This window comes from Muscardinus avellanarius, assembly GCF_963383645.1.
Source record: "Muscardinus avellanarius genome assembly, chromosome: 14".
NCBI classification, from domain to species: Eukaryota; Metazoa; Chordata; class Mammalia; order Rodentia; family Gliridae; genus Muscardinus; species Muscardinus avellanarius.
In genome coordinates this window covers 82,031,753-82,102,912 of record NC_137800.1, presented here as the reverse complement: position 1 = coordinate 82,102,912, position 71,160 = coordinate 82,031,753, and the positions used below count along the sequence as shown (strand labels likewise).

The 71,160-nt window shown below is 42.8% G+C and overlaps 8 protein-coding genes across 8 annotated transcripts; 3 read left to right on the top strand and 5 right to left on the bottom strand.

The window, feature by feature from the left end:
- Positions 1-3,607: 3,607 nt before the first annotated feature.
- PRSS16 (serine protease 16) lies at positions 3,608-10,971 on the bottom strand (the record flags this gene model as incomplete). Its single annotated transcript, XM_080710314.1, has 12 exons — positions 3,608-3,676; positions 3,774-3,919; positions 3,996-4,175; positions 6,400-6,541; positions 7,068-7,358; positions 7,778-7,825; positions 7,922-7,999; positions 8,157-8,280; positions 9,594-9,723; positions 9,861-9,960; positions 10,675-10,829; positions 10,902-10,971. The coding sequence occupies 12 exons, from the start codon at positions 10,969-10,971 to the stop codon at positions 3,608-3,610; spliced, it is 1,533 nt and encodes a 510-aa protein (XP_080566440.1).
- Positions 10,972-39,280: 28,309 nt separating this feature from the next.
- Positions 39,281-39,667, bottom strand: LOC308272966 (histone H2A type 1-H; the record flags this gene model as incomplete). The annotated part of the gene is made up of 1 exon (XM_080710019.1): positions 39,281-39,667. One exon carries the CDS (start codon positions 39,665-39,667, stop codon positions 39,281-39,283), a length of 387 nt encoding a protein of 128 aa, XP_080566145.1.
- A 316-nt stretch (positions 39,668-39,983) lies between these two features.
- Positions 39,984-40,364, top strand: LOC308272867 (histone H2B type 1-K-like; the record flags this gene model as incomplete). Its single annotated transcript, XM_080709898.1, has 1 exon — positions 39,984-40,364. One exon carries the CDS (start codon positions 39,984-39,986, stop codon positions 40,362-40,364), a length of 381 nt encoding a protein of 126 aa, XP_080566024.1.
- A 2,696-nt stretch (positions 40,365-43,060) lies between these two features.
- Positions 43,061-43,372, bottom strand: LOC308272825 (histone H4; the record flags this gene model as incomplete). The annotated part of the gene is made up of 1 exon (XM_080709839.1): positions 43,061-43,372. The coding sequence occupies one exon, from the start codon at positions 43,370-43,372 to the stop codon at positions 43,061-43,063; it is 312 nt and encodes a 103-aa protein (XP_080565965.1).
- A 2,918-nt stretch (positions 43,373-46,290) lies between these two features.
- LOC308272794 (histone H2A type 1) lies at positions 46,291-46,683 on the bottom strand (the record flags this gene model as incomplete). Its single annotated transcript, XM_080709785.1, has 1 exon — positions 46,291-46,683. The coding sequence occupies one exon, from the start codon at positions 46,681-46,683 to the stop codon at positions 46,291-46,293; it is 393 nt and encodes a 130-aa protein (XP_080565911.1).
- A 290-nt stretch (positions 46,684-46,973) lies between these two features.
- Positions 46,974-47,354, top strand: LOC308272754 (histone H2B type 1-F/J/L-like; the record flags this gene model as incomplete). The annotated part of the gene is made up of 1 exon (XM_080709712.1): positions 46,974-47,354. The coding sequence occupies one exon, from the start codon at positions 46,974-46,976 to the stop codon at positions 47,352-47,354; it is 381 nt and encodes a 126-aa protein (XP_080565838.1).
- A 4,990-nt stretch (positions 47,355-52,344) lies between these two features.
- LOC308273228 (vomeronasal type-1 receptor 4-like) lies at positions 52,345-62,029 on the bottom strand (the record flags this gene model as incomplete). The annotated part of the gene is made up of 3 exons (XM_080710313.1): positions 52,345-53,319; positions 56,711-56,731; positions 61,829-62,029. The coding sequence occupies 3 exons, from the start codon at positions 62,027-62,029 to the stop codon at positions 52,345-52,347; spliced, it is 1,197 nt and encodes a 398-aa protein (XP_080566439.1).
- A 6,059-nt stretch (positions 62,030-68,088) lies between these two features.
- Positions 68,089-68,985, top strand: LOC308273227 (vomeronasal type-1 receptor 4-like; the record flags this gene model as incomplete). The annotated part of the gene is made up of 1 exon (XM_080710312.1): positions 68,089-68,985. The coding sequence occupies one exon, from the start codon at positions 68,089-68,091 to the stop codon at positions 68,983-68,985; it is 897 nt and encodes a 298-aa protein (XP_080566438.1).
- Between the last annotated feature and the right edge of the window lie 2,175 nt (positions 68,986-71,160).

Below are 71,160 nucleotides of genomic sequence, written 5' to 3'. Positions count from 1 at the left end.
AGATTGAGCTTTCTCAAACTTTTTTCTTTTTCCTGCTCTTGGGCTCTCTGCCGGGCAGGTGCTCTGTCTCCAGACTGTGCAACTGAAGGGAAGAGCAAGAACATTGGGAAAATGGCAAATTTATGGGGCTTGAAAAAGTTGTGTTGTGAAAGGGTTAAGGAAAATGCGTGTGATGAATTTAAGACTTCTTTGAGAAGTTTGAAAATTATCCCCTGTTGCCGGGCGTGGTGGCGCACGCTTGTAATCCCCGCGCTTGGGAGGTAGAAACAGGAGGATCGCGCAGGTTCGAAGCCAGCCACGCGCCGGCTTAAGAGACCCTGTTTCCAAATAAAAATGTAAAAATAGGTCTGGGAGTGTAGCCCGGAGGTAGAAGGGCCTCCAGAAACCCCAGTACCACCAAAAAAAAAAAAAAAAAAATTATCCCCTGTTTATTTCGAGTTACAAAATTAGTTTTTAAATCAGCTAGGTGAAAAATAGAATTACAAAGCCGGGCGTGAAGACGCATGCGTGCAGTTCCACATGACAAATTAGTCTTACACACAGATTTTGACTAGTAAGTGCTCCAAAGTAGAAGTATTACAAGAATCTTCTTACCCAGGAAGGTGGCACAAGCCTGTAATACCAGTACTTGGGAAGGGAGACAGCAGAGGACCGCTGGTTTCCGGTCAGCCTCAGCTACTTAGTGAAGCCCTCAGCAACTTAGTGAAACTCTTTCAAAATACATAATTTTTTAGAACAGGTTCAGGTGTAGCAAATCCCTCCGAGGTTCAATCTCTTGTAAAAATGGAAACCTCCTCTGGCCCGTACGGGGATCGAACCCGCGACCTTGGCGTTATTAGCACCACGCTCTAACCAACTGAGCTAACCGGCCAGCTGTGAGTAAGTCTTTTTTCTTTTTTTAGAGTATTCTCTTCAGCAACATCGCTCTAGCTGAAGAAGATCCACTTCGCGGGTTTTAGGTATTTAATAAAAAGAACGCGCCTGTAACCCACTATTTGGGAGGCTGAGACAGGAGGCTTGCAGGTTTGAGAACAGCCTCAACAAGTAATAAAACTCCAACCTAAAAAAGACCCTTGGTCAAATAAAAATAGGTCTGGGAAAGGGCTCAGTCCCGAATACTAGAGAGAGAGAGAGATGAGAGAGAACCGCGTGTAGACCCAGGACAAAGACACTCATGAGCTCAAGAAAAGAATCCTCGGGGAGAAAAGTGCCGCGCCTTCTTCCCAGTCTAAAACTGCTTGAGCAAGGCTCGTTTGAGCAGGAATGCTGCACAGCAGACATTCCCTGCAACAGGCGCGCGGCATCTCCTGGGGAATAGTATTAGGCATGGGGATTGAGGGATTTTTTTTTTGGAATTGGCTTTGTTACCAAAAAGATACCTGAGACTTATGTTATTAATGGCTTCAAATTGTTTTAAATAATTCAAGATTTACTCCCTGAAACTGTAACATTTAAGTATGAGTTGCACCTAAATTTCCAAATAACTGATCTAACAAGAATTCTATGAAGACTCAGACAATAACAAGCAGAACAAGCTTTAATGGCAACCGATCCTTCCCAGGTTTTTTTCAAACAAATATTAACAATACATCTAAAACAGAGCCAAGACAAGTTGTTCCTGCCGTTATGAATTCTAAAAGGCCAGCATGTTTACTCAGAGGTAGGCTATGGTAAAGTGGCTACTGACCCCCCAGTATCCCTACCCCCTTTTTGGTTGTACAATGGGTGCGTGGACGCCGCAGAATAGATGGGTACCAGGCACAGCCTTGGGACATGGGAAAGTATGAAACGTTCCTCTCCTTAGTAGTGCCTATTGATTAAAAAACAATGATGTATATTAATCAGAGAGTATAATGCTTAGCATAGGATATTATTTTGATATGATAGTAGTAGTTAACAATAAACTTCTGATCTTTTCCATGGTTGCTCGTAAGAGGAAATGTTCCCTTGAAAAAGAACCTGGCCGTTTGTCACCTTGCCTTGATGTATTAATGATCTTTGTATACTTATTGATGGATTAATTCTAGGAATAATTGTAAGAGTAGAATGTAGCCAAAAAAGAAAGTATAAAACCCTTTGCCCAAACCGAAAGTAAATAGAGCAGCTTCACTCTCCATTGCGTCTGTGTGCTGTTTCTCTGCCGCACTTCGCGGACTCCTCACTCCACAGCTCGCGTACCCCTGACTCTTTCTAGGGCTGGACCCCGGCAGAAATGTTTATAAGAAAGACATGAAACATGGTTTCTGCCTAGTTTCCGCTACACCACGGAACCCCCGGCATCTTCATTTTAATTAATTATTTGTGATTATTATCGCCTCCGCTGGCTGATGAGAGAATTTCTTTATCACGTGTTGGGGGTAAATTCCTTTCCCAAAACAGTACAGAACTTTAGGCTGCTTTCGAGTAAGTCTATTTCTTAAAATGCCTCCATTCTGTCCTAACCTTGTTTATCTGACTTTAGGAGGCTCTATCATCACCAACTCTTAGGGAGCCAGAAAATGATCCCTCCAAAACAATCCGAGCTAGTGTCCTGAGCTCCAGAGATGTCCTCTCTGCTTCAGGAGGGGCTCAGAGGATAAACCTAAGATCTTTTGGTGGCAGACTCAGAGTCCAGTACTTCTGAAGGACATTACAACGCCCCAGGTACCGAATTTGCAAATTCAGTTTTCGCTGCGGGTTTGATTGAATTGACAGTCAAGATAGAAAGACTCAGAATCTTCTCGAAGAATATGCAACCCTTCTGGGTGCCCACATAAGATCAGATCTCCAAATTGTGGGGTGCCTCTTCATCTGAGAGGCAAAAAAGAAACAAAAGAAGCTGGGCACGCCTGTTATTCCAGTACTTTGGAGGCTGAGACAGAAGGATAAGTTTGAAAACAGCCTCAGCAACTTAGTGAGACTGTCAGCAACCTAGCAAGACTCTGTTTCAAAATTTGAAAAAATAAGATAGGGATATAGCTCAGAGATAGAATATCCCTCGGTTCAATCCCTATTAAAACAAGCAAACAGACAGACAGAAGAAATTCAGGCCCAAATTATTATGTAGATCCTGGGAACCAGACCACTATGTTTTTGATCATTTGTACAATTAATTATTGCAAAGATCACACAAAGAGCCACATCTCTTTGACATTTAACATTCAAAATACCAATATCCACAATGAGTACAGATATCCACTATGTTTACATGCGTTTTCCTGTAACAAAGCACTCTTAGTTGGAAATGGGGATATTTAAAAATACAAGCCAGTTACATTAAGAACAGGTGCTAAAGCCTGGCATGGTAGTGCACACTTGTAATCCCAGCACTGGGGAGGCTGAGACAGGAATATCACAGGTTTGCAGCCAGCCTAGGCTACTTAGAAAGGCCCTCCGCAACTTAGTGAGACCCTGTTTCAAATTTTAAAAGAATAAAAAATAGGGCTGGGGGTGTCGCTCAGAAGTAGAAAGCCTCTGGGTTCAATCCCTAGTACTGCAAAAACAAAAACAAAAACAAAAAAAAGGTCCCAATTCTTGGGAATATTCTTTGAAACAAATTGCCTTCTTTTGTCCAGCTGTTCATGTTCAGGCCTGAAGTTGCCTGGCAGGGAGTGGTTAGGCATAGAACTCAATCTCTTCCCCTCCCCTGTCTCTCCTTTGCTTGCCTGAGCCAGGTCCGCAGCTGCTGAGAGATGTTCTGTGGAGAGGTGAGAAGAATCTTAAAAGCCAGATCTCAGCCCCAGTAGAAGAAACATGCAAATAAGCACACAAGGAACCCAGAGCGTTTCTCTTACCTGGCGCGCTAGGTGGAGGCTGGGAGAGTCTGAGGGCCTCTCGGGTGCCATGTCGAAGCAGTGGGACGCACTAGGAATGAGAAGGGCAGACTCCCAGGGTCCTGAGGCCTGTGTTACACTTAGGACATGCCAAGGGTCTGCGTCCCCTAAAAAGAAAGGTGAAGGTGGTGTTAGTTGGTTCTGGGTAGGAGCTAATGAGCCGGGTTCTGGTGGCATGCTCACCATTGACGAACAGCACCTGGGTGGCCCCAGGAGTCTGGCCACCATAGTAGGAGTTTGTCTTGGCCACAGCCTGAGCCACAGATGAAGCTGAGAGCCCAAACACCTGTTCACACAGTGCTAGGTGGGAGGGCAGTGCTGGGAGCTGGGAGAAAGGGCACTGAGGACCCTCACAGGTGACATCTGTGGAGAGAGATAGCCGTAGGGTGGAGGGCACACACAAGCAGCCCCACACACCCCTTCAGTAGTCATTTGCAGAGCTCTCACCAGGGATGACCTCAGTGAGCTTTCAGTTTTGTCAGAGACTCACACATCCCCAAATAGTGATAACCCCGTGTGATCAGGGCTGTGGTACACACAGGCCAGAAAGTGCGGCCAAGAGGGAGCATGGTGGAGTCTGGGAGAGATGCTGGAAGGGGTAAAACCCCAAGGAATTAGCAGGAGTGAGCCAAAGAGAGAGCATAATAAACAGACAAAATAGAATATGTGACAGTCTGGAGGTAGGAGGAAATCTGGAGAGACTAATACTCAAATCAGACCATGTCTCCCCTGCTTAAGATCTAGAGAGACCCTGTTTCCAAATTTAAAAAAATATAAAAAAATAGGTCTGGGAGTGTGGAGGTAGAAGGGTTTCGAGGAACCCCAGTACCACCAAAAAAAAAAAAAAAAGAGAGGAAATGAGTATCCAAGCGAAGAGATCAGCATGTCAAGCCTTCCTAAGTTATTAGAGGGTGTGCTCAAGACACATAAAGCCTTATTGAACACTTACCGTATACCTGCATTATTCTTTGCAAGTTATGTATATTACCTCCTTTAATGATGGAAACAACCCAATGAAAAAAGCACTGTTCTTTTCATTTTATAGATGTGGAGACCAAGGCATACAGAGGAAATTCGCTTGCCCAGATTTCCCCAAGATCACATAGGTGGGATCTGGAGCTGACATTTGAACATTGTCTTTATATCACTAACTGACTCCAGAAGATGTAGGAAAAAATGTTGATCTGAACTCTGCATTAAGATTGTCAGATTTAACAGATAATACAGGATGTCTACTTAAATTTGAATTTCAGATAAACAAAAAAACCATTTTTTTTTTTTTTTTTTTGCAGTACTGGAGAATGAATCCAGAGCTCTTCTATCTCTGAGCTACAACCCCAGCTCCATTTTTTTTTTTTTAATGTGGTACATTCTACCAGGGGCATTCTACCACCGAGCTACACCCCAGTCCAATTTTTTATTCTTTATTTTGAAACAGGGTCTCAATGAGTTGCAAAGGGCCTAAGTGGCTGAGGCTGTCCGCAAACCACTATCCTCCTGTCTCAGCCTCCCAAATGCTGCGATTACAAGTGTGCGCCACCACGCCAGTCCAGTTTTTATTCTTTATTTGAAAATTGGGTCTCACTAAGCTGCAGAAGGCCTCACTAAGTAGCTGAGGCTGGCAGTGAACCTGTGATCCTCCTGTCTCAGTCTTCCAAGTACTGAGATAAGCATGCACCATCATGTTCAGCTCAGAAAACCCACTTTCTTAGTGTATGCCATACTTGAAGTACATTTATACTAAAAAACATTTTTGGTGTCCTGTATTTTATCTGTCAGTTCAACCCTGAGGTCTAAGCGGGTCCAGGGGAGGGTTCTTAGCAGAGGAACAAAACCATATTTAAAACATCTTTGACCTGGTGATGGTACAAGCTTGTAATCCCAACATTCAGGAGGCTGAGACAGGAGGATCATGGTCTGAGGACAGCTTCAGCTACTTAGTGAGACCCTGTTTCAAAATAAAGGAGAAAAAATAGGGTTGGGGGTGTAGTTGTGAGGTAGAATGCTCCTGGGTTCCATCTCTAGTACCACACACACACACCAAAAAAAAAAAAAAAAACCCTCAAAACAAACAAAACACCATCTTTGGATGTGGTGCGGAGGTTGGATTTTATAGGTGATCAAAACCAGAAGACCAGGGTAGGGTCCAGGCAGGGCTGGACTGGGCCAGCACAGGACCTGCAAAGGTAGGAAAGGAGAGGAGAGGCTACTGAAGGTTGTTCCAAGACACAGTGTGGGTGGGACATAGTCATTGACAGGCCATCTAGATCTTAGGAAGGAGACATCTAATAGATTCAGGTTCTTCTAGTGACTGGGGGGTGGGGGTGGAGACCTTCCTGGAGCAGAGACAGAGAAAGAGCAGGTTGAAGGCAGGATCACTGGAGAGTGAGTGCCAAGAGGCCTGTGAGGGCACTTGTGTGACTGTCTCCCCTCTCCAGTCCACACCTGCAGCTTACACAAGGGATGGGAGTCAGCTTAGCTGTGGTGTGGAAATGAAATGGCTCCAGACCACCTGGGAGGTGACCCTCTGGGCAGGGTGGTATGCAAGTTTGGGGCAGGGCAGGGCAGGGCTGGGCCGGTCACTCACAGAAGCCGAACTCCGTGCAGGTCTGGTACAACCACTGCCGGTCACCCACGCCGGTCACCTGGGGTTCCGTAGCTCTCAGCCGGGCCACTGTCTCTGTTCGAGAAAAGCTTAAACACCTCTGGCCCAGGCTGTGCATGGCGATCTAGGGAACAATATACACACATAGGTATACTCTCTGGCTGACCAGGGCCAGACTCATAAGTCAAAAAGAGAAGAGTGAGTTTCTGCATTCTCCTGAGTCAGTGGTCAGAGAGGGTAAAGAAGGTGTCCCTGTAATCAGGTGGATTGTATCACCTGTGAAAGCCTGGGCAAGTGATAATCTTTTGTGCCTCAGTTTTCTCTTCTGTAAGTGGGGTTAATAATGGCACTTATCTCCTGATAATTCAATGAAATGAGCTTTGAGTCACTTCTCACAGTACTTGGTCCTGGCACCGTCAGAAAAGTGACAGCTGGACGGTACGTGTGGCATCAGAGGCTGACATGCCCCCTCAAATCCCTGGGAGAGTTTTGTTTCCAGGGCTACACCTTCCAAACGTCAGGCCTGAGCTGCTTACAAGTAAGAAAAGTAAGGCCCAGAAAGGGTTCTCATTTGCTAAGTCACCCGGGAGGTAAGGCAGGAACCCTAGTGGGCCAATCCCGGTCGGTGGTGGGGTGCGGAGTGTGCTCACCTGCACCGCCCGCCGAAGCCCGCAGTAGGGTGCGGGCCGGCTGCAGTTGCCCCCGGCCTGGAGGAGGAGTCCGCAGAGCTGCCGCACGCTGAGCGGCGCCCCCGCCTGCCCGTCATACTGCACGGTGCCCCCCACCAGGGCCTGCAGCGCGCCCAGCAGCTCCGCCTGGTCATCCACGCCGCCCAGGGACCCGCAGGCGCCCAGCTCCGCCCGCAGCGCGGCCCGGACCGCTCCTCCGGCGCGCAGCCGCCGCTCGACTTCGGCGAAGGCTGCAGACACTGCCGCCCTGCACTGCGGGGACGAGGGGGCGTCGGGGCGGATAAGGCTTGGCCGGCTTTCCCAGCGCTGGACCTGCGTGCAGCTTTGGCTCCAGCAGTCCCTCAGCCACGCTATTAGCCCCGCCCAGCGAGACCCCTTAGGACAGGTGTCCCTCCTAAGCCCCGCCCCGCCCAGCGAGACCCCTTAGGACAGGTGTCCCTCCTAAGCCCCGCCCCAGCCGCACCCACACCGAGCCCACTCTGGGATCCCTGTCTCTCCCAAGTCCGCCTCCGCAGGGATGCGCCTCTCCTTCCAACGTCCCTTCCACCCCCAGTTCCAGGCTCCTTCCAACATCCATGCACGTCCCTCCTCGCAGCGTGTCCACTGCGCCCCGTGGACCGGTTTCCCAGCTCCGGCCTCTCCCTCTCCCCACGGTCAGGCCCCGCACTTACCTCCCGCGACCCGCCGATCGCCGTGCTCGCGAGGCTTCTGGACACCACCTGCGGCGCAGCAGGAGGGAGGATCAGGGAGGCGCTGGACACCCTGGACACCCGGCCCTCCCGGACGCGTTTCCCTCACCCGCCGCGCGTCCTTGCCTCGTTATACTCGGAGAAATCCAGCACTGCCCGGACCGGGGCAGAGGAGGCGACGGAGGCAGAGATGAGATGAGGAAACTGAGAAAGGAGACGCGGTCAGCCTGCAGCCGGGGTGGGGAGCTCGCTCCCTGGGACCCTTGGGGAGTGGGGACGCGGGGGAGGGCGTTCCTATCCCCTGAGACTGGGCTTCGCGGTCCCAGTGCCCTCCCTCGTCCCACCCGGAGGGGCCCGGGACCTTCAGCCGGGCCCAGGCGGCCAGGGAGCCGGCGTAGGAGCCTCCAAAGCAGATCCAGGGGCTGGAGGAGGAGATGTTGAAGAGGCGGGAGAGCGCAAGGCGGGCAGAGACCGTGTCGGCCAACCTGGGGCAGAGGGGACATTTCCGTCGCTTTTCCTCTTTGGGAATCCTTGAAGATGTTCCCTTTCAGCAAGCTGGGACACCGAGAATTGAGAGGACAGAGCTGGCCAGCTCTTCTCTCGAAGTCTTTCTTAGGAATCTCTAGACCACCTACACTAGCAAAAGTGCCTAAGTCCAGGGACACCCTGTTCTTGCGATCTTCGAACCCTCTACTCTCCTCTTCCCGTGTTAGATGCGAAAGAAAAGAGATTCAAGGCGGTTTAGATGAAGCTTAACAAATATAGGGGCAGTTGGAAACAGTCAAGGAGGGCTTCTCTGAAGAGGAGGAAGGTGGGCAAGAGGTATTGGAGGAGAGAGTCCCAAGGAGAAATAAATAAACACTGGGATGTTGTCTAATATCTTCGTTCTCCTCTCCTGGCTTCCTTTCTTCCCCAGGCTTTCTGAAATAGCTTGCAGATAGTGCCGCCATTCTACTGCCCATAGAAACCAGTCTAGCTTGCAGAAAAATAAGAGATGTAGAGAGACACAGAGAAAGAGACAAAGAGAAATGGATGTGGGCATAGAAAGATGGAGACAAGAATGAGACAGAGACAGGCAGAGACTGAAACAGAGGCAGAGAGAGACACCAAGTAGGAGTGGGAGGTAAGTTCTGCGAAGAACTATAAAGCAGTGGAATGGAGTTAGCAATGGTGGGGTGCAGAGGGAGCTGAGTGGGGGCTGCAGATCTCTGGGAGAAGGCCACTGCTTGCAGAGGGGAGAGTTCAAAGGCTCAAGATGGTCTATAGAACAGCAAGGCCCTCAGATAGCTGGAGCCCAGTGAGTGGAATTTGGAGGTCAGAGCTTACTGTGACCAGAGCCTTTGTTTACTACAGGGCTTCACCAAAAAGGCTTTGTCTTCAACCTGAGCAATATGAGAGACAAGAGAGATTTGAGATGGTGGGGGTTGGGGGATCATGATCTGGTCTGTGTTCTTAACAGGATCACTCTGGTTTCCACCTGGAAGTTAAGGGCAGAAACAGGAAGACAGGTGAGATGCTGTGGCTGTAATCCAGCTAAGACGTGCTGGTGGACTGGACCAGTGAGCTATAGTGAGACAGACTACTCCAGGCAGTAAAGCAGAAGCAGAGATAAGAATAGACGGTAAGATACACATATATGGAGGGAGAGATGGTACCCAGAGTAGAGGGAAAGAGTAAGTAAGACACTATGTTAGTCAAAAAAGATGGCAGAAGGGAGTTAGGAGTTGGCATAGGGCAGTGAAGGTGCCAAGACATTCCTAGTCCCGTAACCCTAAACACATTCCCTGCCCCTACTTACGCATGGCGGCTGGACAAGTAACGCAGCTGGGCCATGCCCAGGCCCCCAGCAGGAACACTCAGGCCATAAAACCTGTGCTCCAGGCTTATCACCAGGGCACCCCAGGCCGGGGCCAGGGCTGCAGGGTGTCCTGTGAAGAGCATGTGGTAGGAAGGAGATACAGGCAGGGTGTAAGCCTGCACCCCTCAGGCCTCCCAGGTTCCTATGCAGTTCCCCTTCGTGGTCCCGCCAGCTTCCTAGCCTTCTATCCCTACCCTCACTTCTTACCTGTCATCACTGAGCCAGGCCCCAGGCTGCCCTCGCCCCCCAGATGCAGGAATACAGGTCCATCCTGGCCAGCCCTGTGTTGGTCATTCACCCAGTAGCGCTAAGAGGTGGGGAGAGGGAGAGGAATGGCGTTGCGAGAGTCCTAACCGTGCCCTATTCTCTCTGTGTGTGTCTCTCTAACTGATTGTCCTTTTACTCAGAAGTATCCAAGATGGACTTCTTCATTTATACATTTATTTCTCATCTGATTTTTTTCTCATTTAGAATGCAAGAGCTATAAACGCATATATATTTTGTCTGAGTTTTTATTCTTCTGTCCCCAGGACTAAGGGGAGTGGGTGATCCATAGAAGACACTATTTCTTGAAGTCAGGATTATAGAATATATAATAAATTGGATGAACTCAGGTAATCTCGTACCAGAGACTGTTTAAAAGGTGGCAGTGAACAATGGTAAGTTTGTTTATTCAGACAAGACACAGTTCCAAGTGCGTGTTGTGACAGTCAGGCCTAATTCCACAGCTAGTTCGAATTCCTGTGCATACAGAGACCTGGTGGCGGGCTTCATGGGCAAACTGAGAGGAGAAGGGGCCCTAAGGGACACTGAGAAAGTAAGTGAATAACAGGGAGAAGGAAAGGGTAAAAGACAGTCTTCAAGGGCCCAAAACATGGGACACTAAGAAAAGAGGGGAGAATAAAAGTGAATCTAAGATTAGAGGCCTGTGGTGAGGGGCTGTCTGGGGGACACCGACAGCAAGCTTAGTAAGAGACCCAGGGCAAATGAGGGCTGAGGACCCCCCCACCCCAGACCTCACCTGCAGAAAGGTCCGGCTGTCAGAGGCATTGAAGGGATCCAGGGGCTGCTCCAGCCACCCCGCTTTTGGCAAGGCGACTTCACCTGGGTCCAGGCCCAGGCCAGAGCGCTCCTGGAACTGCTGAATGTGGTCTCCCAGGCGCCTGAGAAGTGAGGCTGTGGGACATGGGAGGGAGGGAGTCAGGCCAGGCTGGTGGGTCCCATGCTTCCTCCTCAGCCCCCACCTACCTGGTGCTGAGGGCACCCAGAGGGAGGCCAGGAGCAGAGGGCCCAGCCAGGCGGTGGTCTCAAGAGCCATGCTGTCCAGTGCTCCGTGGAGAATGCCAAAGACACTGTCTCCTCTCACTGAGGACTTTTTATTATGTCTGCAAGGACTGGGCTTTAAATTCCTTGTCTTTCATCAGGAGCTCAGGTTTCTTTCGAAGCCACTCCTCATAGGTCAAGCGTCTGTAGGAACCGCTAAAGCAGACAGGGACGCAGAGTCTGTGCAGCGGCCTGCAGACGCGGCACCCAGGCTCTACACCCAGTCCTCTCCTCCTTCAGCCCCTCAGTCCATCCTCCCTGCCCCTCCGTCAACAGTCCTTGTGTCCCACTCTCTTTTCCTCCACCCTCCACCTGCCCCTGTTTTCTTCAGACTCCTCTTTTTCTGCCTTCCTAGTCTCTGTCCTTCCCACTTCAGTGGCGCCTCCTGACCCTGTGGGGTCCACCTACTTTCAGCCTTTTCTCTCCATCCTTGGTGTATCTTCTGTGCCCCTCAGCTGACCCAGCCCAGTCTCTCCTCAGCTTGTTCTCCAGTCCTGCTTCACAGTTCCTCTTTCTCCACTGTGCCCCAGCTTCCCTTTCCCAGCATCTCACCTCATCTATTTTCCAATCTCTCCCTCTTTCTGCTCCTTATCACCCCGCCCACCTCTCAAGCCCCAGCCTTGCCATTCTTCCTTGGAGTTCTCACTGTTCTGTGCACACAGCAGGCTCCCCCATGCTGCAGAATCTACCCTTCTTGCATAGCTCTGTGGATTGCTAGCTTCCATGTGGCTTGTTCCCTTACCTCAATCAGTTCCTTAAGACCATCTGTTCAGAGTGGTCTTCCATGGTTACTTAAAAAAAATTATCTATGGCTTATTTTTATTTTCTAGTTTATTATTTATGCTTTTTGTACCACTATCACCATGAAAAATATTATACATTTTTAAAAATTTATGTGGCACATGATCTATCTCTCTGACTAGAAAGTGAGCCCCATAAGGGCAAGGATTTTCATCTCTTTTGTTAATTACTCATCACTCAGTTCCCAGAACAGTATATAAAGTGGGCAGTCAATAAATATTTGTTGAGCAAATGAACAATTCATCAACTAATGTGGCTGGATCTACTTTAAAGATGTGATCAGAATCCAATGATTTCTTACCTCAAGTGCCGCACTTCTAAGCCACCATCACCTCTAGCTCAGAATATCACAGAGGCCATTTGTGGTCTTCCTGTCTCTGCCATATAATATTCTCCACTCAGTTGACAGTGATTCTATTAAATATAAGTCAAATCATTCATTTCCTGGTGTAGAACTCTCCCTTATTTCCCATCTTAGTCAAGGATAAATCTAAACTCCATGTGCATGTGACCTGGCCAGCCCCTATTTTCTTTCTTTCTTTCTTTCTTTCTTTCTTTCTTTCTTTCTTTCTTTCTTTCTTTCTTTCTTTCTTTCTTTTCTTGCAGAACTGGAAATGGAACCCAGGGACATTCTACTTCCAAGCTATATCTCCAGCTCTATTTTTTATTCTTTATTTTGAAACAGAGGCTCACTAAGTTGCAGAGGGCCTCACTAGTAACTGAGGCTGGCTGTGAATCTGTGATCCTGGGATGTCAAGTGTGCGCCAGTACTCTGGGCTCGTTCCCTCCATTCTTCACGTCTGACTCCTGGATCCCAGCTCCTGGCTGCAGCCACACTGACTCACTTCATATTTCACAGGCATATTGGCTACTCTCCTTCCTTAGATTTTTTGCTCTCATTATGATTATTTCTCCTAAATATTGCAGGTCTTAATTTTTCATCTTCCAGGTGGGTCTTACCTTACTGCCCATACAAAAAAGCACAACTCTTCTGAGCGCTGATTATATTTTATTGCCTTCCTCTCCCAAACCCCTCCTCTGGATATATTCACTGTGGGAAGGAATTGTGGCTGCTTTCTTCACAGGGGCATCCATCCACCCATAACACCCACACCACTTCAAGGTACTTGTTAGGACCTCAACAAATATGATAGCTATATGGATTGATTAATTAATCCATTAACTAATTACTTTTCTGAGTAGGAAAGAATTCCCTAAGAATGTGACTATAACAGTTGAGACAAGAATGAGAAGCTGGGAATGTGAGGTGGCCTGGGGTTCTGGGCCCAGCAGCAGGTGCAGACAAGTCATGAACCTCATCTCCCCCTAAGGGAGCTCCAATAGTCAGCTGGGCCCAGGAGAGTCGGTGAAGAGGAGAGAGGTCAGCAGGAAATCAACCGTGCTTGAATGGCTTGGAAAGAGTGTTGGTTTTAAGTTTGATATGTTGCCTTTAAAAACTGATAAATAGCCCAGCTTGCTGGCTTTAGGCCTGTAGTCCCAGTACTTGGGACATTGAGACAGGAGAATCACAGGTTAGAGGCTAGCCTCAGCAATTTAGTAAGCCGCTCCCCCATACTTCAAACTAAAATAGTATTGGGATTGTAGCTGAGAGGTAGAAGGCACTAGGGTTCGATCTGCTAGTATCATCAAATAAATACAATAAAAAGGGTTGAAGGCCTCTGGGGTCAATGAGACGGGATGCACCGCATTCCTCGGAAAAGGGGATCTAGGAGCAGTTAGCCAAGGGTACCTTATTCCACCATCATCCCACACCACACTGCGACAGTGCGGCTAATTGATTTTCGTTGAAAGTGATTCCTAGAAAGAAGAAAACCCCAGGCATTCTGCGGACATCCAAATGACCCTTGCGCTACGCTTCAAGGACATGAAGAGCAGGTAACCCGTCTATTAATGTATCTGAGCCCACGCCAAGCTGTCCAGGCAACCGCGGGACCAGATAAAGGAACAGGACAAGTGCCTGAGCCAGCAGGCCAGAGTACGGGTTCTGAAGTGAGGTGTGAGGATGAAGAGTTTTTAACCCTAACGTGGGGGAGCCGCCAGCCTACTATCTCTACTGGTCGACCCCTGTTCATGGGTCAATATTTCCTACGGGTCGACGACTATGCCTGGGTCAGTATTCTCTATTGCACGGTCACTCCTGGCCAACACAGCTTCTGGGTCAATTTCGTCTTTACTGCGCCGAAGCCGACTTTGTTTTTCTAGAAGTATTTATACACAGCTATAAGTCAATCAACATTCTCGTGCTACCACCACCGGAATACAATACAGACCAATACAAAACACACACATTACAGACAGGCCTATCAGTACCCTCGTGTCATCACCACCTGATCCTCTCTCAGACCTCTTTGAACTTTCCATAACCCCAAACCTTGTTGACTCTGGGCGAAGGACAGTCAGCTGAGTCAGAGACACCAATCTAGGAAGGCCTTAATGGCTCCCCACAGACAAGCCAGCCCTGGCCGCTGGGAGGGAGGGAAGGAACAGAGCCTGCAAGGCAGAGCCGCAGAGTGGAGCCACTGGCGGGCACGCGGGCGGCCTCTCGAGGGGCGGTGCCCGGAGAGTCCGCGCTTTGGGGTGCAAGCGAGCAGCGTCTAAACCCTCCAGCCGGCCTGCGGCGGGTCAATTCGATCCCCATGCTGTTTGGACCCGCAGCTAGAAGACGGGCTTTTCCTTCCAATCCTTCTCGAGTCAGCAGCGGAGCAGGCGAGGTCAGAGCCCCGTTTTCCGGCACTGAAGGAGTTTCCTTTCTGGCTCCCTTAATCTCTGCAGCCCTGGGACCAGAAAGCCGAAACACAAGAGGAAGCTTATTACGTGGTCGTTGCTGAAATTAATCTAACAAAAATCTCTTTTGGAGAGAAATTTCCTTTAAACATGCACAAAAAGTACAAATATTTTACTTCTTGAGATTAAGAAAAGTTTAAGCTCAACTGGCCGGTTAGCTCAGTTGGTTAGAGCGTGGTGCTAATAACGCCAAGGTCGCGGGTTCGATCCCCGTACGGGCCAGCTAAGCCTTTTCCTTTTCTTCTGACAAAGGTGATTGCCAGTTGCATTTCCTAAGTAGTAGCCTCTTCCAACTACAATTAGAGTTAAAAGTTGACTTCACTTCTTAATCCACTTGGACAATTCACTGAAGAAAAGTCTGCCGTCAGCCTGCTGGGAGTGGGTCCGACAGCCTTCCCCCCACTCCGAGACCCACGCTCACATTCATCTGGACAACTTTCACAAGAGTGTTACCACTACCTCCTCTCCCCTGGCATTGCCTGTTTAACACTGTTGAAAACCGGGACTCCTCCTTGTTAAAATAGTCACAATTGGGTACCATTCCCAGTGGAAACACACACACACACACACACACACACACACACACACACACACACACAGTTGAGCATGCTGAGAGTGGGCACAGTGTCTGTTAAAGTCACTAGTGGCCTGGCAAGCCAGTGGACTGCCATATCAGCTACTGCACACTACACATGAGTTCTATTATTTCAAGATTTAATATAGCTAATTCTAAAATGAATAGTCATATATCTTTGTCCTAAAACATAAATAACAAAAAAGAGACACACGGAGTCCAAATCTACTGGTATTATGTAGTTATGAGAAAGTTGAAAAATTCTTCAGTCTTCTCAAAGAAGAATAATCTACCCACAATCCAGTCAGTGAATTACTAACTTAAAGTTTATCTCCCTTGACTCTAGCATTTTTTTTCCCTACTGGACATAATTCCATTTAAATATACCATTTTAACCTTCCCTTTAAAAAGTCTTGAATTAACATTTTCCTTTATCTAATGCTTGATTGATTCCTCAGATGAGAGAGAGGGAGAGAGGGAGAGAGGAGAGAGAGAGAGAGAGAGAGAGAGAGAGAGAGAGAGAGAGAGAGAGAGAGAAAGGAGAGAATGATGTGTGGTGCTGGGGATGGAGCCCATGGACACTCCACCTTTGAGCTACACCCCAAGGCCTATTTTATTTTTTATTTGGAAACAGAGTCTCATAAAGTTGCTGAGAGCCGCATGGAATTGTTGAGGCTTTGAATCTGTGATCCTCCTCTCTCAGTCTCCCAAGGAAAGGGGATTACAAGTGTGTGTCACCACATCCAGGTGGAGATATTAAAAATCTCCTCCAGATTTACCATCTGCAGTTTTTCTACTTCCATACTTTCTTTAAAACCTTTGGGATTTGGGGCACCATTACTTTATGAAAACTTTTGGTCAAGATCATCAATAATGTGTCAAATTAATGATCACTTCGAAGTCTGTATTTTTCTCTGCATCTCAGAGACGGCAGATACATTATTCTTCTTAAAACGATTCCTTGTTTTGACTTTCAGGATGTTACTGTCCTGGTTGTCTTTTAACCTAGCTGGCTTTTCCTCAGTAGTCAGGGTTCATCTTTCCTCAGTGGCCATATCTAGGGTGGAGTTTTTTCGGGCTTGGTCCTTGGATCTTCTTTCTCCATACTTGCTCCTGTGACTTCCTTTATTCTTGTGGCTTAAAAGTAATGTCTACATAGCTATTGTTCAGAAATCTGAATCTGCAGTGTAGACCACCCCATTACACTTAAAGTGTGTATGTTCAACCGATTACCTGGTGAATCCTTTATATTAGTTATCATATCTAAAACAGAATTCCCAATTTTTCCCTAATCATTCTGCTACATCCAGTCTCCCCCATTTCATTAGTGATGGCTCCTTTCAGGTTTTCTGAAAAAATCCTTTCACGCCTCACATCCATTTTTTCTGGAATATCTCTTGGCTTTATCTTTAAAATAGGTCCAGACTCTGGGTATTTCTCAGCACTTCCCCTGCCACTATCCTGTCCCTGCCTGTCAGCCCTGATCACAGGGGCTTCGCGCATCTCGGTGCGGCCATTCTCTCTGCACTCAATATTCGACAGGAGGATCATACAGGTTTGAAGCCAGCCTCAGCTACTTAGTGAGGCTCTCAGCAACTTAGTGAGACCCTGTTTCCAAATAAAGTATAAAAATAGGTCTGAGAGTATAGCCCGGAGGTAGAAAAAGCCCTGGGTTTCACTCCAGTACCCCCCCCCCCCACACACACACCTCCATACAGCTAGCAGAAGGACCACCGTGGATGGTGTCTCTTTAACTCTTAAAATGCAACGGCTCCTCGGCAAACTCAGCGGCAGAACTGAGCTGTCAAAAACCAGGACCGCAGCCTCGGGTCTGCACGTGGCTGCCTTAGCCCAGGCAGCAGTTGCAGGCTCCCGCGCACTGCAAATCGCAGTCTAGGGCGGCGTTTCCTTATATTCCTGAAAGAGATCCTGTGGCCGGGCGATTCCCAACAATGTTATATTATTCTTTTGATTGGAAGTCCTGTGCAGCAAAGGAAATAAGGTTTGAGACTTGGTCTCAAGTCTTGGTTGAAATTGAAGTAGGTTTACAAAGACTTAAAAAACATGCCACTTGTGTTTCCGCCCGGTTTCGAACCGGGGACCTTTCGCGTGTTAGGCGAACGTGATAACCACTACACTACGGAAACCCACGTTATTTTGCTTCTTTGTATGTCTAAGTGAATTAAAACAAATCTTAACTTTATTCTTTCAGGACTTTTCTCATTTTTTTCTTTCTTCTTCTCTTCTTCTTTCCTTTTTCCCCTAATCCCACCATATTCTCCTACGCACTCTGATTCTTAGAACTGAAAATTTCAAAAGTTTCAAGACCCAATAACTCATAGCTGACAGAACCCCAAAACCAACACAAGCACAGGCAGGAAAAACTCAGGCAGGTTACTGGAAAAATTTATATCAAGGAATTTCTTGGTTTGTTCTCTGTTTGATTCTCTATTCATTGAAGAAGATCCCATTTACCTTCCAACGACTGAAAATTCGGCTGGACTTGACCAAATGTTTTTTTTTTTAAATGATGATAGCCTGTCAAGACCTCAGTAGTGAGACTCATTCAAACTTCCAGGAACTCCTAAATGAGTTGCTTTCTTGAAGTTTGAAACAAAAGACAGAAGTGGTGTTCAGCAAAGGTATGCAGCAAGAAATTAAATACCCTGTGTATGTCGGGAGAAATTCAAAACCAAGAAAAGAAATTCATGCATATATGCTCACTGGTAGGTAATAAAAAAAAAATGAACGTGTCTGTACACACATGCATATATTTCTCATACTGTGTTGTTGTTGTTGTTGTTTTTGTTGTTGTTGTTAACTCTTTCAAGTATGTATTGGCAGCTTTCTCTGGCATAATTATAGAGGAGGCCAGGGATTCCAAAGGCCTGGTCAGGCCTTGAGCCCAGGATCTTGGAGCAAAATGAATACAGAAATGGAAGACAGGTTCATTAGCGCCTGTCTCCTGGAGCTCTTGGCTCCTGTCTTTCAGTCTTGTAATCTGAAGAGTTGGAGCAGAAGAGGAGGGAGAATAGTGGCGACTGAAGCAACACTCCCTAGAATTTAGAGTGTTCAGAAATAGCAAGCAGCTGGCAAACAAGGTTCTGAGGTTCTGATGGTTTCTGGGGTGCCACAGTTTGTTCCTTCAGCTTAACCTCATTAGGTTGCAATGATCACCAGTAAAGTGACAGGGAAATATCCCCTTTGGTTTTTATTTCCAGGTCCAAAGAACAGTGACAAAATGAGTCGAGTATGGAAAAATAAATATTTCTGTAGCATTCTCTGCTTTAAAAAGAAATTATATTTCTCAATGAAAGTTCAAGAGATCAGGAAAGGCTCATCTTTTCCTAACATCCAGTATAATGTGTGGCACAAGTTAATGATTAAAATGTTTGTTGAAAATAAGTTTTTGACAGTTTATTGTAAGGATTGCTTCTTTTGTACACTGTTTGTAAGCTGGATGTCAATTTTACAGACATAAAGGTATTTGCTCAAAGACTAGAAATTCTTCTCTGGTAATACTTAGTAGTCAAGGAAGTCTCTGTCACCGGGATGGCCGAGTGGTTAAGGCGTTGGACTTAAGATCCAATAGACATGTGTCTGCGTGGGTTCGAACCCCACTCCCGGTAGGCTGTTATGTGCTGGTACCTTACTTTGCTTGTCAAGAGCTAGTATTTTTGCAGAAGGGAATCATTTCACAATTCCCACACTCGCGTCTAATCACTTGGAAGGACAACTTGGATATGGTGTTATGCAGTTGCACAACTGTTTTGTATAAAGTCGCAGGGTTCTCTACTCTCCCTGCTCTTGGTGTGTAGAGTGCCTGGGTGGGCTGGAGGTGTTTGCTGGGGGAAAAAAAATCATGTTGCTTTTAGGCCCTGTGGGTGGGTGGGTGGTGGTGGGATTCAAGTCGAAGTTCTTCCTAAAAATACTTAAGTTCCGAAGGCAGCCCAGCTCCCGGAGAAAGGGCCTGGTGAAACCACGTGCTTTTGGGTCCTCAGCAGCAAGGCCGCCATAGGCCCGGGTCCGCTGCGCTCGGGTGCCGCCTGTAGGTGGCTGTATAGGTGAGGCTGGGCCCCGGGAATAACAGCAATAATGCTCTCCAGTCACCAGGAGACAGACGATCGATCTAACCAATCCCAAAGAAAGGCCAATGAAAGCACGCGCTCCTTCGGAAGATCATGATTTCATAAGAGAACGGTGCATTTAACGAAGTGTCTCTATCTAATCTAGGACTGTCCTTGGGTCTGATGACGGCAGCCACACCCCCACCCTGTCCTTGTTCTTTTCAGTATCTACACGCATTACAAGGTCGATGAGAAACTACTAAACTGTTTTCCAAAGCAGTCATTATTTTAGATTCCCACAACAATATATTATATAGTTGAAGTTCTTTTGTGCATTCTCACCAACAGTTGGTGTTTTATCTGTAAAAAAAAAAAAAAAAAAAAGTAGCCATTCTAGTGATTATATATTAGTGTCTTACTGTGGTTTTAATTTCTAGTGAGACCCTGTTTTTTTTTTTTAAATAAAAGGACTGAGGGGATTGACATATATTATCATATAACAAGTAATTTAAAATTTTCTAGTAACAGTATTTAAAAGTAGAAATAGGGGGTGGAGGTGTATCTCAGTGATGAAGCATGCCCAAGGCCCTGAGTCGAGCTCCTGCAATACCTTTTCCAGTGGCTCTCCAATGCATTAAGACTTGAGGGGCATTTACTTTCGGAAGCTCCAAAGTTTGGGTCTATCCTGGCCCCCACTTTTTACTGGTTCACAGCCCAACAGTATGAGGTACTGGCAATTGATAGGTTCGTTCTTTTAATTCCAGCAAGCCTCCCAACGCCCAGGGTCCAGCGTGAAGAAGCTTTTGTAAGGCAAACATCGTGCACACCACAAACCAAGTCTGCTGGTTTGCGTTCCTTTACCTGGCTGCACTCCACTTGGGGTTCCAGCCCTGCCTGTCTGCCCCATCCAGGAACGCCTTAGGGGCCAGCTGAGTAATCAGACGCCGCCCCCAGCTGCCCTCCCCGGCTCTTCCTCCCGCTTCTCCCTCTGCTCAGGCGTGTGGCTTTGCTTGGGACCTCTGCCACGCCTAAACAGCTTCTTGGGTTTTGGCGCTCCTGGTCCTGAGCTGCGCCGCCGGGTGCAGGTGCATCGCGCGCGGGGACCGCGGGAGCCACGGCGACACCGTGCGTCCACAGCGCGCGCTCTGGATCCGGTGCCGGGCGAGGTCCCCTCTCGTTCCTCCAGGATTTATACTCAGGGACGAAGAGAACGAGGAGTAGATCTGCCCCGTGCGGGAAAATTAGGAAAGAAAACGTCGATCCATTTCTATTTTTAGTCTTTGACGGCTCCTTATTTTTAAACATTAAGAAATGATTCATATATCATAGAACCCAACCTTTGAAAGTGCGCGATTCAGTGATTATTTCGTATATTCACTGAGTTGTGCGATTATCACCATTACCTAAGTTCGAAGTATTACCACTGCCCACCAAAATACTATATCTATTTCCCTCTTTTTCCAGCCCTGGCAACCACTTACACTCCTATATCTAGATTTGCTTTTCTGAGACATTTTATGTAAGTAGAATCATACGAGATGTGTTCATCCGTATTGTAGTGTGTACCAGAACTTTATTCCTGTTTTATTGTTGAATAATATCCCGTATTTGATTGTTCGAGTTTTCTTTCCAAAGATCTCTTTTAGCCAATCTCCTTTCTCAGTAGCATTAAAAGGAAGGAGATAAAAATAATGCAGTTCCAAAAACGGATACACTCCGAACATCTACATGGTACAGAAGTCAGGCTGGGCGGTAGCCTGTAAATTTGGAAGGTGCCAGATAAGGTGATGTCACATAAGGTGAGTTCTCTTTTGAAGAACTTTATGAATCTGTTTCTGTTATAAGTTTAAACAGAAATGGGAGGATATTTTCCTCAAAGAGGAAGAGCAAACATAAAAACAACCGAGCCAGCCAGGAGTCGAACCTAGAATCTTCTGATCCGTAGTCAGACGCGTTATCCATTGCGCCACTGGCCCGGTGTTACATAGGACTGTAAGTCATACACCCTTCCTTATTAGAAACTTTGCGACCATCGTTGCATCAGGATGAAAACAGAAAGGAGTCAGATTAAACTCTTTTCAATGTGCATGAGTTACATCCCCTTAATAAATTTTTAATTTTTGTTTTACGCCTTCTTAAAGAGGATGTGTGTAGAGGACAAAGTACCCTTCACTTTCCATCCATCCACCTGCTTGTTCCTGTTCTTGTGAGCATTTCATTACTTTATGCAATCGGTTCAATGTCCATTTGTTAAGCAATTTCATTTTTTTTTTCAGATACACTAATATTGGATACTGATGCTGGCTATTTTATGTAATCAGTGACCCACATACTTTCAAATTTTGATTCAACGAAAAGTAAAGTAAAATAAAATACAGTCTTGAGCTATTAAATTACTTCTCAAAGAATCACAGCTTGCTTCGGAAAAAGTAATTTCAGACACTACGCACCAGAAAAGACATTCAGAGGGGTTCGCGGCCAATCTCAGCTACTTAGTGAGGCTCTCTGCAACAATGAGACCCTGTTTCAAAAATAAAAAATAAAAAATCAGGGTGGGGGTGTAGCTGGGAGGTAGAATGCCCCTAGGTTCAATCCCCAGCAACACACACACACACACACACACACACACACACACACACCATTTAGAAATACCTCTCCCTTCACCAAATTAGACAACACGGACTCAAGAATTCAATAAAGAATTCTGGTAAACATCTTAAGGACAGAATTTACTTAGCAACATAGAAGCTCGGAGTTAATCTAGTTGTATAAGTAAAGAACACAGGACATCATCAGGAAATTTGGCTAAATATTACTCCATGGCTCTGTGTAGGTGAAGTAGGCAGTGCTCTCAGAGGGGAGTGGGCGACCTCGGTCTTTTGATTTTCATCATCCTGGTTTCTTTTTCTTTTTCTTTTCCTTTTTTTTTTTTTTTTTTTTTTTAATACTTTCATTATGCCTGGTGTGGTGGCGCACGCTTATAATCCCTGCGCTTGGGAGACTGGGCCGGGAGGATCAAGCAGGTTCGAAGCCAGCCTCAACTGGTTTAAGAGACCCTGTTTCCAAACAAAATATAAAATAGGTCTGAGAGTATATCCCGGAGGTAGAAGGGCCCTGGGTTCCATCCCCACTACCACCAAATAAATAAATAAATACTTTTATTGGTGCTGATTTTTAAATTTTAATTAATTAATTTTTGGGTACTGGGGCTGGAACTCAGGGGCATTCTACCTCCGAGCTACATACACCAGCCCTATTTTTAATTCTTTATTTTGAAACAGGGTCTGAGTTGCAAAGAACCTCACTAAGTAGCTGAGGATGTCCTCTGTTTTAGCCTCCCAAATGCTAGGATTGCAAGCTTGCTGGGATTACAATTTTTGTTAAAAAAAAAAAAAAACTACAGAGCTTTTTTGAAACAAAAATTCTTCAGTTCCTCTTCCCAATGTTTTCCCAATTTCAATACACAGCAGCTCTTCATGGGTGCGAAGAAAACAGGGTTGGGCATGGCCAGCAGGAAAGAAAACAGGGTCGGGCAGCGCTGTTGCTGCGTCCAAGGAAAGTAGGGTGGGCCAATCTGGCCCAAAGTGGGAAAGATAAAGAATAGCCTGTTGAACAGACAGCACACAGTAGATCGCTGTGAGCAGGACTTGAACCTGCGCAGGGAGACCCCATTGGATTTCGAGTCCAACGCCTTAACCACTCGGCCATCACAGCCTGTTGGCCCAGGTTCTTTCATGCATTAAAAATACATACTTAGGATCCTTGAGCATTGTAATTTCCTCAGCACCCACTCTTGATTATTCGGTACGTTAACTTTCAGCAAAATGTGAAAGGAGGTCAGTCCCTAATCTCGTTCATCAGTTCTCTCCTCCAGGCTTCTTCCCAAATTTACTGAGCTTGACCCAACCCCTCCAGGCTCTAGGCCGCGAAACCACTCCTTTTTTAGAGAAGGCAATATTCCAGCATTACCCCCTTCACTTTTCGGGAGCTGACGGTTTTTCTTTCTAGCTGTGGCAGGAAATGGAGAAGAGAGTTGTGTTAGGTGTGACCAGGATCCTATCCACTCTACGCTCCACAGTTAAATACAATGCATTGCGGCTGTGGAGGACGATTTGGCAAGATCTAACCACGTTTCGAGTGGTCGTGCCCTGTGAGGCAGCAACTTACACACTGAGCACGATGCGCGTGCACACGCGAGAGAGTTTATTGTCCTCAGGGTTATTCTTTGTAGCATTATGGGCAAAACCCTGAGCAATTCGGGTTTTATGAAGTCATTGTTTAGCTTGTGACTCACTAAACGATTTAGAATTATTTAGACAAATTACGACACAACTCTGCAATGAAGTAGTATGCAAAAAACAGTATTTTTGTATATGTGTTTTGCAATATATATATATATATGCAATATATATATGCTATATATATATATATATATATATATATATATATATATATATATTTACCTGAAAGCAAAGTTTAGAGTAACGTGTATAGAATGTTACCATGGGAACATATTTGTGTTAGATTATATATATATATATATATTTCACAAAATATCTCTCTAAGAATATGAATCAGTAGACTCATGACACTTAGAAGATGGCTACTTTGATGGCCTTAAAGATCTTTAAGATTCAACTGGCAGCCAAAATGGCCCCATAGGGCAGCACCCCTATGGGAAGAACTGGAAAATCGGTTCAGAATAATTCCTTTTCAAAGCACTTTAAGAATTATTACATTCAGTGTTACAATTTAGTATCACTACTTTGAAAACTGTAGGAAAAAAAAAGATATCTTTCTGAAAGAAAGAAAGGAAAGGAGGGAGGAAAGGAGAAAGGAAGAAAGAAAAGAAAAAGAAAAATGAAAGTGGAGATAGGCTGGGATGTTGTAATATGCTAGCCAAAGACCTCTGAGTCAAACTATTTAATTACTGTTTATATTATGATAAAAACACTTGTGATAGTCAACTTGAACTTTCTAACAAGATACACAAAGCGGGTAGCTTTAACAACAACAAACATTTTCTCATAGTTCTAAAAGCTAAAAGTCCAAGATTAAGAACCACTAGGGTTAGTTTCTTTTCTTTTCTTTTTTCTTTTTTTTTTTTTTTTTGGTGGTACTGGGGTGGAACCCAGAGGCTTTCTACTTCTGAGCTATACTCCCATACCCATTTTATACTTTATTTGGAAACAGGGTCTCACTAAATTGCTGAGAGCCTCACTAAGTAGCTGAGGCTGGTTTCGAACCTGTGCAATCCTCCTGTCTCAGCCTCCCAAGCGCAGGGATTACAAGCATGGGCCACCATGCCCAGCTTAGCGTTAGTTTCTGATAAGGCTTCTCTTCCTGGGATTTAGACAGCTGCTTTTTCATTGTCTTCACTTACACACACATCTACCTGTTTTTTCTTATAAAGACACCAGTCCTAGACAGGCGTGGTAATACACGCTTGTGATCCCAGCATTCGGGAGGCTGAGACAGGAGGATCACGGTTTGCGGACATCCTCCGTTACTTATGCTCTTGGCAACTCAGTGAGACCCTGTTTCAAAATAAAGAATGAAAAAAAGGGCTGGGGGTGTAGCTCAGAGGTAGAATGCCCTTGGGTTCCCAGTACTAAAAAAAAAAAAAAAATACCAGTCCTATGGGATTAGAGCCCCACTTTAAGACCTCACTTGACTTTAATTACTACTCTGAAGGTCCTGTCTCCAAATGCACTCACAATGGGATTAACTAGAGCTTCAAAATCATAAATTTTGTGGCGAAGACAATTTAATTGATAACAACATCCAATTACTCTTTGGTGATTTAGTGTCAATGTTTGGTCCCTCTCACCCTGGGTCCCAATCATCACAGGTGTGCTTAGGGATTCCAGGTCCTGTTGTATGTGAAGAGCCATCATGGAGTGATATAAAGACGCTGGGGTTCTACTCATGAATTTGTTTCTCACTACCTTGGGGAAAGGTTTTCTGGCAAAGCCCAGAATGCACAAGGTCCATGTCTTACATGATAAATCTGTTCTAGCAATTCAGGCTTCTTTACAATAGATACTTTGATCTATAGCATACCAAGAAAGCACTGATATTCAAATTCATTTTATTGTGTCACCCTAACATTGGGTCCATACATGAATTAACCAATCAGGAAAGCTTAGCGCCATTCCTAGCTCCTTGAATTATAGCATTGAATTAAGTGTCCCTGCCCAGTACACTTCATTTTAATGCACGAGATTGGATCCAATGTTCATATTTTTTTTATCTTATACCCTTAAGATCTGTTCCCAATTAGATCTGTCAAGTTTCTATTAATAAAAATTGACAAAATTTTGCAATTCGTTTGTATTTGACCCTCTGGGGTTTCAAAAGTAAGAAGAGGTGCTTAGTGATAGATCAAGGAATACCAGAGTCTACCCAGACAACCAGGTCAGAGAGGGCTCTAGTTAGATGGAGCCCGGGGAACACTTGTAGCCCATTGTCTGCGGGAGAAATAATGACAGAAACAGCGTCAGAAAGTGTTGATGGCTTCTGACCCTCACAGGCTCAGAAATCTCGTTTCTGAGTCCCAAACAGTCACTTTCTGTCACCAAGAGCCAGTACCAGGGTGGCACTTACAGAGTAACATCTGCAGAAGGCACGAGGAGATCTTGAAATTAAACCCCATACAATGCTGCTCTTTCTGCGTTTGCGCAGGAACTGGGGTCCTGAGCGAGCCTTTTCTTGGTTAGGAGTTAATATTACTCACGAATATACAAACGTGAGGGAGAGAAACGCACTTCATTGATGATGGTTGGCAAACTCTGTGCAGAACACTCAGGTCCTACTGGCCTGAGTAGCTTTCCCAACCATGAATGGGGGAGAGCTCTACAGGGTGGTTTCCGTAGTGTAGTGGTTATCACGTTCGCCTCACACGCGAAAGGTCCCCGGTTCGAAACCGGGCGGAAACAACTTCTTTGCTTTTCTGTATGTCCTCTTTTGAGAGATTTTTCCATTTCCTTTCACCTACAACAGACAGAAACCCCAAATTATCTTACTTATTCCGTTCGAATAGACGAAGCTATGCCATCACTGTACAAACTGGTGATTCTACAAGAACTGACTTCTGAAAACCTACTTTTGGTCATCGTAAGAAATCGTAAGAAGCAAGCTTTTCTTTTCTTTTTTTTTTTTTTTTGAAGAAAAAGTGTCAAGAATTAAGCACGAAAAGCAAGTTATTCATTAGAAATGGTGGCTGCTTTCCGGGCATGGTGGCACATGCTTGTAATTCCAGTACTTGGGAGGCTGAGATAGGAGGATCAGCAAAGCACTGAGGCCCTCGGCAAATTAGTGAGACTCTGTTCTAAAGTAAAAAATAAAAAGGACCGGGGTGTAGGACTGAGGTAGAGTGCCCTGGGTTCAATCCCTATCGCCAAAGAGGGGGGGGGGGGGAGATAAAATGAAATGAAAATTTAAAATTTAAAAAATGGGATGCTTGATGCAGATTTTAAAAAAAATCTAGAAAATGTGCTTTTTTGGTAAATTGAATCTGGTGACCACGGATAAGAATTTGGACCAATAAGAAGTGATGTTATCTGGATTTGAAAGGAGAATCTGTTAGATTTTCATCACATTTGAAAAGGAAAGAGATTATGAGAAAGCATTCTTTAAAATGGACAATATGTTGGTAGAGGACAGAACAATACACATGCATTTTAACTAGCCTGTTGCCAAGGTTAAATGGAAAGAAACAGGTGGGTAATACACCAAAAGTGATTTGGAAGAGTTTAAAAAGAAAAAGGATACATAGTCTAATTTGGTTCTGAAAGATAATGCCCATACGGTGTGCAAAATTATGATTCAAAATGGTCATACACCCAGAGTGAAGAATACCTGCAGCTCAAAACATGCTAATAGGATTCTACAGGGAAATAGCCTTTGGTCAGCACAAAGAAGAAAGTTATTGGGAGAAACAAGAGTGCAAACAGACATTGATCTCAAAATCTAAGTGGAAATGGATCTTGAGAAGGTGGACCACTGAGGTGGCCACTGTAAATCCAGATATCAAACAGACCCCTACTGTTAAAGAATAAACTTTTATTAAACATTTACAGATTTTTTTATTTGCACAGACATCTACTGATGAATTGGGCAACATCAGATACAAGAACTCCTATAGAGGGAAGGGGGTTCAAAGAGGAAATTTTTGTAAGGTGTTCAGGAAGGAAGGCAAAATAAAATTTAAAAAAAAATGTATTTGGCACAAGGGGAAGGTCTCTAGTTAGAGGCCAGTTTGTCCCTCATTAGAGGTTAGTTTGTCAGTCTTTGGTTAATTTAATGAAATTAACTTATTACTTAAAGATTCACAGTGAACTACAGGAACCCAAGAGGTTAGAGTGTCTCAGCCTAATAACCTCTCAACTAAAAAAATTAACACCATGAAGGAAAACAGTAAGAAGATACTAAAGCAGGTGTTGAAGGCAATCCACAGTTAAAAGAATCTAAGAACAGAGGAAAGACAAAAATCAGAAACAAATGGCTATAATGTATTTACTCGTAACTAAGAGTACCAAGAAAGCAAATGTTCAGATTTTATGTCAAAGCAATTAAGAAATCTTAATTGTTTTTATTTTTCCACAGTGGTATTACATTCCTTTTAGATTAATAATGATTGTATAGAGTTCTGTAAGACAAGAATTGATTATTTTCTTTGTATATTTATACTAATTTTATTTATATATATAAATTAAAAATTTCGATATTTTCTCTCCTCTTAAATGAAGTATTTCACACACATAAACATGTACATATAAATTACAAGGCACAATAAATATCTATGTACTCTTGCTCTAGTCTAAGAAATAGAATATTACTTTTATTAAAAAAAAAACCTCCTCTGTGCTTATCTTTCTAATGTTGTTCTGAATCTTGTCATTATCGTTTGTTATGCATTACCCTAAATAAAATATTGTTTTCTAGGCTTATTTTTTTAATCTACTGGTACTAGGGATGGAATCCAGGGGCATTCTGCCACTGAGCCACACCCCTAGCCCTATACACCTAGCTACACCCCTAGTCCTATTTTTTATTTATTTTGAAACAGGGCCTGCCTCATTAAGTTGCTGGCCTTGAACCTGCATTCCGCCTCTTAGCCTTCCAGGCACCGTGATTACAACTATTAGGTCGAGTTGGTTTATGAGTTTTATATAAAAGTTATAACAATTTGAAGCAAAAATAACTGATGTGTTTATTGCTGTTAGGGATAATAACTGACTTTTGCTCAAAACCTCATGTTTGCTTTCACTGTTTAAAGACAAATATCTATGACTAAATATAGGATAATATAAACAATATACTTGTAATATAAATATTAATAATTACATTATAATATAAATAATGCATAAATTATATGAAGGCTATATAACGATATAATTATTATACAATATTCAAATAATATACTAAATATTGGTATGGCAACATATCAAGGTTTCTGGGAAGACGAAGCACATGTACTTATCCTCCTGCTAAGTGCAATTAAAGTCCCTGAAAATTATGTACAAAATGAACCTAAGACTCTGAAAGGTGGAGAGAGAATAAAGCCTGACTGGCTTAGGGACCTGGGACAAGAAGAAAAACTTGGCAAGTTCCTAGGGTTTTCTTATTGCAGATACTCTAGCTAAAAAAGCTGAAATGTAGGAGGCTGAGCTATTTAGTGAGGCTCTTTGCAACTTAGGCCCTCTGCAACTTAGTGAGGCCCTGTTTAAAAAAAAAAAAAGATTAAAAATAAAGGGCTGGGGGTGTAGCTCAGAGATAAAATGCCACTGGGTTCAGTCTCTCTCTCTCTCTCTCTCTCTCTCTCTCTCTCTCTCTCTCTCTCTCTCTCTCTCACACACACACACACACACACACACACACACACACACACACAGATGAAATGCAATGGTCTGGAGGAGAGTGCAGCTCCCCGGCCCCTCCGCCTCTGCAGACCCCAGGGCGCTCAGACGCCCCCACCCGCGTGCGACCCGGCACCGCGCGGAGCGAGTCCTGCAGCGCGCCTCCCCGGAGGGAGGGCGGCCCTACTCGGAGACGTGGACCTGAGCTCTAGTGTCAGAACCCGCAGTTTCAGAAAGACTAAAGTCCTCCTGGGAAAAACACTGTAACGGTGCCGGCGGCAGGGATTTCTCTTTTGTTTTAAATTGGGTGGTGGTGGTGGTGATGGGTTGTAGTATTTCCTAATCTCTACAAAGAAAACGCCAGTTCCATTTAAAAACAGAAACAAAGCCCTCAAGCCCCGCAGCGGCCGGTTAGCTCAGTTGGTTAGAGCGTGGTGCTAATAACGCCAAGGTCGCGGGTTCGATCCCCGTACGGGCCAGTACTGTTTTCCCACTTTTACCGCTTCATTCGTGGGTGAGCACCTGCTTTCCCCACACTCCAAGGCGCTGTCAACCCGTTCACGGATGTTTTTCCGCTCTCCGTGGTTTCCCCCCGCCAACGCCAGTTTTTAGGGTTGCACATCGGTTTGTGCTGGTCCGTGACGCAACGTTCCCTATCCGTCAGATTTAATAAAAAGTTGTATGAAATAACATGCAAGAGAACCTACAAAGGCTAACTGCGCGCTCGGTTTAGGGGCTGCATTTAGAGAAGGGGAAATAGGAAGAGTTAGAGAATTTCCAGCACGATTTTTGAAAAACACCCGGGAACGATACCATTTGGCTCATAAGTAAACACTGGGCTACTGATGTGGGGCCCCGGTGCGCAGCCTCTGTGGCCTGTGAATGTCATCCTCCACGCCAAAGTCACAGTTCGTGGATGATGTTTAACACTAATTATGTTAATGCTGGGCGGGGACTGGGTGATCTCGGGCGCGCACAGCCCGCAGGACCGCGGACCCGATGCCCGTACTCTCCGGGGCGCTCCACCCCCACCTGTCCTCCTGGACGCCGGCCTGGGGTCTCCCTAGCCCTGCACACGCCTCTCTCACCGGTTTCCAGTTTCTCCCTCCACTTCTAGCCACCTACCTTATTCTTATTTCATCTCTTGTTTAAAAGTATGAGGTTGCCCTGAAGATGACGTCAACATTCATCACTATGTTGATAAGAGGCACACAGCAGGTGCTCCATTGCATAGATCAATGTATTCTATTCTGGGTTATCTTGTTTTTCTCAAAGCAGTGTAAGAGAAAATATGATTTTAAAATAAGGTAAGAAAAATTTCAACATCAACATAAGAGTGGAGAGAACTTCTTTTAGCATAACCTGAAAACCCATTAGAAGTGTGCCGGAGCCAGCCGGCAAGAGTCCGGGTTCTGAAGTGAGGTGTGAGGATGAAGAGTTTTTAACCCTAACGTGGGGGAGCCGCCAGCCTACTATCTCTACTGGTCGACCCCTGTTCGTGGGTCAATATTTCCTACAGGTCGACGACTATGCCTGGGTCAGTATTCTCTATTGCACGGACACTCCTGGCCAACACAGCTTCTGGGTCAATCTCGTCTTTATTGCGCCGAAGCCGACTTTGTTTTTCCAGAGGTATTTATACACAGCTACAGGTCAATCAACATTTTCGTGCTACCACCACCGGAATACAATAAAGACCAATACAAAACACACACATTACAGATAGGCCTATCAGTACCCTCGTGTCATCACCACCTGATCCTCTCTCAGACCTCTTTGAACTTTCCATAACCCCAAACCTTGTTGACTCTGGGCGAAGGACAGTCAGCTGAGTCAGAGACACCAATCTAGGAAGGCCTTAATGGCTCCCAACAGAAGTGAAAGCTATATACTTTTTCTTCTGAGATAAGACAATACAATGACATTACATGACTAGGAATACTATGAAAAGTTTTCTTCACCTTCTTATCCCTATCTGCTCATTCTCAGCACTGCTTCAATATATAATTATTATTCAAAGTTACATATGTATCCTCCTTGATTTTCTTTATGTATAAAGATTACATTTTAATTACTAGTGTATATATTAACTATATTATATATTATCAGTGTAGATATTAATACATATATTTTTTCTTTCTACTTGCATAAAATGTAATATTACACACACTAATTTTTTCCCTGATGTTTCTCAGATATTTCTAATATTTCTAAAGTGATAAACTTTATAAAACTTTAAAACAGTACATTTAATACTATAGGCCACACAGAAATAGAGAAACTAAAGAAAGCCTAAGTGAAAGAAAAGGCATCTATATCAGTGAGTTCTGTTCAGAGAAACAGAATAGAAGGGTATATGTGCAGGGAGAGAATTTCAGGCATTGGTTCACAGCTTGTGGAGTCGTGTGTTAGAGCTCTCAGGGTAGGCCAGTAGGCTGTAGGCCCAAGGAAGAGCTGAAATTTCAGTTGGAGTCTGAAGCCATCTACTGGATGAATTTTCTCTTCTTCAGGAGATATGAGTCTTTTTTCTCTATGGACTTCAATTGATGGAGGGCATTTTTTATTTTTTACTCAAAGTCTATAGATATAAATGCTAATCATATCCCAAAAGTATCTTTATAGAAGCATCTGCAATAGTGTTTGAATTTCTGAGTGCCATGACTTAGCCAAGTTGAAACATAAAGTTAACAAGCACATGTTCGTGAAGTAGAAAAGTTAATACTGTTAAGACAGCAGTTGTACCCCATCCTATCTACAGATTCAGTGTGATCCAGTGATATTTTTTGCATAAATGAAAAAGCTGATTATAAATTGATATGGAATTGCAAGGGATTCTAAGTCAAAAGAAAAAGTTGGAGACTCATACTTCCTGATCTAATAGTTAAAACAAAACTACAGTTTAAAAAAAAAAACTGGTGTTGACATAGGTATGGGCGTATAGACTGATAGAATAGGGTTGAGATTCCAGAGATAGACCTATACATCTATGGGAATGGAGTTTTGACAAGGGCTGAAAATAGCATTCAATGGAAGAAAGAATATTCTTGTCAACAAATGGTCCTGGGACAACTGAATATTCACATGTGAAAGTGTGAAGGTGGATTTCCACGTCACACCATATACAAAACCCATCTCAAAATGGATAAAAAATTAAATATAAGCTAAACCTACAAAACTCTAAGAAAAAAAACCATAAGGATATCCTTCATCACTTTCAACTTGTCAATGCCTTCTTAAATAGGACATCAATAGTTCCTATAACAAAAGAAAAATACATAAATTGGATTTCATTAAAGTTAAAAAGTATATGTATGAGGAGACGCTAGCAAAAGAATGAAAAGTCAACCTACAGAATAAGAAAAATATTTTGCAAATCATGTATCTGATAAGAATCTAGTGTCCAGAATATATACAGAAACATTACAATTCAATAAAGAAAAACAATTTAAAAATTGGGCAAAGGACTTGAATATACATTTCTTCATAAAAGATAGCAAAATGGTCAACAATCACATGACAAGATACTTAGAATTGCATTATGACCTCATAATTTCTCCTAACCAAAAGAATTAAAAGCAGGTATGTAAACAAACACTTGTACATGGATGTTTATAGCAGCACTCTTCAGAGCTGCCCAGAGGCGGATGCAGTTCAAATGCCCATCACTTGACAAGTAGATAAACAAATATGGCATATCCATATAGTGGAATATCACTTAGCATTAAAAAAAAAGTGCATGCACACCATGGAGGCTAGAAGCAGAGCGGGAGCAGGGGAAGAAGAAACCACATAATCCCCAGTGTTGAACTCCCAGAGACCCCTCTTTAGCAGCCAAGCCTCCTTCCAATATTGTTTCTTTTGGGAGATTCCAAATCCAGACCATTACATTAATCCAATGAAGGAACAAGACAGATGTTTCTCTAGTTCTTGAGTTAGCAGTTCTAAGGGTAAATGAATCATTTTCAAGATGAGACTTATAAACCTGTCTGTTTAACAACCAAGGCAGAAGCTGGGCCTGGTGGCGCACGCTTGTAATCGCAGCATGAGGAGGCTGAGACAGGAGGATATCGGTTTGTGGACAGCGTCAGCTACTTATTGAGGCCCTTTGCAACTCAGTGAGACCCTGTTTCAAAATAAAGAAAAAAAAAATAGGGCTGGGGGTGTTGCTCGGAGGTAGAATGGCTCAGGGTCCCATCCCTAGTACAAAAAAAAAAAAAGATTAAAAACCAAGGCAACTGCTAGTAAAATGTTAGCCATCCTATTTTCAATTTATTTTCTCCTTTCCCTTGAAGCCATCTTTGTTTTTTATTTCTTGGTCTTGTTTTCTTCAATTTCCTTGAGCCATTATCTGTTAGAGAATATCTCATGTCACCCTATGAAAATTTTCACTGGATTTTTGTTATCTTGCAAAATTTTAAATTAGGTCGGCACCATGTATTGTAACAACTTCTTCCTCTTAATGTATTTCTCCCTGTTTTCTAAACATAACGGGAGGTGGGGGTGGATTCTACTGCTTTCCTACTGTGAAGTGTACACAGGGTTTCAGGCAGAGGGCAGAAGGATCTCCACCGAGTGAACGTCACTGTGGTGGAGTTAATAATCTTTGAAATCTCTTTGGGTAAAACTGAGACACCTGATGTGCCGGCCAGAGCCACCCTGAGTTCACTCCAGTTCACAACATATGATGCCACATAATTTGTGAGAGAGTGATAATATATTTGTGATTGATTTTGTCTACATACTAATGAGCTCCATTTTTATCCCTACTTAGTAGGTGTTAGTGGTGTGTGTGTGTGTGTGTGTGTGTGTGTGTGTGTGTGTACATATATATACCAATTCATAGGATTATTCTAAACCAGAATGGGGGAGTCTAAATTTCACCAGTGCCCTGTTCCTTGTTCTCAAAAATAAAGGCAAATCTGACTCTAAATCAGATAGCCTCTTGGCTTGATAGTGATAATCAAAATCCATCATTGAGCCGAAAATGTTGGCTATTACAAGTTGACTGGAGACAACTTCTAAGGCAGAATTGAGACGCTAGTTTCTATCACAAACTGCAGGATAATTTTTGAATAACCATATATCCTAGTCGCACCAACCATTAGTAAACTCTACTTTTTTCTGTTAAGAGAACTTAACTCATTCTCCCTTCCTTCCAACCTTCAAGTCATGAAGCAAAGACACTCCACAACTGGGACAACTCAATATGAATTAAGAGCCACTTGTAAATTCCTCAAGAATCTTCCACATTATTAGTGACCACAGTGACTGACCATCCATGGAAAATACAAAAGCCTAGGAAGGTAGGCCCCGCTGGGATTCGAACCCAGGATCTCCTGTTTACTAGACAGGCGCTTTGACCAGCTAAGCCACAGGGCCCTCCTCAGACCCATCCTAAATTGTATCATATATATAATTTGCTATGAAATGTATCCGTTTGCCTGAAGTTTACTTGATTTTATGAAAAATACACCCATTTTTCCAAATTTCTGCTAAAACAGAAATTCCACCACTTATAAGCAACAACAACAACAAACAAACAAAAAACAAACGCTCTTCAATGCAAGGTTTAAAGATGATTTCTAATTGAAATAACTGGAAATTTCTATTTTATGGTGACGATCTCCCCCTAGAGGTAGTATTGAATATCGCACCATATTATAAATCTTTTTTTTTCTTTAATTCATTTTGTCCATTGATGTTTACTAACTAGGTATTGGAGACAAAACCGTGTGCAAAACGGCGAGAATTTCTTCCATTATAGTTTGTATTCTATAAGGACATTAAGAAGCAAGCTAAAAAACAAAAATAAAACTCCCTCCCCAGCTCAAACCAACCAGCCTGAAACTTCTGGTGGGGCTGGAAAAGGGAGAAGGAACTCCGCTCGGCCCCAGAGCCCCAGCTACTTTGGGCACCTGTGGCGGTGCGGGACTCCAGCCATCCTCCTGGGGATACCAGCCAGCCTGGCGGAGGGCTGGGGTCCGGGACCCGCGGAGGGATCCCGAGCCCAGAAAACTGCAAGGGAACTTACCTTCTTTGCTTACTTTGCCTACTTCAAAACATCGAGGCCAAAAAGGCAGACAGCAGAATAAAACGCACAGGTAAATGTATCTATTCGAATAAGGAGAACAGAGGGGAAAAAAGCACAGCAAGTCTCCCCGTGGCACGCCGTGATCGTATAGTGGTTAGTACTCTGCGTTGTGGCCGCAGCAACCTCGGTTCGAATCCGAGTCACGGCAATGTGAGATGGAAGGTTGACATTTTCTTCCAACTCACAGCACTGGAAACACTCTAGGAAAATTGCCTGTAGGAGTTGGACCAAGTTTCTCATATAATGTGATCACTAAGAAGTGACTTATTTATCAGAATGCCAAACATAGGGTGCCCATCCCCACACCCCCACCCCCGTCAACCCTACCCAGTCCCAAAAGCTCTATTGGCATTGTCTGGGTGTAAAAGAAATTGAGGTAATAAAAAAATTTAAAACTTTTTTTTCCTTTTTTTTTTTTTCCTGCGGGTCTGGGGATGGAACCCAGGGGCATTCTACCTATGAGCTACACTCCTTGCCCTATTTTTTATTCTTTGCCCTATTTTTTATTCTTTATTTTGAAGCAGGGTCTCAACTAAGTTGTGGAGGGAGGGCCTCACTAAGTAGCTGAGGCTGTCCGCGATTCTCCTGTGTTCAGCCTCCCGAATGCTGGGATTACAAGCGTGCGCCACCAACAAACTTTATTTTAAACGCTGTGGATATAAGGAAATGGTTGTTCAAAAGCATTTTCAGAGCTATTGTGGTGATCTCTCTTATAGTCCAAAAGATGAATTATAAATCACACTTTTTTTTTAAGTATTCTGGCTGGGTTAGTGATGAGAAACCATAAATTTATAATCTGGAGAAAACTGGAGAAATTTTTAGAGGCGAAAAAGGCCCCCCCAAAACCAAACAACAATAACAACAAAAAGAACAAACAAAATCCTGGCCTGGAAGACTAGCTCCTGTTTCAAGTTCCTTCCAGTTCTAGACTGAGTTACAAAGAGATGAGCGGACTAGTGAGGTGGGAATGGACGAGAGCTGGGGAGGCTGCTGGAAAGAAGTAGCGAGCGCCTGGTGCTACTGAAGACCCTGCTAGGTGACAGAAGACAGGCAGGTCCCGAGGACTTTGCATGAGCCCTTTCTCTCTCCTCACAGCACTCCACCATCACATAAGTGGTACCTCCTCTTGGGCCTCAAGCGTTGTTAGTGCTACAGAGTTTTATTCTTTCCCGTTTGATATCTGCTACTGTAAATATGACCGTGAGATTCCTGCTAAAAATCTTTTAACATTTTCCTTTAACATTCCTAACCAAATTTCTACATATTTTAGACCAAAGTATATGAAACCAGATAGTTAGGAAAGGGCAGTTATGTGTGGGTTCTTTGTTGAGGTAGATAATATCCTAATGTCTCCTAAGCATGAAGAATCTGATTGGATAAGTAACAATATACTTTCTTTTCAAAATTAGAGTTGGAATAATGGTCAACTATAGGTTATAAGATTTTTTTTTTTTTTTTTTTTTGGTGGTACTGGGGTTCCTGGAAACCCTTCTACCTCCGAGCTATACTTCCAGACCTATTTTATATTTTTTATATTTTTATTTAGAAACAGGGTCTCCTAAGCCAGCATGGCTGGCTTTGAAACTGCGCAATCCTCCTGTCTCCGCCTCCCAAGCGCGGGGATTACAAGCGTGCCCCACCATGCCCGACTCTTGTTAAATTCTCATAACCTTGTAATCCCAGCATTCCGGAGGTGGAGACTGGAGGATTGCCGTTCGTGGACAGCCTCAGCTACTTAGGCCCGCCACAATTTAGTGAGACCCTGTTTCAAAATAAAGAATAAAAAATAGGGCAGGGGGTATAGCTCAGAAGTAGAATGCCCCTGGGTTCCATCCCCAGGCCTGCAAAAAAAGAAAAAAGAAAAAGAAAAAAAGAATTTAATAAGCAAATCCATGATTATATATATATATATTCCTTAAATATATAAGGGATATATATATTTAAGGGATATATATATATATATCCCTTAAATGGTTGGTACTGAATACCTTTTCCATGTTTAAAGATGTAAGTCTGTAAAGATTGTAGAAGTTATAGATTTTCTCATTTTGTCCTAAAAAGAAAACATATGCCCTTTTAATTCCCTGATTAAAGAAGCAATAGCAGCTATGTATAATACTGTTATTTGTACCATCATAGACATTGATCAACATTGATATGTATTCACATAAATATATGTCATAGACATGAAAATGAACTGCTCGACTCTCCTTCAAGGAAGGGAATTGCAAAGAGGACCCTCAGCATAGGATAGGCACCAGCTGTCATCTCCTTCAGCGTTGGCTCATCTACACCTTACTCAAGCCCATACCCTTTCCCAGGGTGGTCTTTAGTCACTGACTTAGCTAATTGGAGATCAGCAAAAGGCTGATCAAAGCCTTTTGGATCAGTGTGGGGAAATTTTGCCTTTCAGAAAATACTAGCTTCCGATCTCGCCAGTGAGCTTTTAACATTTGTCTGGTGTGAACAAGTTTGACATTTTCTATCTGATCTTAGTTCTTCTGCCTCCCTTCATATCTTACACCCCAAATAAACATCTTGGACCCCAAGACATCCATCTCAGCATCTATTTAGAGATAACTGAAGAAGTGTCACTATATCATATTTTTCTTGTACTTTGTTTTATTCTACAAGCTTCTGCAAGCAAAGATGGGAATAGCAAATAAGTGTCTACGGAATGGTAAACTAGCTTACTTACTAAATTTTTGTTTGTGAATCACAGTTTCTACTCTTATGATTTCACTGAAGTAACTTGAATTTCATGCTTTTTCTGTCTGGCTAATTTGTGATGGTTTTTTTCCCCTTTGACCTGCGGATTGAACCAAAGGGCATTCTAAATCGGAGCCATCCCTCCCCCCAATCATATTTTTTATTCTTTATTTTGAAACAGGGTCTAAGTTGTGGAGAGCCTCACTAAATAGCCGAGGCTGGTGCCGATCTGCTATCCTCCTGCTTCAGCCTCCCAAGTACTGGGATTACAAGCATGCACCATCTCACCCGGCTTGTTAGAAAATATTTTAAATTTCAGAATTCCTATTGCTTTTGATTACTTGTCCACATTATGGGCCCTATCACCCTGCTCCCACCCCCAATTTGGGTATTGCTTCATAAGACTCAGAAGCCTTCTAAGCTGTTGTCAAAACATATCAAACACATTTTCTGTTCCAATACCTTTGCATTCAGTTCCCTTTACATGAAATATCTCACTCCTGATAAACTGTCTTTTTGATTTATTAATGTCTCTGGTCAAGTAACACTTTTAGGGAGGTTATCTTGGTCTATTTAGAACTGTAGTCATTAAGTCCTGCAGCTTATCTAGTTTCTTCATAGGCTAGTATGTACCACCTGGAATTCTACACTTAGGTATTTATCTTCACCTAAAAGTAATTTTCATGGAGGCAGATTTTTCTAGGCTACTTCAGCTACTGGGGTGTATATTAAATACATGTGTTGCAAAGAAAACAATCCATAGTGGATTCAGGTTCTGCCCACGTTTAAAAAAAAAAAAAAAAAAAACCTAGTAACTTCCAATAGAACTAAATTCTAGGACACTTTAAAAGACTAAGCAGTGTTTTTATGAACCTCAACTTTGGGCAAATTATTTTTTAATTAGACTGCTTCAGAACCACATGATTCTTTCCCAAGACTTTAGTATGCTCAGAATTGAATTTAGCTTAACATCCAATATACCCTAGTTTGGTCTATCAGGTTACAATTGAGTGGATTTCAGGGATTTGTGGACCTGACCTCACCATTCCTCTTGCTGGGGATGCTAACCTTGCAGATTTTATTTTTTGGCACCAGATACTGAATCCAGGGGGATTCTTCCTGTGAGCAACATCCCCAGCCCTACTTTTTTTGAAATGGGGCTAATTTGGAGAAGGCCTCACTACCCAGTTAAGACTGGCCGGCATCATACGATTCTCGTCTTAGCCTCCGAAGTACGAGACTACAATCATGTGCCACCACGCCTGACAAGGTTAACACTTTCCTAAACTATCAGTTATTCCCACCCCCAAATGAATTAAAAGGTGCACCAGCTTTTCTGTGACAGCGTAGATGGCTCTGAAAAGAGCCTTTTGTTTAATATTCCCGACCCTAGCTCCTTATTTAGCTTTGTGGTGGCTCTCGGTCTTCTTGGGCAGCAGCACGGCCTGGATGTTGGGCAGGACGCCGCCCTGCGCGATGGTCACCTTGCCCAGCAGCTTGTTGAGCTCCTCGTCGTTGCGGATGGCCAGCTGCAGGTGGCGCGGGATGATGCGGGTCTTCTTGTTGTCGCGGGCCGCGTTGCCCGCCAGCTCCAGGATCTCGGCGGTCAGGTACTCCAGCACCGCTGCCAAATACACCGGAGCGCCAGCGCCGACTCGCTCGGCGTAGTTCCCTTTTCGCAGAAGGCGGTGAACGCGACCCACAGGGAATTGCAGGCCGGCCCGAGACGAACGAGTTTTGGCCTTGGCTCGCGCCTTACCACCCTGTTTGCCACGTCCAGACATAGCGAGTGAAAACTCTAGGAAAGCAGTGAACAAGAAAACTGCAAGGACGGCAGTTTTTATACCTACTTTTAAGCGCGAAAAAGAAGACATATAATTGGTTGGCATTGTAATTTATTTTAGCCAATAGAAATGCGAAGCTTGGATTTCTGCATTTTGATTGGGTAATGATAATCTATGCCGTATTCTGAAGAACAACCAATCATAACAGGAAATGAACTTCACCTTATTTGCATACAAGGTTCTATATATAAACAGCAGGCATCTTCTCACCGGTTTACCACTTCGTTTTCTCCAGCTCTGAGAAGTTCCTTTCGGTATGCCTGATCCAGCAAAGTCCGCTCCTGCCCCGAAAAAGGGTTCCAAGAAGGCCGTGACCAAGGCGCAGAAGAAGGATGGCAAGAAGCGCAAGCGCAGCCGCAAGGAGAGCTACTCGGTGTACGTGTACAAGGTGCTCAAGCAGGTCCACCCCGACACCGGCATCTCGTCCAAGGCCATGGGCATCATGAACTCGTTCGTCAACGACATCTTCGAGCGCATCGCCAGCGAGGCTTCCCGCCTGGCGCACTACAACAAGCGCTCGACCATCACGTCCCGGGAGATCCAGACGGCCGTGCGCCTGCTGCTGCCCGGGGAGCTGGCCAAGCACGCGGTGTCCGAGGGCACCAAGGCCGTCACCAAGTACACCAGCGCCAAGTGAGCCTCCCAAATAAGCTTCACCTAACCTCAAAGGCTCTTTTAAGAGCCAATTACCTTGTAAATACTAGAGCTGTAAACACATGTTTGAATCGGCCCAGTCAAAATACTAAATACTAGAGCTGTAAACACATGTTTGAATCGGCCCAGTTTTAAGTTTTTATTTTCTTGCGGGTATGGAGATGGAACCCAGGGGCATTAAACCTCCGAGCTACACCCCCTGCCCTATATTTTTTACTTATTTTGAAATGGTCTCACTGAGTTGCAGAGGGCCTCACTCAAGGGCTGAGGCTGTCCTCAAACCACAATCCTCCTGTCTCAGCCTCCCAAATGCTGTGATCACAAGCATGTGCCACTACACCTGGCTCATCCAAGTCATACTACCATTTTTAACTCACCTGCCCTGACGTGTGTGTCTGTCAGGTACTAGGGATTGAATACCTGGAATCGCTCTACCACAGCTACATCACCAGCTCTTTTTGTTTTTTGACTTCCTCCACAAGGCTGTTCTTTAATTTGTGAGTTTCTTGTCTCAGCCTCCAGAGTAGCTGGGATTAGGAGTGTACACTGTGCCACAACCCAGTCCTGACTTGAATAACTCCCAGGCTGAGATCAAGTTACTGCTGGGAGATATTTTACAATATAATGGCACTGCCCACTTAGATTTCATGGAAAGAATAGGAAACTTGGGAATACTTATCACTTATTAGCATATATTTTCTCCAGTAAGTATTTCTAAACTTTAGCTATGCAGGACTTTGGTAGTTGAAGTAAAGTATACCATGACGATGATAAATTCTACCTTCAGGCATATCACTATTACGATTTTATTTTTTTAATTTAGAATTGGTAATGGTATACTGCTCTCATTGATTCCAGGCTTACAAACCATTTTTGAAGAGATATGTTGATTTTACAAAATTTTCTTGCAGGCCTTTTTGCTACTGTTCCAAAACTCTGAAAGTGCATAAATAGTTATTTATGTATTTATTTTTGGTGCTGGGGATTGAACCCAGGAGTGTTCTACCTCTGAGCTACATTAACAGCCCTATATTTTTTTAAAGTTATTTTTCTGTTTGAAACAGTGTCATTGTGGTGGGTCTTACTAAATTGCTGGGGCTGGCCTTGAACCTTCAATCCTATCTAAGCATCCCTAAGTACCGGGACTACAAGCCTAAACCACACACCCTGCATGTGTTTTAAAGAAAAACCTGGTGGAAATGTAGCCATAACTTTCACTCCCCCCCACCCCCTCTCGGGTCTAGGGATGGAACCCAGGGGCATTCGACCGAGCTACACCTCCTGCCCTATTTTTTATTCTTTATTTTGTAACTGGGTCTAACTGAATTGCATAGGGCCTCACTAAGTAGCCGAGGCTGTCCACGAACCGCGATCCTCCCGTCTCAGCCTCCCGAGTGCTGGGATTACAAGTGTGCACCACCACGCCCGATTTCACCATTACTTCTTATTCATCTCACTTGGGTCTCATTTAGCTTCTCTCAATAGCACAGAATTTGACAGCTGGAAGGAATCACAAAGATCAATGTTTTTCCACAAATAGCAAAACTGAAGTAGACCTTAACTATCTGCTCAAATTATAGGGCAGAGTAAGATTCCAGTATGCTTGTAATCTCTGCATTTGGGAGGCTGAGGCGGGAGGATCGCACAGGTTTAAAGCCAGCCTCAGCTAAGACCCTGTTTCCAAATAAAATAGAAAATAGGTCTAGGAGTACAGCCTGGAGGTAGAAAGCCCCTGGGCTCCACCCCCAGTACCACCAATAAATAAATAAATAAATAATAAAAATAAATTCCAGTATGCTGTTTTTCTGTATTATGTAAATAGATTCGTGTGCTTTTTTTTGTGTCAGCCACTTTCCTCTTTAGCTGATTAACTTAAACTCATTTGCATTTCTACGATCTCTTATGGTATTAAGTCAAATGTGCTCAATTAATTTGGCATGGTTTTCTTTGAATAAGTGGGGGAAACCAAAGGCATTATTTACTTGGACAAAACTTCGCGTTCTCAATATGGTTTGAGAATTTGAAGATCTTTAGGAATACGCGAAGTTTCTCACTCTAAACTAGATATTTTTCTTTGGAGGTCTCTAATACTAGTTAAAAAACTTAAAAGCCAATTTATTACTCTAGTACACACTACCCGCTAGGAATACAATGTACACAGTCTAGTCACCACTCAACGTGTAGATGCTGACTTTACTAAGTGGACTAATAGTTATTGTAGTTTTTACTGAGCAGTTACTGTAGATATACTTAGAAAAACCTGTTTTTTTTGCAGGCATTCGACCTCCGAGCCACACCCCCTGCCCTAATTTTTATTTTGACCGGGTTTCAGTTGCAGAGGACCTCACTAGGTGAGGCTGTCCGCAAACTGCGACCCTAACAGTCTCAGCCTCCCGAATGCTGGGATTACAAGCGTGCGCCACCACGCCGGCTTATCTCTAGGAAAAACTTCTAACCCCTTCCTAAAGCGAGTCACTTACAAAGCTTCCCTCGGGAACCACTTTATTCCTCTTCCAGACCCTTTTAACAAGTAGAATGATTTTTTCAGTTCAAAGGTTCTGGCATTGAAAATTCAGAATCATAGAAACATCAACCCTTAGGGCTCAAGCTGGAGCTCCTTCTCTTGAGAAGTTTGGGGCCCTGAAAAGGGCCTTTTAGATTGTTAAAGGTGAGGAAAGCCTAGCCGCCGAAGCCGTAGAGCGTGCGGCCCTGGCGCTTGAGCGCGTAGACCACATCCATGGCGGTGACGGTCTTGCGCTTGGCGTGCTCGGTGTAGGTGACGGCGTCGCGGATCACGTTCTCCAGGAACACCTTCAGCACCCCGCGGGTCTCCTCGTAGATGAGGCCGGAGATGCGCTTGACGCCGCCGCGGCGAGCCAGGCGGCGGATGGCGGGCTTGGTGATGCCTTGGATGTTGTCCCGCAGAACTTTGCGGTGGCGTTTAGCACCGCCCTTGCCCAGGCCTTTGCCTCCCTTGCCGCGTCCAGACATGGTCAAACGCTACTGAAGCAGTTAATGCAATGCCGACAGGTTCGCTGCTACAAGGGCTTTATAATAACATGGCGGACCTGTTTGAGAACTTCAACGTCAGGGGCGGGAACCACCACAGCTAGTTCCCGCCCTTTTGCGCCTTTGTCTTCTACGCAGAGACTGGAGCCGCCGGGGAGGAGCTTGAGGCAACAGCCGGGTCCGGGGAGGCAGTTTAACGTGCTGTCTAAATATTACTGTTTTCGCTGAGCATTCGGCCACCGACCCAATTAGCAACTTATAGTTCTCACAAGCCTGACCCTTGTTCTCAAATTTCCCAGTATATGAAATGAAGTTATTCTTTAAAAAGCGCTTTAGATACAAGGTTAAGCAATTTATATCTTTACTGTTTAGATTCTAAGGTTATTGTTACTGACTTAATGGATGTTTAAGCAGTTACTTGCAGGCCTATGGAGGGAACTGAAAGCACGTGAGGATTGCAGAGCTGGAGGATGGGGGGGTCAGGGAATGGGGATAGAAAACTTAATCTTTATTTGTACTCTCCAACTGAATCTTAGCTTTTATTTTCTCCAATGTGAATCGAGGCTTCAGTGTAATCGACAAGTCTCACATTGCAGTTGTCAAAAACTAAACATATTGCTTGCACACTGGTAATTTTTAACCATGTGGTGTGCTTTGGTTATTCAATGCAATAATAAGGAAACATGTTAACATTTCACTTGTTTGGATTTTGTATAGTTTCATAATGTAATATTACTTTCCTTTGTAATCCCACATGTATTTTTTAAACATTTGGGAATATTATTCTAGGAAAAGGCCCCAAAGCTTAATTAAACATACACAAAAATAGTTAAAGTTGATATAGTGGCGCAGGCTTGTAATCCCAGGAGACTGAGGTTCTAGAATAGCCTGAGCCAGTAGTCAGACTCTCATCAACCTAGCAAGACCTTGTTTCTAAGTAAAAGTAAAATAGGGCTGGGGTGTAGTTCGGTGGTAGATGTGTCTAAATAAAATCCTCAGTGTACCTGTCGTAGGAAAATAATTTCATAGGGTTTTTGGCTTATGTGGCAGAAAAGAATTTCAGTGTGCACTGGTCAGAGAAAAAGTTGGGTTTTTTTTAAGCATATAACTATGTTTTTATTTTTTTATTTTTTAAACAATTTTTTATTGAACATAAATAGTATACATTTAAACTATATTTGGTGCCCTCTCCCCCCCACCCCCATTTCCCTTCCCCCCTCCCACCAATGGTTGTCCAGGTTAACCATGTCATATTCATAATTTTACACATGTTCAGGTGTAGACCCTCATTAATCAAGATCAGCCTTCCTCCTCTCCTATCTTTCCATTCAAACTTTGCTGATATTTCCCCTCCATTATCTGGAGTCCCACTGGTATCCTCTGTGTTTCCTAGTTTAGGCATATTAGAGGAAACATATGTACCTTCTCCTTCTGTGCTTGGCTGATCTCACTTAACATAATGTTCTCCAGGGCTTTCCATTTTCTTGCAAATGATATAATTTTGTTCTTCTTTATGGCTGAATAGAGGTTTTATTCGGAAAACTGAGAGATTCAAGGGGGAAAGGCAGACCATCTTAAGGGGTGGAGAGCCTCGGAGCCAGAGGGTCTTTGCAGCTTTTTCAGTTCTTTTATAAAACCTCCTTGAGGGGTTGGTGGGGTCCCTCAGTGGAAGTCTGAATTTTCTTTTAATCTTCTGGATGTCTGGCCTCTGAGAGGAGTGGTGGGTGGGTGGTGTCCAACCTTTGTCCTTCTTCTGGATCCATTGTTTACTAAGCATCTCTGGAATCTCAGAGGGGTGAGGGCTTTTAGGGATTAAGGGTGTGGGCTCATTAAGGCTTTTGCCTAAAACAGAACACACACACCCTATTTGGTGGAGTTAGGAGATTATGAACTTTCTAGATATTAAAACCATATTTTCCTTTTCTTCCCTATTTGTATCCTTTCTGCCTAATATTTGATTTCTTCTACCCTACCTCACAACCACTGTATATTACTAAGTTTATTATATGGATACAGCAAGTGGAAGAAATTAATGGAGTGGAATAATGAAAAAAGTGATTTTTGGTTACACAGCTCCTAAAAGTATCAAAAGTCAAATGTCTTACAAGTTTTGAAGAGCCATCTGAGTGCCTATCATTGCTAGACATTAACACATTTAAGAAATTCTTACACTAGGACTGAAAATAAGTTAATTTTCAAGAAATACAAGCAATAAAAGGGGGGTATTGTGGGAGGTCAGTAAGTGCTAGAGAAATTGCAGATAGGAAGAGGTTTCAGATCTTGAGAATGTAGGTCGACCAAGTTTAGAGTTAAGGTTCAGGGGTGCCACAGTACCACACTAAGGTATAAATTTCACAATGTGGGGTGGGTGAGAAACGGGAGTTTCACAGGAAATCTTAACAAATGCGTGTGGCTGACACATGGGGTGTACAAAGTCTGTAGTCACCACGTTCTCCCTTGCCCCCTAGCTCGAGCTGGAAAGTCTTAGGGAATGATGAGGATTCCTGGAATAGATGAGGTTGGTGTCAAGGAGCTGGCCAAGTGGGTCTCGCGCACCTTGGCCAGTGCAGACATCCAAGCTCTAGGAGGATTTTGGTAGTGGAACTCGTGCTTGCAGTTTCCTCAAGGTGTCAGCCTGGGCCCTGTAATGACGTTGCCTGGCGTGAATTAGCTTTGGCAACTTAATTTGCCTTAAGAACCAAGCCAACAGGTTTAACTAGTACCCACTGGATACCATACTTTTAAATTTCCTAGAATCTCCCTAGGCCTAAACGGCACTTCACTTTCAAGCACTGTTCTGCCCTGTCACCTTTTCCTTACAAGTGTTCAGTTCTCTTTGAGGAAGAGATAGGTGGCCCTAAAAAGAGCCTTTGGTTTGTACTCGGTCAGTCCAAGGAAAATCACTTTCCCTTTGCCTTGTGGTGGCTCTCGGTCTTCTTGGGCAGCAGCACGGCCTGGATGTTGGGCAGGACACCGCCTTGAGCGATGGTCACTTTGCCCAGCAGCTTGTTGAGCTCCTCGTCGTTGCGGATGGCCAGCTGCAGGTGACGCGGGATGATTCTAGTCTTCTTATTGTCGCGGGCCGCATTCCCCGCCAGCTCCAAGATTTCAGCCGTCAAGTATTCCAGCACTGCCGCCAGGTATACAGGGGCGCCGGCACCAACACGCTCAGCGTAGTTGCCCTTGCGCAGCAGACGATGAACACGGCCTACGGGGAACTGCAGTCCAGCTCTGGACGAGCGGGTCTTGGCCTTAGCACGGGCCTTGCCACCTTGCTTGCCGCGTCCAGACATTGTTCGTCAATTGTAGCACCCAGCCAGAAATGTTAAGGAATCCGAAATATCGGACTTTTATATCCTTTGCTGGGCGCGAATAGGCAGCTGTCCGATTGGTTAGTTTTTGCTTTTGTTTAGACCAATGGAACGCGGTGCTGGACACATGCTCTGATTGGACAAACGTACAAGTGACGTCATGAAACAAAATCACCAATCGTCACAGACTGCTATTGCGCCTCATTTGCATAACTCATATATATAAGGAGCCTTCTGCACCATCAATTCATTCCTGCCACGTTTTTCCAGCCATGCCGGAGCCAGCGAAGTCTGTTCCCGCCCCGAAGAAGGGCTCCAAGAAGGCCGTGACCAAGGCGCCGAAGAAGGATGGCAAGAAGCGCAAACGCAGCCGCAAGGAGAGCTACTCGGTGTACGTGTACAAGGTGCTGAAGCAGGTCCACCCCGACACCGGCATCTCGTCCAAGGCCATGGGCATCATGAACTCATTCGTCAACGACATCTTCGAGCGCATCGCCAGCGAGGCTTCCCGCCTGGCGCACTACAACAAGCGCTCGACCATCACGTCCCGGGAGATCCAGACGGCCGTGCGCCTGCTGCTGCCCGGGGAGCTGGCCAAGCACGCGGTGTCCGAGGGCACCAAGGCCGTCACCAAGTACACCAGCTCCAAGTGAGCGGGTCCTGCCATTGCTTATCCAACCCAAAGGCTCTTTTCAGAGCCACTCACAAGTTTCATTTGAGAGCTTTAATGCTTTGTTTTTTCCGGGGATCTTGAATTGTCAGAAGCTGGGTTTCTGACTGCACATGCTTTTCTGCGTGTGTATACGCGCGCGCGTTGTCCTTGAATCAAGTTTACTGGTTCTGCAGTGTGGTTTCTTGGCAACTGGTGGAGCCAGGCTTATTCTTATCCCTCTTGTTAGCTTCGTTTGCCTTCCCTTACCCCAACGCTTCCTATTCTTCGCTGTTCTATTCACTAGCGAGGAAGCCCTCCAGAAGGCATCTCACTAAATTGGCTAGAGGTAGCGCCTGTTATAACTACAGTCAAAACTACCGGAATGGTGAAAATCCTAAATGGGCGCAATGAAGCATTTGTGTTCCAAAAGGCTTGAAAGGCAACCCCTGGTGACAAATATCAGGGCTTATTGAATACTTAATTTTCCTCAAAATACCACACCCGACGAGGATGGGATTCGAACCCACGCGTGCAGAGCACAATGGATTAGCAGTCCATCGCCTTAACCACTCGGCCACCTCGTCACGTTGGCCCGCCGCTCTCAGAACTTTATTTAAGAGGCTACAAGCAGCCTGGACCGCTGTGGTGGAATGGAAAATAATTTAAGGGATGCGGGAGACTTCCGGGAGATGTGGAGATGACTCGGTTCTACACGAAAGAGCAAGATGCCGGAGAGGAAGAGCTGCGAGGGGGTTAAAAGGACTCGTAAGGAGCGGATGATACCAGACAGAAATGCCCTCCCAGGCCAAAGGGGCGACAGCGGCCGAGCGGCGCCGGGCTAGAAGCCCCCGGAGCAGGTTGGGCCCGCGGCCACCGCGCGAGCCCGGGAACGCGTGCTCGCGCAGTCTGTGCGCGGCCCCGCCAGGTGAGCCCCGAGGCCTCAGTGGACCCAGTGCCCCTAGTGCCCGAGGCCGCGAGTGTCCCCCCAGGCCGGAGTCGGCGCGGAGGGCGCGCAGACGTGGATGACAGAGCAGTCTAGAAGGCAGCTATCCTCAGCATTGTGCCACCAGCGCCGCCCCACAAAGACAAAAATAAGTAAATAACAAATAAGTAAATAATCAAGCAGTCTGAGAAAGCAGGGATGGGGAGACGTGCCTATGGCATTTTATATCATTGTAGTGCATTTGTTTCAGCTAGTGAAATTATATTAACGTATTAACTAAAATCTGTGGTTAATATTAGAATTCATCTCAGTGTTGTACCTTTTGTGGGTTTTGACAAATGTATTTATCATTACTGTATCATCCAGAACAGTTTCATTGCCCTATATATCCAAGCTTCACCATTCATCCCCCTGACAACTACTGATCATTTTATTATATAATTGCATCTTTTCCTTGATGCCGTGTAGCTGGAATCATATTTAGTATGTTTACAGTATGTATCCTTTCAGAATGTATCTTTCACTTATAATATGCCTTAAGCTTTCTCCATGTCTTCTCGTAGCTTCACGGCTTTTTTTTTTTTTTTTTTTTTTATCACACAGTATGCCATTGTACCAGTTTGTCCATTTACCTATTAAAGTACAGTTTGGTTGTTTCCAAGCTTTAGCAATTGTGAATAAAGTTGCTATAAACATTCGTCCACAAGTTTCTTTGTGTATATCGGTTTTCAAATATTTTGGACAATATACAAAAAAATGCAATTGCTGAAAATTCTCCTTATATTTTTGTTTTGGAAGACGTCCTTTCCATTTTGTTGCAGTGATTATATTAGTTTTCATTCCTACTCTTACAATTTGAAATGATTTCTTTACTAAGAGTTTTCCTTTTGTAGGACATTCTCTCTCCCTTAAAAAAAAAAATGGTTTTCCTCCCTCTGCCTAATATTTTTCTCTAGTTTACTTTTATCTCTATCACTTACATTTATTTCAGATGTCTAGTGATCTTTGACAGCTGATTGATAACTTTAAATAACATCTTTTATAGAGAGAAAATGTATTACACCTTCCCTCTGGGGGGGAAAAAAAAGAACCTGCAGCCTTCATACCAAATGAGTCCTCAAAATTGGGCAGAATAAGGAAAGGTGAAACGACTCACGGTGAGCCGGTTAAGTTGAGCTTCGGTGGTGCTCAGGAAGCAGGGAAGATATAGGGGCACTTTCAGTTTGGGGTTCAAAGTAAAATCCAGGTTATTTTGAGGAAATGTATTAATTTTGCCAGCATGAGCAGAATAACCCGATAGCTTCCTCCTTATTTTTTCCCTCCTTTACATTCCAGGGCTGGCAGTTCATCAAACGTCTTCAAGGGAGCGTGTGCCTGGCGCGGGGGGATGCCCTGGGGTGGAGTTTGGGGGCCGCTCTCCGGCTCCGCCCTGGCAGCGATGTTGGCGGTGACCGCAGGCAGCCGGCCCTCGCGGGGGATTCCTGTTTGCTGACACTGCGCGTAGGATAACTAAGATGTTTTACTAGTGCAAATAATTCCTGGAAATTAGATGATCTTTCCAGGTGTATTTGTCGAAGAATAAATGAAATAGCTGGAAAGACCGCTGGACAGGAGAGGAGTAACCTGCCAGCTGTGGCCAGACACGCTGCCAATGGAGAACCGGCCGCAAGCGCGCGCCCGGCGTCAAGGGCACGCGCTCACTTCTTTTTTGCTTTGGACATTTGGGAAAATGCTTTTATCTGATTTCTCAGAAAAGGAGGTGGGCTCGTCCGGGATTTGAACCCGGGACCTCTCGCACCCGAAGCGAGAATCATACCCCTAGACCAACGAGCCTTCCACAGATAGAAGTGGCTGTTTCCAAGAAAGATAAGTTTGAAGTAATCATTTTTTTTTGTTGTTGTTTACCCTTCAGAAATTGTTTTCTTAAATAATATTTACCACTGGTTGCATAAATGAGTCTGTTGGAAGACTGGTTCTGTGAATGATCTCTTGGTAGCAAATAAAATTGTGTTATTAACAGATTTCTCCTTATACTTGCCTAAACTATAAGTAATGTAACCCATTTTTTATTTAGCTTTTAAATTCTGCTATAAAAATTAGGGTTCTGAAATTTTCTTTATCACTTTCACCCTCTTTAAAGTATTATTCCTGAGGGACTTCAAAACCATTTGCTCAAACAAGGATTATTTTTGAATAACACAAGTTCCTTAGAAACAATCTTCCTTAATCTCAACAAAATTCTACTGATAAAAGAGTTAGGGGTGTTTTGGTTTCAATTTAAAAAAAAAGAAAATAAAAGTTTTCATTTAACTCAATGCAGAACCAGAGTATTTTACAGTTTATAATAAAGTGAATGTATGAAAGATTGTGAGGAATTCCAAAGCACTAACAAATGGTATCTAAAACAAGTTATAAATAATTTCTAACTGATATATAGAAAGAAGTGGTAAATACTTTTATAACTTGATTTATATAAATTTGAAAAAAAGATTTATTCTCATGTTTAAAACATTAGAAATATGCTGGGTGTGGTGGTACATGACTGTAATCCTAGTACTTGGGAGACTAAGACAGGAGGATCACAAATTCAGGTCAGCTTCAGAAACTTAGTAAGACTCTCAACAACCTACTGAGGCCGTATTTCAAACAAAATAATAATAATAATAAAAATAATGGATGGAAGTGTAGTTCAGAGGTAGAATGCCTCTGAGTTCAAGCCCCAGTTACACACACACACACACACACACACACACACACACACACACACACCCCAGAAATATATAAAAATATAATGGACTTCTACTTACTATATCTTCATTTACCTAGTTTCTCCCCAAACAGGTAATCAAAGATTGCAAGAATAAAATGAATGCTATGATGGAGATTTATCAACATAACAATATTATTATCAATATTATAAAATTTTGTTTTATGTATATTTTCAAATAACTAACACTGGTTGTGCTTTTAAAATAATGTATGAGGCTGGGTGTGCCTGTAATCCCATTCTTGGGAGATGGAGGCAGGAGGATTGCAGGTTTAAGACCAGCCTCAGAAACTAAGTGAAACCTTCAGCAATTTAGTGACACCCGGTTTCAAAATAAAAAATGGCAAGGGTATATCCTGGAGGTAGAATGCCCCTGGCCTCAATCTGAGATAACTCCTCTAAAAGTATATTTTTTCTATTGAAGTTATATTTGTTTATTTTGTAGTACTGGGGATGGAATCCAGGGGCATTCTACCTTCAAGCTACACCCCCAGCCCTCCCTTCTTCATTTTGAAACAGGGTCTCACTAAGTAGCTGAGGCTGGTCACAACCCCTGGTCCTTCTGTCTCAGCCTCCCAAATGCTGGGATTGCAAGTGTGCACCACCATGCCAGGCTCTATTTTTTTTTTTTTTTTTTTGGTGGTACTGGGGTTCCTGGAAGCCCTTCTACCTCTGGGCTACACTCCTAGACCTATTTTTACATTTTTTTTATTTGGAAACAGGGTCTCCTAAGCTTTGAACCTGCGCGATCCTCCTGTCTCTGCCTCCCAAGCGGGGATTACAAGCGTGCGCCACCACACCCGGCCAGCTCTATTTTTTTGTTAGCTTCGGGTCATCACTCTCAGCCTAGAATGTCTGCAGTTTTCCCTATTGGAGTTCTTAAATGTGCACATATATATGAAGCATTGAGCACTAAAAACGAAGTTTCAGAGTTAAAAGGTGAATGCTTTAATAATTCTGACAGATTTTTGCCAATTTGTTCTATTGCTGTATACTACTGGAAGCCTGGTGATGAAAGAATTGTTGCACATAAGCAGAATCTATACCATGTTTTAAAAGGCCAGGATGGAGAATTAGAAGATATCTGGTGTCCTCTAGTTTCCTATGACCTCTGTGTCAGATAAAAGCAGCTTGTTATCAGGTTTATTGCTTTGAGATTATACCCTTATTAGTTTAAGATACTCTTATTTGATATTTTTTGTAATACAAGGCTTAGCAAAACTGACAGTTACTTCAAGAAAATTTTTATGGAAGAGATGAAATAAGACATTTTCTCAACTCTTACTGAGCACACCAACATTCAGCAGGATGCGCGTCTCTATAAATCAGCACAAATGAGCTGAAAACTGCATAACCAATGGTCAGAAATTCTTTAGCCATTGCTGGTAAGGAATCACGCCCTGAGGAGGAAGTGAAGTATGTAGAGACAAAGCAATCTGTCCAGTAAAAGAAAAGAAAGCAGAGCATCAGAAGGAGAACACTGTGAGCCGCTTTCAGCTCAGGGGGAGTTTTGCAGAGGAGCCTGGAGTTCTGAAGGTAGAGAACTTGCTGATGGTGCTTGTGGAGGAAAAACACCATGTAGCCGCTGGCCCCGCCCATGACACCCTGAAACAGGGCATCTCGCAGGATCATGAGTGTGAGGAAAATCCATCTGAGCATCCAGCTTGCCGGTAAAAAATAACAGTAGCTGTCCCTTTTACTAAGTAGTGACATATTTATGCTGCTGATACTTTTGATGTAAAATGGTAAGTTGATGCTTATCAAGGCATTGAGTAACCAAAAGAAGAGAAGCCAGGACAGGATGTTCCATGGAGACCTTGGCTTGAGCCTCCTCCACCTAGAGGCTCTGGGACTCATGGTGATGGTTTGGACCACTGTGAGGAGACAGGTGGTGCAGATTGAGAGGCCTCGGGCCACCCTAACCAGGTAAATAACAATTTTACAGCCTGTATCTTTTAGGAAGTTTATCAAACCCAAAGCTACTATTGTCTTTTGAACTGCTGTGGAAAGAAGCATTATGATATTTGTAAAAGCTAAATGGATGAGAAGAAGGTATATAGATTTCTTTTCTGAACTTATAAAGAAGATACATAAATAATTGACAAAAACAGAAATATTCCCCACAATGCCAAATCCAATTAGAAAGAGGAATATTGTCCTGGTAATATTCAAAATCATTTTTAGCTTCATGGGCAGAAAATCTTTGAATCTTTTCTTCAAATACTGTTTGAAGAAAGCATTAGTAATGATAAGTGTCTGAAAAACGTTTCATATAGCACATTTCTGGCATATAGAAAGCAGAGATGTTATGTGCAATTGTCGCATCCCTAAGGCTCCGTCCTGCAGAGCCCTGGGAAAGAACACACAAACGCCGAGTCTGTTGATGATGCTTCCTTCCTTCAATGCTCACACCAGGCAAATATATATCAGTATCATAACCCCTCCCTCATCACTCCACCAACCCCTAGCTTCCCACAGCTAGGGCATGCACATTTCTAACCCTCCCATAGGCGGGCTGGTGGTAGCACGAGGTGCTGTGTCACTGATCATCCGTAGGGCGCCTGATAGGGCTCACTGCTCAGGCTCAGGGCACCGCCAGCCTCGTGAGTCTTGTGACTTGGCAACATGCCTAGGCGCCAACTTGAGCCACCGCCCCATCCCGGTCTAGCCGAGCAGGCCCCGACATGCAATGAACAGATTCCACCCCCAAAGAAACATTACTTCATAGCACTTTTTGTGGGACATTCTGTAATCTTTTGAGTGAGATTTGTTGAAGATACATATAATTAAAAGCTGCAAAACATTTTTTTTTTCTGATTTTCATGTCAGCAAAACTGAACTGCTTGTTCAGGTTTTAACATATCTCATATATTTTAAATCACAGAAAGTGCTACATTAAACTAAAATATTCACCCAACATTAATGTCCTCAATTTTCTGCTAAATTCTCTTACATTCCCACCAGCCAGTTCCAAAGACCTGGGGCTCATCCTTACCTTCTCAGCCTCTTCCAACCCTTACACATAGACACTTATAAACTCTTATTGGTTCATCTTTAACACCTTTAAAATTTAGTGAGTTTTTCTATAGCCCTTCTTCTATTGTTCAATAGACATGTCTCATTTTGAGAACAACTCCTGGCTTATGCATTGTTTCCAGTTTTTGTGTATCTTTGATTCACATACCTTTATATCCCAGAGTTGTTTTTTAAGACTTCAAACTGATTCCTTGGTTCCACTGCATAGAAAATTTTCTGTGAATTTTTATAGACCTCACCATCAAGTCCAACTGCATGACACTTCATCAAAAACCCTAAACTGTTATTGGTTAATCAGAGATCTCCAGGAACAAGACTCTGGCCTAAAAAAAAAAAAAAAAAAAAAAAAAAAAAAAAAATCAGATATGTGGACTGCATGCAGCCAAGGAGGATGCCTCACAGGAACCATGGGCTTCTGTCTAGGAGAAGTCTGAGTTTCTACTGAGGAATTGCAGACACCTCAAAAGGAAGCCTGGACCAATTCTGGATGTGTTTATGTTTTTCAAAAGGAATTAGCAGAAAATAATTCCCTAGGTGTTGGGTGCTGTTATAAAATGAGTGGTTTATGAATTAGGAGTTCTCATTATATTATATCCGGGTATAGCAAGAGGGTTGGGGCTGCCTGGGTAAAAATAGTATCATCACTCCAACAGGTTCATTATTGTGTTTATAGCTGCTGCATAACTGTCTCCTGTTATCTTTGTAGTCAGATTTACTTTTGTTCTCTCACCATTTCTAACAGCAGAACTACTTTGATTTTTATTGATCCAAGTTGATTCCCTTTTCATTTTTGTTGAGTTTTTTATTTATGTAAGAGTTTTTAAATTTTTTTGATGAAAATAATTGTTCTTATTTATGGAGGATAGTGTATAAGTACCATGTATGCTGATAAAATCAGGGTAATTACAATTACCATTTCCCTCTCCTTGTTTCTTTATGTTTAGAGACTTTAGGCTCCTCCCTTCGAGTTCCTCATAAAATATATAAGTTACTCTGAATTATAGTTAACCCACTGGGCTCTTGAACACTGAATTTCATTCCTTCTATTTAACCAGTTTTGGGCACCTGTTACCTATCTCCCCTCTGTCCCTTTTCCCCTCTCTTATCTTCTGTAATTGCTATTTTACATCAAGATAATCATTTTCACTGTTTTAGGCCTGGGTAGGATTTTACTTTCATAATTAGCTTCCAACTTCATTTTCTCACTTAAAACTTACCTCAAACTACACATGATTTTTCCTAAAACAAAAGAATCCCAGAATTGGCACATGTTCTCTTGTACTTGGACTGCCTTTCTACAAACCTACTCTTCCTCCACTTCCTCCCAGTCATTAAGGGATGCCTTAAATGTCTTTGTCTTTAAGGTCTCTGGCAGCAGGGAGTGTGTGAACCTCGACGATGCCCAGGTTTGTTACCTCATAGCCTCATGTTTGAGGATACGAGTTACTACCTTTCAGCCTGTTTTCTTCTCTGCCAAGTAGGTAGAATAAAATCTGTCACAGTGCATTGAACCAAGTATGTCATGATTTTGAATGCATAGCCCACAGTGAAATAAACACAGACCTTAATAGAATAGCTGTACTAATAGTTTTGGAATTAGAGTTGATGGAAAATTTAGTCAGAGACCTGGAACTTCTCAGAAATGAATATCCTGAACATTCCTGAATGTCCTGCTGTCCTGATCAAATATTCTAGCATTTCCCATGATACTTTGGTCCTATCTTCACTTTCCCAGCATTCCAAAGCTATGAATCAGACTTGAAACCAGCTTCTGAGACAACTATTATGTCAATACCTTTTCTTTTTGTTTGAATAATATGAGAAATATCTGAGGAAGGAGGGATGATTTTTTTCATTTTTGAATCATTTTTGTAAACTATTTAAAATGGCACATGTTGCACTCAAATGTTGTATCATGCCACATCTGAATCTAACACCTAATAATTTAGGTAACTGCACCCACTTCAGCCACAGTTTTCTCAACTAAAATGATTAGGATTCAATGTTTCAGAAAACTATCACAAATCTAGCAAATTAGATCTAATTATATTAATTCATAACCTAGCAAAAATATACTGGGAATTTTTTTTTTGGTGGTACTGGGGTTCCTGGAAGCCCTTCTATCTCCGGGCTACATTTCCAGACCTATTTTTACATTTTTATTTGGAAACAGGGTCTCCTAAGCCAACGCTTCGAACTTGCGCGATCCTCCTGTCTCTGCCTCCCAAGCGCGGGGATTACAAGCGTGCGCCACCACGCCCAGCTATACTGGGAATTTTCTGAAGCGCAACTATAATTTTACTAGTACTTATTAATAGGTGCCTCTATCAAACTGGCAAATAGTGAATGAATATGACTTATGCACGTGGCATAATATATCTTAGATTAAGAGTGATCTTAAAAATAGATGCATAAAAAACCTTTCAAGAAAAATATACACACACATAGACATAAACACATATACATTTGAGGTATGAATGACTAAATGGGTAAAGACAAAGTTGGCTCGTGTGCAAAACACAGAAATGAAATAAAGAAATTTTATAAAAGTTAATTACCAATGATAGTCATGATGTAGATAATGAGGCATAAAAAAGTTTCCCCTTGATACCTGAAAAGCTCTTTTTGATTCCTGAAAGAAAGCAAAGAGGTAAAATGTGTAAAGACCACTTTATCCCACCTGTGTTTTCTGATGGCAAACTCAAATACTAAGATGCTTCACCATTTCTAGGAACACCTGTTAGAACAGGTTCCCTTCATCTTTATAGCCCCAGCTACCTATCTTTTGAAAACAACAACAACAAAGAATGAGTCAAGGTCCTAATTGTCATAGGACCCTCTCAGATTTCATCAAAGAAAAGTGCAAAATTTATGCTTCTGAGGAAATTTTGTGTGGCATATTGGAGTAAACAAGAGAAATGACAGGCCTATTCACCTTGATAGATGTGGTGCAAAGAGGTAGTGGGTCAGTCCTGGCCAGGTGAAGTTCCCAGGTCATCTTTATATCTTCTGGTTTTATAGAGCTCTCGACTACTATAAACTACCACTAAGACTTCAGTTTTCACAGTTGTCACCCTGTTAGGGAGAAAGAAACCCTCTGAAGAATCTCAGTCCCTGAAGCACAACTTTCCTTGTCTCTCCACAATTACTGCATTTGTTTGGTTCAAAAGTTATCTCAGTCTTAATTAGGGCATAATTATTTTGATAGAAGGGTGTGAAATGGGAAAGTGAACATTTAGTCAAGCTTCAGTCTAGGTTTCTTGATTTTCTGTTCCTCTTGTAAACTTCCCAAAGTTGTGAGCTGTGAACCAGCCTCGGGATGATTTCTGAGACACAGGACGAGTGACTTCCTTTTCTCTCTTATTAGAAACATCATTAATGATGATCAAAACTGGGAACTTTGCTTTCTGAGCACATCCCAGCCATGAATTTGTTCAGCTAGGAGTCACCTTGCTGCACGTATTCACATCACAGTTCAAGGTCTTTGCCAGAAGTAGCTATTTTATTTGTTTTATACTAAATCATAAATAGGATTTAGGATTTTGATGCCCCCTTTCTTCAAAGCACCAACGCTGCAGAACAACCTTCAAGTACACTCAAGTAATTCATGTAAACTCAGGATGGTCTTTATATCCAATATTTGTACTACTGCCAAAGAACCTTCAAAATATCCTGTGCAAAGAAATGTAAATAAATGTAGGCATAGGGCTTAGCTCAGAAATGAGAAAAATCACCAGTTTCCAGAAGCCCTAAGGGCTCTGAGCTGTCTTGGGAGACCAGTTTCTGGTCTCTGGTCCTCCTTTTGTTTCTTGGGTGACTGAATCTCCATCGCCCAGAGGGACACCTGAAAACCAAAAGGTGCTATAATCTTCCTGCCACAAATAAGAGTCTGTCTTTGAGATTAGTGTTGTTGCTATTCCCCAATTTTGAGTAGGAAAATACAGGTATAGTTGGCTTGAGTAAATTTCACTGGGTATAAGTACAAATTGAAACATGACAACTATTAAATTTCCTTGCTACAATAAGGCACATTTCCCTCCATCACTTTTCCTTAGAGTATTTTGTTTCTGCTGGGTTGAGCTGTATACAAGTTTTCATAAAAGATATATAATACTGTTACTAGCTTGAAACCCATGGATGCTTTCCCCAGGACCCAGAGTCCTCTGCAGCCACCAAGTAAGGTAGTGCCTTTCCTTCTACTTTCTGCAGAAGAGCAGGAATTTGGCTTCAATGAGCAATTGTTCTAAGTTCCAAATCACACTGTCCGACAATGTTTAAACTTTGTGCTTTTTATTAATAAAGATAATTACTTTGCACAAATAATCACTCCAATACCAGGTGAATATAGAATGCCTGTATGTGACAAATGGATCTGACAAGTGCTCTTTCTTGAAGATTTGTTATTATTTTTCTTGGGAATGTTTCCCTGATTGGCTACTCAAGGTGCATTTGTTCCCCCTCTTATTTGTTACCCCTCTGGTGGGTTTTCTCTGCTATGTGTCATATTTCAATTCCTTTTCAATTAAAAATAATTTTCTCTTTTCATAGAGGTTTTGTAAGTTCGCAGGAGATTTTGTTTCTTATTAGCTTTCCTTAACATATACAGATAGTAGATACCGAATTACAGTTTGAACCCAGAGTTTCTGACCCAAGAGTCCAAGGCCCTAATCAGCAACTACTGCTTCTTCTTCCTGGGACTTACCTGATTATTTGGCGCAGTCTTACTTTTAGTACTTTCTGGAAAGGCGAGTCTCTCAGTCTCAGTTTGACGTTCATCTCTCAAAGAATTGAAAACTGCCTTAGGTAAAGTCCCAGAAATAATGGTAATGGATATGACTTTCAAATCTCAGCTGGACTGTTAGTGGGCTTGCCACATCATCTTCAGAACTCTCTCTACTGGGTGAGTCTCTGGGATGGGGCATGTGCATCTCTCAAACACTATTCTGTGTTCTTATTCCATCTTTAGTACGTTTTTTTCATGTGAATTCCAGCATATAAAAGAAGATTCCCAATGCTGATTATTTTGAAGATTCCAAATTTTCAAAATAATAAAAATCTTGAAAGAACACACTGATATATGTTTTCTTAGTGATGGGTTTCTTGAGTTCTCCATATATTCTAGATATTAGTCCTCTATCGGAGGAGTAGTTGGTAAAAATCTTCTCCCATTCAGTTGACTCTTGATTGAAGTTCTTGACAGTTTCCTATGTTGTACAGAAGCTCTTCAATTTTATGCAATCCCACGTATTGATTCACTTTTTAGTTTGTTGTGCCTTTGGGGTCTTGTTGAGAAAGTTTTTATCTGTGCCAATGTGTTGCAGTGTTGGACCTATGCCCTCTTCAAGGAGCCTCAAGGTCTCTGGTCTAATTTCCAAGTCTTTGATCCATCTTGAATTGACTCTTGTGCAGGGTGAGAAAGTGGGATTAATTTCCAATTTTCTGCATATGGTTAATCAGTTTTGCCAACACCATTTGTTGAACAGGCTTATCTTTTTTCCAGTGTATGTTTTTGGCCCCTTTGTCAAAAATCAACTGGCTGAAAGTGTGTGGACTTGTTTCTGAGTCTTCTGTTCTGCTCTATTGGTCTATGTATCTGTTTTTGTGCTAGTATCATGCTGTTTTTATTACTATGGCTTTGTAGTATAAAGTCAGACATTGTGATTCCTTCTCCATGGTTTTTGTTGCTGAGCACTACTTTGGGTTTTTTGGGGTTTTTTTGTTGTTTCAAATGAATTTAAGGAGTACTTTTTCTATGTCTGTGAGGAATGATCTTGATAGTTTAATGGGTATTGCATTGAATCTGTAGATCACTTTTGGAAGTATGGCCATCATGAGGATATTTATTCTGCCTATCCATGAACATGGAAGACCTTTTTATCTTCTAAGATCTTCTTCAATTTCTTTTTTCAATGTTTTATAATTTTCTTTGTAGAGGCCTTTTACCTCTGTGGTTAAGTTTATTTCTAAGTATTTTATTTTCGTGCGAGAAATCTTGAGTGGAAGTGTTTCCTGGATTTCTTTTTCAGTGGATTTCAGCACTAAGAAAACAAATTATGCAATCAAAAAATGGGCAAGTGAATTAAATAGACACTTCACGGAGGAAGAAATTCAAATGGCCAATAAATGCATGAAAAAATGCTCAACATCATCAGCAATCAGAAAGATGCAAATTAAAACTACCCTGAGATTTCACCTAACTCCAACTAGAATGTCAATCATTCAAAACACCACCACCAACAAATGCTGGCGCGGTTGTGGAGAAGTGGAAACTCTACTACATTGTTGGTGGGATTACAAATTAGTGCAAACACTTTGAAAAACAGTATAGAGGATCATCCGAAGAATGGGAACAAACTTACCATTTTATCTAGCAATACCACTTCTGGGTATCTACCCAAAAGAAAGGAGACCAAACTACCAAACAAATGTGTGTGTATCTATGTTCATCGCTGCACAATTCACTATTGCCAAATTCTGGAAGCAGCCAAGATGTCCATCAACAGATGAATGGATTACAAAACTGTGAGATATGTACACAGTGGAATTTTACTCAGCCATAAAGAAAATCACAATTACATCATTTACAGGGAAATGAATGGAACTGGAGGACATTATGCTAAGTGAGATAAGTCAGTCACAAAAAATAAGAAATCGAATACTTTCCCTAATATGCAAAAGTTAAGGAGAAATGGGTAAGAGGGGGAACTCTAGATGAAGGAGATTCTATAGATGAGCAAATAAAGTGACAAAACGGAGGGGTTGGGGGAAGGGAAAATCTCCAAAGCACATGATGCACTTTAACAAACATATCAAAGTCAATCACTAAGCCAATTATGAGAAGGAGGGAGGGGGTAGGAAATGGGTAAGGGTTGATTGAGCGATGTGTGCATGTATGTCTCTACTATCTTTTATCCCATTAAGATGTATAACTACAATGCACCAATAAAAAAACCCACTGTTATAGAAGAAAAGTATATAGTTTATATTACTTCTTAGCACATTCAATGAAATACCATTGCCATTATCTTTATAATTTATTCAATGTTTATACAGTCAGGTATTGTTTCTCACTAAGGGATACTTATCAACATGTTAGAATTTTTCCAACATCCTACAAGGAAACCTATTTTTAATCATAGTTTCCCTTTAAAAAATAAGGAAACTGAGATGCCAAACTATAATGTACTTGTCCTGAAATCATATAGTAACAGAAAGCATACTATATTCTGAAGACCATGTTTCATCCACTAATTAAATTAAATTATTAAATTAATTTATGTTCAAGGTGTCTTGAAGATAGGTGTTTAAAAGAAATTATCAAATATTAACTCACTTTGATTTTCTCTGTCTCACTCTCTCTTCCTATTTCTGTCCTCTTTTTGGAAAACCATTGTTAGATTATGCACATAGAAGAAATCTTAACATCTTAATGTTTGTGCTAAGGGAATAAAAACTTCACAGGATTTACTGCACTTGTTCATCTTTCCTTGTTTTCTTATATCAACTATTGCAGAAATCCTCAGATTTCACGTAGGAACCAAAAAACCCAAAGCATTGCCCCATTCCTTGAGATACGGCAGAGATTAGTGCTGCCATCAAGGACTTGATGGAGTGGGGATTCTTACCAAATCCCTTTTTAACTCTGCTACTTGGCCCATGCAAAAGGCAGATAGATCTGGGAGGGTCACAGGGGGTTATCATAGCATATCCGGGTAGAGACAACACTTGCAGGCTTATGCCAGACGTGATTTAGTTGTTTTGCAGACAGACACATTCCTGGTCTATTCCAGCTATCCATATGGTCAAAGCCTTTCCCCCTATTCCTGTCTATAGGCTGCCCAGAGGCAAGTAACTTGCAGTTGGCAAGACCAGTAAGAGGCCTTGACTTTCCCATCTTGGGGTGGTGGTCATCGCTCTGGCCCTGTGTCATCATTTAGTTTGCATGGGCTTTTATTGCCTGTTTATTTTATGTTTATCATACTAGTTCTTGCCATTGGAGATATGATGCTGAATGAAACCAGTGAGAGGGAAACCTGAGAATCAGGTGAGAGGTGGAGGAAGAGTCAGGGAAGAGTGACTCATGGCTCCTGATCTGGCACTTTTCCTGATAACCTAGCTGGTGAGAGCTGCCCATGGAGAGGTACACAGGCATGCTCTTTGTCAGGGGCTCCTTGTTGCTTCTTTCAGGGATGAATTACCAGGGCCCCCAGAATCTGAGCAGTGAGGTGGCCACTTCTGCAGGAGGCCTGGCTTTGGGACAGGACTGCATAACCTCGTGAGCACTGTTGCCTCTCCCCTGACTGCCCTGTATAGTGTGAGCTCTCACCAGGACTGTCTCAGAGCTCCTATAAGGAGGACCTTTGTCTCTTAATTAGCCAGCACTGACATTGTGCATAATTATCCCTTTTCCATGGAGTATTCCTTTGTGAGTGCTGTGTACTCTCTTGACCTTTTTCAGGGTCAGCTGATGGATGCTCTTCCATTTGTTGTCATGAAAACCCACCATGATCATTTAATACCACTGAGCTAAGTGAGATCAGTCAGTCACAAAAAATAAGAAATTGGATGCTCTTTCTAATATGTGGAAGCTAAAGAGAAAATGGGTCATAGGAGGAAATGTAGATGAAGAAGGAGAAACTATAGATGAGCAAATAAGGCAACCTGAGGGGGATGGGAGGGGAAAAAAGGAAATTCCCTAATGTACATGATGTACATTCACAAACATATCAAAGTCATTCACTAAGCCAAACATGAGAAGGAGGGAGAGGAAAGGGAATGGGGTGGGAATTGGTTAAGGGCTAATTGAGTGATGTGTGCATGTATGTCTCCACCATCTTGTACTCCATTAAGATATATGACTACAATGCACCAATAAACAATTTACCCGGGAACCGGGCGTGGTGGCGCACGCATGTAATCTCAGCATTTGGGAGGCTGAGACAGGAGGATCGTGGTTCATGGAGAGCCTCGGCTACTTAGTGAGGCCCTCCATAACTTAGTGAGACCCTGTTTCAAAATAAAGAATATAAAATAGGGCAGAGGGTGTGGCTTAGAGGTCAAATGCCCCTGGGCTCTATCCCCAGACCCACAAAAAAATAAAATAAAATGTAGACTATAAAAAATAAATATTACAGAATCACTATGCTAATTATTTAGGGCATCAACATAACAACAGTAGCACAAATAAGGCTTAAAGGAATTGTTTTTCTCTTTGCAGTTTTAGGTTTTGATAAAAAAATATATAAATTGTTGACATTTATCAATCTAACCACATTTGGGTGGCAGCCTTTATAAATTTGAGATCTTAGAATCTCTGCTGATAATTTATGGTGTCAAAACAGCAGTAGTGGCATGAACTAGATAAGGCTTATGAGGATTTTTTTTCTCTCTTCACACATTCAAATTCCGATAGAAGAAAAAGAAGAAGGAGGAGGAGAAGAAAGGATAGAATAGTGCATGGTGATGCAAGCCTGAACTTCCAGTACTTGGGAGGCTGAGCCAAGAGGATTGACAGTTTGAGGCTAACTTAGTGAGATCCTGTTTAAAAAAATTTTAAATGTGGTTAGGGGTTCAACTCAGTGGTATAATGCCCATGGTTTCGATCCCCAGTACCATATACACAGAAAAAAAAAACAAAAAAAAAAAAAACAAAGGGCACATATTTTGGATATTTGTTAGCATAACTACATTTACAATATGTAGCTATTATGCAGTTTTAGATCTTATGATGATTTCTAAAATGGAGATAAAGTTTCTGAATTTTCTGTCTTTCTCTCAATCATTTACTTATGTGATCACTGCTCATGAGTTCTATCTGTGGACCTGTATGACTTAATGGAGAAGATAAAGGTAACATTAGGCCAACTTCAAATTTTAATCAATTTGCTTTAAGCTAAAGAAATACATACAATTGGTAATATGACTTTGAACTGCAGTGTGTGTGGGCGCAGCAGTGGCTCCTGGCTGAACAAGTCCATGGCTGGGTCATGCCCAAAATCTAAGTCCCCAGTGCTGCTTGTTATTGTTACTGATGGTGTCCCTGTGTGTGAAGGACTTGAGAGAGAAAGGAAGTGCTCGTCCTGGGCCTCAGAAGCCGTCCCCAGGCTTGTTTCCAGATGGGAACATTAGGGACAGAAAATGAGGAAACCTACATACAGAAACATGGCTGGTGGTTCACTTTGTCACTGCACATCCTTCCATGAAAGTAATTGCACCCTAATTAAGACTGAGATAACTTCTGAGCCCAACAGATGTAGTAATTGTGGAGGGACAGGGCAAGTTGTGCTTCGGGGACTGAGATTCTGCAGAGGGCTTCCTTGCTCTGACAGGGTGACAACTGTGAGCTCTGAATCCTTGGTGGTAGATTCTGGTAGCTGAGAGCTCTATAAAACCAGAAGCTGCAGAGGTGAGCTGGGAACCTCACCTGGCCAGCACTGACCCAGAGCCTGTCTGCACCGCAGCTACCCAGGTGAGTAGACCTGTCAGATCAGATATATTCAAATGCACCATGTAAATTTCCTCAGAAGCATAAATCTCAATCTCTTTTACCAGAACAGATTTGATGACAGTCTCTGTGAGCTTTTATACTGTCACTCTCCTGTTGCCTAAAGGGACAAACCTGGGGCCTGAAAGGTCGAGGGGACGGATGCAGCAGATGATCCTCCAGAGGTGCTCGGCATCTGTGTGACTGTGCTGAGCATCTGCTATTGTCAGCCAGTTCTGGAGTGGATATTGATAAGGTTCTCACTTTGCTGTCTTCCAGAAATTAAAAAGTCAGAAGGGCTATTCAGGTTTGTAGGAAGAATTTGGTTTTCTTCAGTCTTGTCTTACATGATGTTTCTTTCAGCATTATATTTTCATAACATATCTTTATCTAATATTTGTTGTTTTCCTGCATTTCCAATAGACCATGTTTTGCTTTTCAATTACATTGCTATGTCCCTAAGTGCACTGTGTTTAATTTCAAGACATTCTTCCTGCATCTATCCTTAAACCTTCACTATGCCGGGCGTGGTGGCGCACGCTTGTAATCCCCGCGCTTGGGAGGTGGAGACAGGAGGATCGCGCAGGTTCGAAGCCAGCTGCACTGGCTAAAAGACTCTGTTTCCAAATAAAAATATTAAAAAAAATAAATAGATCTGGGAGTGTAGCCCGGATGTAGAAGGGCTTCCAGGAACCCTAGTACCACCAAAAAAAAAAAAAAAAAAACAACCCAAAATCCTTCACTATGATTTCAGATAATATTGTACCAGACCTGTAAACCAGCTTTATTTATTTAATGTCTGCTTGTTAAGGAAAGTACTAAAAACAATTATTTGAAACCATAGTTTCTCATTTGAGAATCCTTGTTTTCGTTTGTTATGATCTTAGGCAACAAACATTTTTTTGAATGTTATGTAGCAAGGGGCACTAACCTCATAGTTTTGTTGAGAAAACTGGGCCTGATTTGCCTGAGTTGCTGCGAATTAGGGCCAGATGAGGAATAATACATCCATGTGATTGCCAAGCCTGTCTTCAATATACTTTACTACACTCTTCCCAAAGCAATCTGGAATCATACTCACCCTTCCTTCCTCTGACATTCTTCATTTCTTTTGTCAGAATGAAAGAGAGGTGACTTAATAGGTGTCTCAGAAATGGATCCCAAATCGGACTCAGTTTTGAACTTTTGAGAGGTGAGGGGGAGAGCCGAAAATTGACAATTACTGAAAAAATATATATATAAAAGCACAAACAGGTATAGGCCTTATAAACTCAATAGGACTGTTTTTGTGTGTGTGTATGTGTGGTACTGGGGATTGAACCCAGGGGCAATCTACCTCCAAGCTACATCCCCAGCCCTATTTTTTATTCTTTTTAATTTTAAACAGGGTCTCACTAAGTTGCAGAGGGCCTCGGTAAGTTGCTAAGGCTAGCTGTGAACCTCAGTCCTCCTGTCTCAGCCTCCCTAGTAGTAGGATTACAAGCATGTGCCACTCTGCCTGGCTCAATAAGACATTGCGGTGCAGTGAGAGCAGTCATTTATAGCAGACCCAATCTCTGATGCAGTAATCAATTAATTTATCCTAAACCTATTGTCCTGAACTGTGGCGCTTCACCTCATAGCCTGTAGCAAAGGCATTATGTGATTGACATTTAAGATTGTGTGGTGCTTCTTTAGGGCACTGATATAGTCTTTAGTCTCCCGCTTTGTCAGGGGAGGAGACAGAGTTTGAAAGGCAGTAAGGTATGCTCCTAGAGTCCTGTGGACTGCACGTGACCAAAATTGGGCACAAGTCTGTGTTTTTATACTCATTCTTCCAGAGACCTTCAGTGCAGGGACAGCTATAGCAATCCTTTCATCATTATCAAAAATGGGAGAAGGAAGGTTTGAAGAATTATATTTAAGTATACAGAATATATGCAGATCCTGGGGATTTGGTCTGGCATCCTTGTTCCTTATATGCTGGAGAAATTGACCCTAGTTTGACATAAGTTCTTAGGTATGACATGAGACTGAAGATTTTAGAGGCGAAAAAATAACCTCCTATTCATGCTGTATACAGTCAGCATGGACTGATGAAGGTCAAAGAGGCCTTATTGTTAGCCAGGGTGAGAAAAAGACACAGGACAGCAGGCTGCTTTTTACCTGGAACCACTGTTCTCAGGTTCTGCAGAAGCTGTCAAATGCCAACATGACCTCTTTGGAGTGATTTCTTTTTATACCAATGCTGCCCCACCTACTTTACTCCCAGAAACTATTATTGGGGCTTTCTAATTCACAAGCAGCATCTCATTAAAACACATAACACTTCCAAATCTCTTGCCCTAATTTACTTTAATAAACATTACTACAAACAAGACTGACCCTGGCATTCCTTAGCAGCTCCTGAAGTCACTGGGTAGGATGTCAGACCCCTGCTAAAGACCCTGGAAGAAGAGCATTCCATGGTTCCTCCAGGGCATTCACCCTGTAACTGATCTTTTTTCAGAAAAGAGACTCATTCCTTGCTGTCTGTTGGTGATTCAGCTTTAACTGTTGGGTCCTATGTGGAAAGGTTATACAATGTGACATGATACTGAGGACTTCACAAACCACTGAATATTCATAAGCAGTGAAGGCAGAATCATTTTGAGGATTGGAAGTACAAAAATACTAAGTTATTGACATCAAAGATAAGACACTAGAAATCATTAAACAAACCTGGAAACTGTTATGCTCAACAAGATGAGATCTAGAAAAGAACATTTCTGAAATAAAAGACACAGTGGAAGTTGAAACCTGGTTTAATTTTGAAGATGTGAAAGACATTGAAACAATTGGATTTTTATAAATGTCTGCATGTGGGGTGTGGGGAAGACAGATAGGTCATGCATGAGCCCAAAACTTTTGGAAAAGGATGATGGAATTATGATAGATGGTTTTTAAAAAACACAAATTTTGGGTTTAATGCAGCCTTGCTAAAATTGAACACAGATGAAATAAATAAGGACTAGAAAAATAGATTTGGTGTTGTTTTGGGAGGTCAAAATAAGCCTGATTTTCAAATTTAAATTTTTTAATATCAGTTCTCAAGATAGCATGTGAGACTACAGTAAACATTAGTGCCAAACTAATAGAGTGCTTTGGAAGAAATCTGCTCACTTATTCACTTTTTTTTTAGGGGGGGGGGAGTAGGCATTGAACTAGAGCCAGTCTACCTCCATCCTACATTGTCAGCTCTTTTTATTTTTTGTTTTGAAACAGGGTCTTCTTAGGTTGCTGAGAGTCTTCCCATGCTGCTGAGGCTAGTCTTGAACCTGGGATCTTCCTGTCTCAGCCTCGCAAGTACTAGGATGACAGACATGCACAGCCACAACCGGCTTTCCCTTACTTATATAATGACTGTGCTTTACACTCCAGAAAGTTGCTGTGTTATGAAATACATTTCTGCAGGAAAATATCAGCATTGCCAGTGCTTTCTTCAAGAAGATTGTTCCAGCTACGTTTTTCTGCGTATGATGTAAGAAATGTTTTTGAAGCCTGTCAAGGGAATAATCTTTGTCTTTGTAACAGGGTTTGGCATTGTGGGGAACATCTTTGTTTTTATGAATTACATGTACAGTTTAGGGAGCAGTGAGAAGACATCTATACACCTTATTCTCATCCACTTAGCAGTTACAAATATTATAATGCTTCTTTCCAAAGGAATGGCAAAGACCATAGCAGGTTTTGATTTGAGAAACTTCTTAGATGACATAGGCTGTAAGGTTGTGGTTTATCTGGAGAGGGTGGCCCGGGGCCTCTCAATCTGCACCACCTGCCTCCTCACCGTGGTCCAAGCCATCACCATCAGTCCCAGAACCTCCAGGTGGAGGAAGCTCAGGCCAGAGTCTACAAGGCAAATAGTTTTCTTGTTTCTCTTCTTTTGGATACTCAACTCCTTGATAAGCATGAACTTACCATTTTATATAAAAAATATCAGCAGCATGAACATATCACAAATTATCAAAGGTGACAGCTACTGTTATCATCTCTCAGAAAACTGGATACTCACATGGGTTTTTGTCACTCTCATGATCTTGCGAGATGCCCTGTTTCAAGGTGTCATGGGCTGGGCCAGTAGCTACATGGTATTTCTCCTTCACAAGCACCGACAGCAAGTTCTCTACCTTCAGAAGTCTAAATCCCTATGTAAAACACCCCCGGAGCTGAAAGCCACTCAAAGCATTCTCTTTCTGATGTTCTGTTTCCTTTTCTTTTACTGCACAGATTGTTTTCTCTCTTTATATTCAGCTTTCTCTGTAGGGAATGATTTCATAAGGATAACTGTTCAAGACTTTCTGACCATTGGTTTTGCGATTGTCAGCCCATTTGTGCTGATTCACAGAGACGGACGTCTGGCTGAATGTTGGCATGCTCATTAAGAGAGAGACTTTGAGAAAGTGCCTATTTCATGGAGCTTTTCAGTAAGTAAGTTGTAAATAAATATAAATGTTGTTATCCTGTAGGTACTACTAAATCATTCAGGGTTTGCTGAGTCACAGAAAGGTGTCTTTTCATACTATAAAGCTGAGAACCCTCCTGAGCAGACACCGAGCTTATAAGAAGCCAGAGGGACCCAGCTGAATCCTCATTCGCCACCCTACCATCCTTCAAAATGGAGCTGATATTCTCATTAGTGTTAGATGTCTTTTCCACTTCCACCACTTCTGGTAGTAAAATGCAAAAAATAGGCAATTTGGAAAATTATCTCAGATTTACTTAGTATTCATCTTTTGATCCAAAAAGTTCACTTCTTAGACCCAATCTTGCTGATATAATTGCTCATGTAAGACAAACAGTATTGAACCTATTGTATATTTCAGTGTTGTTTTTAGACAAAATTAAATGTTCAATAAATTGGCCATTTTGCTTGTTATTTAAAGACATTCATTATCTGGGCATGATCATCCACGCCTGCTATTTCCAGTATTCGGGTTCAGAGACAGGAGGATCACAGATTTGTGGCTAGCCTAAACAACGTAGTGAGATCCTGTTTCAAAAAAAATAACAGAGTTAGGAGTGTAGCTGAGATGCACACCATCTTTGGGTTCAACCCCCAGTATAGAAATAAAAGTAAAAAAATATTCATCTCATCATTATCTCTCCATTCTAGGGATTGTACTGCACTGTGAAGACAAAATAGAAAATAAAAATAGCTGTTGGTATAGCTCAGAGGTAGAATGCCTCTGGATTCAATCCCCAGTACAAAAAAAAATGCAATGTGATCATTTATTTAATTGGATGTCTACATTAAGAACCTCTGCAAGTACACAAATAAGCCCTGAAAGTCATTGGCTGTTTTGAGAGAAAATACACCAATCAAAATATAATAAAGAATATTAATTTTTCTTACTGTAATTTCTGATTTTCTAACCATTTGAATACATTTTTTTATCAATGAAAGGGAGATTAATGTTAAATGAATATGTGTCTTCTTTCAAGACATCATTTCTTAATGCCTTTACCCTACATAATACTGTCAGTCTTCCTTGTTTTTAGAGATCCACAATATATTCAAGATCTTAACCAAGTGAAGAACTTTCCTTTCTTAACTTGGGACCCACTGATACATTTGTATAGAATGCATAGTTCTGGCAGTAAGATATTTAATCAAGTCATTTAGGAAAATTCATGATGCCATTTTACAGATTTCACATATTTCTATTACAAAATATTAGAATTGAAGTAGAGAGTCTTCCAATCCACTATGAAGGGCGCCTTTCTATATCTCTGTTATGTCTCTGTATACATTCGGGCGTTTTACTTCTGTAGTAAGCCATGATAAATGCCTGTTCTTTTTGCTTTGGTTGTACCAAGTCCACAAAGAGTTTAAATAACTAAGTCATGTCATTATATTCAGAAGTTTATCTTCTTTTTATACTCAAGGCTTGCCTGAACACAAAGGGTATGTTAATCTTAGCTCTACTATTGTGACAGCTTCATCTTAATAGCTGTCATAAGGAATGAAATAAAGTAGGTAATCCCTGAAGAGGTCATTGGTAATGTCTCAAAAGGAAGCAATGTGAATCCCTGAAATGCAATTATGAGTGAATTTAAAAGTTAAATAAGGAAGCCTGGTGTTGTGGTTCTCTCCTGTAATGCCAGTGACTCTGAAGGTTGAGTCAGGAAGATCTCGAGTTCAAGGTCAGTCTAGGCAATTTAGGCAGATCATGAATCAAACAAATTAAAAGTAAAAGGGACGGGATATATAGGCCAGTGCTAGAACATCCCAAGCTCACACTCTGGTTCCACAACAACAGAAATAAATTACGAAGAAGAAATTATTGAACTTTAAAAGTAAGCAAAGTAACCCTGGCATGGTGGGACATGCCTGAAATCCAAGTTGGGAGGCTGAGACAGGAGGATGTTCAGGTTTGAGAGCAGTCTCAGTAAGTTAGCAATATCCTCAGCAACTTAGCAAGACCCTCTTTTTTTTTGGTGGTGGTACTGGGGTTCCTGGAAGCCCTTCTACTTCCGGGCTACACTCCCAGACCTATTTTTACATTTTTATTTGGAAACAGGGTCTCCTAAGCCAGCGCGAACGGCTGGCTTCGAAC